Below are 72,089 nucleotides of genomic sequence, written 5' to 3' on the forward strand. Positions count from 1 at the left end.
AAAATTCATAGAGTAACACTGCAATATGCATAGAATAATACTGCAATCTGGTAACAGACTAAAAATAAAGAATGTTGATTTTCCCTTCAGCGTCTTTTTATGTTTCAATTTAATTAAAATGGGCCGCCACATATAACAACTTGAGAATCGCACGATCTTCAGATTTAATGATCTAAAATAATGGTACGTATTACAATAAAATGGTTTGTCATATTAATACATCTCTATATGCAAATATTATAATGTTTGTATATTTATCTTTATTATTACTATTAATTTATCCCTATATGCAAATATTATAATGTTTGTATATTTATCTTTATTATTACTATTAATTTAACCGTAATCTTCTTATTTAATCAGCCACGTACATGCAATTTAATGATAAAATAAGTTGACTTCCTATCTAAAGAAGGCCGTTCTTATCCATCCCCTTTTTCTGTCGTGCCTTTCCCCTTTGTCTTTATTTATTCTTTTTCACATCATGCAGGGCAAAGTGGATTGGTCACCACTCACATTCACTTTTCTGATAAAATATCTTTAATTGCTTTTTTTCTTTTGAAATAACAATATAAAGTAAAAGGTAAAAGAAGAAAAAGCAAAATAATGTAACAACCCAATTATGACCAAAGACCTTTTAGTGATCAGCTATTTCCAATTTTTTATTCCATAATAGGAATCTTATCAATTTTGGTAGTGGATGCAATTGAAGTCATTACTCCTTCCTTAGTCCTTACTCACATTTCTTGGAATGAAGAATATCAGTTATCCAGTACTAATTGGTAATCAGAAGCTTGTGAGCTTCTGGATGAGAGAATCAACGAGGGAGAACGTGTAATTGAGATATTTCTTTTCGATATGAAGATTAAGAAAAATACGTGTAATGTATTAAATAAAAAGATAATAAAGTATGAGAGAGGAAAAAGTAAAGATAATATAGTAAAAGAGGGGAAATGTAAGGGTGGAAAAATATGTTACGGAGTACTTTTTACTAAGAATATAAATGACTCTACTATTATGGAAACCTAAAATGAAAGAAATGACTCTATTTACATGGAACGGAAGAAGTACTCCATCTGTCATATTAAATATGAAACGTTTTATTATTTGGATTGTTCCATTAAAAACTAAATGTTTCCTAAAATAGAAACATCTATATCTGCTTTTTCATCTCTTACTTTACTCTCTCTAAATTAACTCATAAAGCATAACTACATGCCGATTATCAAATATTGCATATTTAAGGGAGTATGATTTTACTGTCATAATTATTTATCATTTAAAAAATAAAGTTGTTATTTAGATTTTTTTGGGATCGTTAGAATCATTGCAGGGTGAGAACTCATACACATTATATTCTCGGCAATTCGCCTCGTGATGATAAATTGGGAATGAATCGTGAGAATTGAAACTTGTGTTGGAGTACTTTTTTAACGTGGGAAAAATTTACCAATTTGATAAAATGTCTTGTTCTCTCCGTCCGGCCGTTCCAAGGAAGATGGCCTCTTTTTGGGACGACACTGGATTTTATGTATGTTAAATTGAAATTGTTCTCTCCGTCCGGCTATCCCAAGGAAGATAAATAAAGTAAGAGAAATAAAAGGTTGCTGATGTTTAAAAGTAGGAGAGATGAAAAAAGTAAGAGAGAAAGATGTTATTGGATGTTTAAAAGTAGAAGAGATGAATAAAGTAAGAAAAATAATAATAATTGAGTATTATAAATATTTTCTAAGAAATAGATTATCTTAATGGGACAAATGGAAAAAAAAAGTGAGTCATTTTAAGTGAAACGGAGAAAGTACGTTTTGGAGATGATTATGTCCATGATGGATACTTCAAATAGAATTGAAGAGCGACATAATTGTCCTACATAGTCCTACATACTGTAGATTCTAGAGAGCCACCCGGGGGCCAGGGGGCCAGGCCATTGGCCTTTAGCACAAATGAAGTTAGTTTCTGAATTTACTTATATTTCAGATAATTGAGATTAATTGGATAACATAATCTTAAATCGTTCTAATTTCGTTATATACTATGTTATACTCTATTTGTCTCTTAAAAATTAAACTTTTGAAATGACACAGGTGTGAATATAAAATTGATAAAATAAGAGAGAGATAAAAAGAAAAAATGTGTTAATGAAAATAGATCTCGCCTTCTTGGAGAGAAAGAAATTTCTTAAAACAGAAAGTTCTATTTTTAAGGAATGGACCAAAAAAAAAAGAATTTCTATTTTTAGAGGACTGAAAAAATAGTTTATTCGATTAATCTACTATTTCGATTTGATTATACAAAACTAATCAAATAAGTGCCCTAGATCTCATATATTAGAGTTGAGTTTGATTCAATTTACATGCTCCGTCGCCAAAGAATATGCAGTTTGAGTACGACGTAAGTTTTAATGCAAAATTGATAAAGTAAGAGAGAAGTAGAGAAAAAAAGTAATTAAAGTATTATTAGTGGTCACACCTCAATAGAGAGAAAACCATTTTCAAAATTAGAAAGTGTATATTCTTGTGAGGCGAACTAAAAAAAAAACAATGTATATTCTTGTGGGACGTAGAGATTATTTATTGATCTCAAAATATAAATAAAAATGAATCGGAATAGATTAAAATTATGATCTAGCAAATATTATTCCCCATGTTTCGATTTTATGGAAACTAGCAGCTGCTATATTTGGCGCGCAACACATTGGATAAACTCATGTTTGTGTGTAATTACCTACATACACACTTAGTAAGCCATACTTAAAAAAAGAGAGAAGACAATGTGATTCGGATTTGAGACATTTTGTCTTAGAAATAAAACATTACGACCCAAGTAGTCCTAACTCGAAGGAGAAAAATATGGGCGCAGTCATGTATGAGCGTTTCTACTGAACAGTGTGCTTGAGTCTGACTCAACCAGACCCGATTATCTAAATAGATTAAAAATAATTAAGGTTTATATGTTTTATTTTTAAGAAACTACTGTACCACTTGATACACATATCTTAAATGCATTTCTATTTTTGTAAATTGTAATTTGTACACTCCCTTCGTCCGTCATTTATAGTCTCCTTTTAACTCGTCGCGGATTTTAAGAAACTGTTTAACTTTGTGAAGAAAAATGGAAAAATGAGTTAGTTGAACGTGGACCCCACTCTTGCATTTATTCCCTTCATTCCATAGTAACAGGGGCGTTTTTCCATTTCTGTCCGTTCCATAGTAATAGAGTCATTTCCCTTTTTAGTAAAAGTCAATACATTTTTCCACCCATACTTTATTCTCTCTTACTTTTTTTTCTTACTCTTTTTTCTCTTCATCTCTCTACCTTTTTCATTTTCCACTTTATTCTCCCATTACATAACTCACCTAACACAATTTTTCTTAATCTCCGTGCCGAAAAGTTTTGCCTTCATTACGAGCAGAATTTAAGTGCAATGAGTTAGGTGAATGTGGGTCCCCTTACCTATGGAAAAATGCAAATAAAATTTTAAATCACGGATATCCTAAAATAATAAAATGAGACATTATTTCACGGACGGAGGAAGTATTTGAACGAACTAGCAGCGGAAGCGTGCGAACAAATAAATCACATAAAAATCAGATCTATCTAGCAGATTATTTAGACAAACTCTATTCGCGTAATTATCACATTTATCATGCTCATAACTTGAATAAAACATGTTTTAAGTATAATTGAAACCTAAAACGTGCTTTTCTACGGAGCAGGAATAATACCTTGTTGATTATCCAAAGAATCGACGATGGCTAGCAAAGTCTCCACGTGATGCGTTGAGTACTAGACCACGGATCTTCTCTCTGGTTTCTGAACTATACTCCGATATTAGTGTGGGCTGATCTCACCGGAAACTAGGACTTAAATAAAAGAGACAGAAATTCGAATCCACGGAGGAGAGCTGGACGAAAAATTTCGTCCCCCTCTAGGTTTAGGAGTGGACGAAAATTAGAGTAAAATTAAAGTGTGTCTTCTGTTTCCTTTATTTTCCTATTTATATTAAGTTCCTTTTGGGCCCAGACAGGGATCTATGGAACGTTTTGGATATGAGCTCCCCCAATTTACTTTTTACTAATTAAATTGAACCCACAATTTAATACAAGCTTTAATTGGAATATTACGAGCAGCCACTATAGAAGTAATATTGAACTCTCCCCATCCTAATCCGAAATTACAAGTAATTCGGGTTTCCGTTTTAACTTTCATTTTTCGCACTTAAGATAAAAATGTCAATTAATTAATTAATGTCTGCTATAGACTTAATTAATTAACTTCTTAGAAGTTCCAAGAGTGGACTTAGCATGAAACACTTATTTATTATTCATAGAGTAATCAAATTCCAACTAGCTAGGTTTCGAATAATAAAACCTTGTTTCGCGCTCCTCTTGAGGAAATTATCAAACAAGACTCACCTCGCGCACAATTTAATGTAATAGCAATTCTAGCACCGCTAGATATTAATCACCACCACCCAATATATCAGGATTATTGGGTTACGAAAAATCTGCACCATTTGATAAGTCAAAGTAGTGCATAATCAGTACTGTATGCTCAATGCTAACATACATTGATTAAGAAATAAAAATTTATCAAGACCTCGTCTTTCAGTAGATAGCATAAAGACTTGTCTTGCTGTTAGATCCGTTCAGTGCTTTACCACACCAATATTATCTTATTTCAGTAAGGCTTTGAAATATGCGGACTAACATAGCAACCTTTCACGATGGATAGTCTAATTCCATCTAGGTTGTGAAATTCTTCTTTGTTTAGGACTAACCATATTACCTTAAAGTGGACGTCGCCCACAACCGGTCTACTGAAACAAAGACTTAGACTATGTTAAGTTTACTTATACATTTAAATATGCAATAAACAGCCATTAAATGGAAATGTACCAGTTACTTATAACAAAAATAATCTGTTTTATTCCTTGGAAAATAAAATTAAGAGTTTTACAGCATTCAATAACTCGAAAGGTAGTTTCTAGTATACAAACTCTAACAGTATTTAATACTGATAATATTTTGAATAACTAATATAGATGTATGGACATAACAATAACTAAAGTAAGAAAATATAGTTCACCCTTACCAAGACCAGATCCAAATATAATTTAGTAATCTACAATTCTTAATTTGAAGTCTCATTGTCTAAATTTGACATACTATTGTCTATTGTTAAGTAATTTGAAGTCTCAGCCTAAATTTGACATACTATTGTTAAGTAATTTGAAGTCTCATGGTCTAAATTCGACATATGTACTCCCTTCATTTCATAATAGATAGCATAATTGGAGCATGATATGAGATTTTAGGAGATGTTGTTTTGTGAGAGACAACTTTTCCAAAAAGGAAATGTGACATATTTTGTGAGACAAACTAAAAAGAAAAGTGTGACTGGGACAGAGAGAGTAATTCTTAACAATGCGAGGTATATTGTACTCATTCCGTCCCCCATAATTCATCACCATTTGACCCGCCACGGGTTTTAATAAATGTAATAGAAAGTAGGTTGAAAAAGTTAGTGGTATGTAGGTCCTACTTTTATATATTAGTTTTAAATAAAATTTGAATGAGAATGAGTTAGTGGAATGTAGGGTCTACTACCAAAAATGGTAAAAGTGAAAGGTGACAAATTTTTAGGGATGGGCGAAAATGAAAATAAATGAAAAATTTTCAAGGACGGAGAGAGAGTAAATTTTATTTAGGATATGTGGATAATTATTCAAATCTTCAAAATTATGTCTCAGATGGACTCTAACTAGCACAATTCTCAAGCTTTTCTTCAATTTCATTAGGAATATACTCTCTTCGTCCATGAAAATTTATCACATATTTTCATTTCTATTCGTCCCATAAAATTTGTCGCATTTCACCTTTTACCATTTTTAATAATAGACTTCACATTCTACTAACACATTCTCACTCTCATTTTATTATAAAACTAATATTTGAAAGTAGTACCCACATCTCACTAACATTTCAACCCATTTTTCCTCATATTTCTTAAAATTCGTGTCCGGTCAAAATGTGACAAAATTTAAAGGATTGGGGGAGTAGTCAACAACTCTAATCCAAAAAATAACAATAAACTCAAAATACATGTACATTTTTAGAAATAAAACAATATGATAAAAATGATTTACCTTTAGAATATAATACCAATATTGCTCTTACTTTATCAATATTAATAATTTCACCTAAGAGCACCAATAAAAAAAAAATACTCCTTCCCAGGTCCATTATATAATGCTAGAAAACTATAACAAAGATAAGTCTAAATGGCGTACAAAAAACTTGTATTCTTTGTATACCTTTCATTTCTGTTATCCCATACAAATGGGAAGACTCAAACTCAACGTCTTTCCTCTATTTACAAATCAGGAAAGATAAAAAACAGAATTGGCAGTAGCCATTACATTTACAACAATTTTGAAGAAGCTCAAGTTTATTCACAGGAAGGGCTAAAAGAGAATGATCTAATAAAGGGATTGCCTGGCCAGCCACCGGTCCGGTTCAAGCAGTACGGTGGTTACGTGACCGTGAACCAGACCGCCGGCCGAGCTTTCTATTACTACTTGGCTGAGTCTCAAAACTCTCCGAATTCATCGCCTCTCCTTCTCTGGCTCAATGGAGGTGCTTCTTTTGTCTACTTAATAATAAGCTTTTTCTTATTAGAATAATTTATAGGCTAATTTCATTTTGTAATAGTATTAATAGCTTATTCATAAGATTTATACTCCCTCCATCCGTCTAAAAAAATAGTTTCATTGTGGACGACACGAGTTTTAATGAGAAATTGATAAAATAAGATAAATATGAAAAAAAGCGGATAAAGTATGGGAGAGAGAGAAACAGTGGGCAAAGTATGAGAGAGAAACTTTTCATTTTGAAAATAAGACTATTTTTTTGTGACCATCTTAAAACGGTAAAATGAAACTATGTTTCGTGGAACAGGGCCTGGTTGTTCTTCATTGGGGTATGGAGCAATGCAAGAATTGGGACCCTTCCGCGTTCACAGTGATGGCAAAACTCTCTACAAAAATCCATTCTCATGGAATCAAGGTCTCTCTCTTTCACTTTCACTTTCCTTTCTCTCTTAGATAGTGGTATAATTATGTTTAGGTTACAAACCCATTCCTATCAGATGAGGGTGGGAAGTTGGATTAGTATATACTCACTCCATCCACGAAAAATAAGACACATTGTGAATGACACGAATTTTAATATGGAATTGGTAAAGTAAGAGAGAAGTAGTGTTAGTGGAATGTGGAGTCCATTTTATTAGTGACAGAGAAGTTGTTGAAACATTCCTTTTTAAATATGCTCTATTTTTCGTGGACGACCACAAATGACAAATGTGCTCTATTTTTCGTGGACGAAGGGAGTAATAGCTATCCACCCAAATTAGTTTGAGACATTTTAGGATGATCCAAAAACAAATCGGTGTGGGCCTAGCTCCACCCGAAGCAGATAATATGCAGTTGACGATCCCAAAAATTAAAGATTAAAGGATGAATTCAATTAATTCAGGTGCAAATGTGGTGTTTTTGGAGTCACCAGCGGGAGTTGGGTTTTCGTATTCGAACACGTCGTCGGATTTGAATAGCAACGGGGACAGAAGAACAGCCGTTGACAACTATAATTTCTTGGTGAATTGGTTCAACAGATTTCCAGAATACAAAGACAGGGATTTCTACATTGCAGGGGAGAGCTATGCTGGCCATTATGCACCACAATTGGCACAAACAATTCTCTATCACAATCGTTATTCCTCCAACACTACCACTATTATCAATCTCAAAGGAATTATAGTAAGTCATTTTTCATTAACAAATGAATCTCAAAGGATTGAAGTTAAAATGAATATATATAGGAATGATGTATACATATCCTAACTCTAAATATATGCAAAACACAATGCTATATAACTAGATATAAATACAGATGCGTAGGACATTTGTAGGTCATGGTTAGTGTATTTTTAGGTCATGCTAACAAAGCATGACCTAAAATGATCTTAGCATGATATTCCAAAATCTTATAATATGACCTAAAACTGCTTAATTATGACCTCACGTGTTTTTGGTTAATTATTGACCATTAGATCATCTAATCCTAGGGTCAAGATTTGGGCTGCATTTCTGGATTTAAATGCATACTTGTTTTGATCATCTCCCTATATATATATATATATATATATATATATATATATATATATATGCAGATCGGAAATGGTTTTATAAGCTCCGAGACAGACATGAAAGGGATGTACGAGTTCTGGGGCAGCCATGCTCTAGTTTCAGATGAAATAACAGACCAAATAATGAAATATTGCTATTCGTCGAGTAGCGATAGCATACAACAACATGATGCATGCAATGAAGCTATTAAAGAAGCTATCCCTTTAGCCAATGCTGTCAACAATTACAACATTTATGCCCCCACTTGCTTCAATCATAGCCTCACACAAAATCCCAACAAGCCTTCCGTAAGTCTAGTAATTACTTTTGATGATTATATTTATATATGGCGTTATAATGGAGTACAAGAACGTAATCAAATGCAAACTCTATATATTGTACAAACTTCAAACTATGATCTGGATCGTTAAATTTCAAGATTTGATGTCAACAGTTGTGTTGACATTTTCTGTTGACGTTATTTGACACTGTTGACATCAAATCTTAAAATCTAACGGTCCAGAAGACTATAGTTTGGAGTTCGTAAGAAAGATGCAGTTTGCATTTTATCAACACCTATGGAGTAAATTTTACATATATATCAATCAGGTGTTGCATATGGATCCTTGTACCGATGATTATGTGGATGCATACTTGAATACACCTCAAGTTCAAAAGGCCCTCCATGCTAATCTCACTAACATCCCTTATCCTTGGCAACGTTGCAGGTTCATTACTACTATAACACTTCTCTCTCATTCTCTCCTTCCAACTTTGTAAATAAAAATTAACTAACTCCACTTAAACTGCCTTTCGTTTCAAAAAATATTGTAGCGATGATGAAGTCTTTAGTTGGCAAGATATGCCTAGGACAGTACTTCCTCTTCTCAAGGAACTTATGACGAGTGGGCTCCGAATTTGGTTGTACAGGTTGCTAATTTAACACATATACTCATTAATTTCTTCTATTATTACTAATGTTACCATAGTACTTCCCTCTGTTCTACGATAATTGAGTCATTTCATTTTATGCACTCGTTAAAAAAATAGTACTATATCCGTCCAAAAAAAAAAAAAATTGTAAGTGACACAGGTTGGTAAAGTAAGAGAGATGAAAAAAAAGATGATGGTAGTAGTATTAGTGGATTGTGGGGTCCATATTTAGAATAATGTGTAGGGTTGGTATTTGTTTAAAACTTTCCACATTTAAAATTGGTCTAATTTTAGTGGACAACCCAAAATGGTAAAATTAGTCTAATTTTTGTGGACGGGTGTAAACTAAGAGAGTGAATTATATAGAGAAGAGTCATATCTACATTATTCTATCTCTTACCTTATTCATTCTTTACTTTAACTACTTATTATCATTTTCCCAAAACGAGTATAGAAATATTAAATGACTCATTTACTATGGAACGGGGGGAGTACTATTTTGATTTAGTGTATGTATATGTAAATTAATGATGTAATGCAGTGGGGATGTAGATGGAAATGTACCAGTTACTTCAACTAAGAACACAATCAAAGACATGAAACTTCCCATCAAAAGTTCTTGGCGGACTTGGTATGTTGAAGGCGAGGTATACATCTAATTATTTTATTTTCTATATGCAGCAACATTGATTGATGAGTAATCTCGAACTATTTTTCATGAATGAAATATGGTATAGGTTGGTGGATTTACACAAGTGTATGAAGGAGAGCTAACATTTGCAACAATAAGAGGGGCAGGACATGAAGTACCTAGTTATCAACCTGCTCGAGCTCTTTCCCTTATCAACTCTTTTCTTGCTGGGATTCAACTCCCTTATTCTTCCACAGATTACTAGTCTATATCCTTTTCACTTTTCATCTCTATTCCATGGTTTGATACTACTACATCTACAAGTTCAACAACCATTTTTCTTTTATTTATAAAATATTGGCATCACCGTTTTTTGTTTCTTATTTTTCTTAAATTACTCTATGTAAGATTAATTGATTATTGGTCTTACCTATTCAACTAACTAATGCTTCTCTTCTGATTATAATTAACGTCAAATCATGCGTCGGATATGTCTCTAAATTTTTGTTTGTTGAAATCTTAAGTCCGGTCGAAGCAGTTTAACTGGTCCCTACAAGTGATAAAAGGTTTAATTTTGTGAAATGAAATTATTTATCCGAGTAGATATATGGCATTGGTATATTCATATTTTTTAAATCAACTCCAAGTGAGTGAGATATAATTAGGGCTGGCAATTTTTGACACGACACGATAACACGACACGAACCGGCACGAAATTAATGGGTTTGGGTCAGACCTTATCGTGTTCGTGTCCTTATCGGGTCGACCCATTAAGGACACGAAAATTTCGTGTCGTGTTCGTGTCGGGTTCGTGTTATCCGTTAACAATGCGTGTTCGTGTCGTGTTCGTGTTATCCGTTAACACATAATATTTTAATACTATTATTCTTATTAACACGTAATATTTTAATAGTATTATTATTATTATTTTCATTTTTCAATACTTATTTTCGTGTCATTAATGGGTTCGTATCGTGTTCGTGTCGTGTTGACCCGAAACGGTTCGTGTCGTTAATGGGTTCGTGTCGTGTTCATGTCGTGTTCGTGTCTGAGGGTAGCGGGTCGTGTTCGTGTTCGTGTTTGAGGTTTTCTTAACGGGTCGTGTTCGTGTTTGTTGTTATCGTGTTCGTGTCGTTATCGTGTCGACACGATAACGACCCGACACGCACGATTTGCCACCCCTAGATATAATGAATAAAAACCTATCACGATAACATGGAGTTATGATTAATTAATACTCACTTTTTCTCTCTATAGTAGAGACATTATTTCTTTTGAGCATGCGATTTTAAGAAAATTATTTTAAGTAGTTAAGGTCTCGTTTTATACACTGGATTTGCCTAGAAAAGTCTTAATATCCATATTTTTCCATTGTTTTGTAACCTGGATAAATTCAAGCCCAAAAAAAAGACGACCCGTCCAGGCCCGCGTGTATAGTACTCCGTCCATTCTATGTTAACAAAGTCATTTTTCTATTTTGGGAAGTTCTAAATTAATTGAGCAATTTCTATTTTTGGCAAAAAGTAGAGAGATGAAGAGAAAATAAAATACCCCCTCTGTCCCACAATAATTGTCACTCTTATTGCGCTCAATGTTAAGGACCTTCTCCTTAACTGCGATCGGCAGTGTGTTTGCGGCGATCGAAAAGTATTCCGACGCCCTTCGTCGGGTCGGCGGAAGTAATAGTTTAAGGCTGTGCGCGGTTTCTCCGTCGAGCAGCGTGAGAACTAGGGTTGAAAGATAATTCACAAGATATGTGGTCAAATAATATTTTCATTCGTTGATTCATTGTTGGATGATTAAATATGATAACAAGCTCTCCTATTTATAATGCTAGAATACTACCCTAACTTATTGAATAAGAAAACAAAGATATAGAAAAGATATGATGAAATAAAAGATACCTAAATAATTGAGATTTCCCTAAGATATGGATCGTATCAACTCCCCCACGGTTAAAATCTACCTTGTCCTCAAGGTGGAAACACGACGCAACGACGAGAGTTGAAAGCAAAAGCCTTGGCGAGGCGTCTCCTCCTGGATCAAACACACACCGAGCAACTAAGTGTTTCCCTTCATCACCTCCATAAAAAATCAACAAAGGCGGATTGATGTGGTCATCCAAATTCAACGCTAAAATGAAAAGCTCCGCAACACGTCCCTGAATGATCAAACACGGCTTGTTATTTCGCGAAGGAATCAACCTTCCATCGGCGTCGAGCGATGGTAATCGAGGATTCATGCTTGTAATATCAGTGACATTCAAATCCCCATTAAATTCCGGAGTAGTATTGAAGACAACATGGTTTGCCGACATGTGTAGTTCGATGCAAAAGGTCCATGTGGCAAACAGGCACTTGATTACTTCTCCATGGTGAAGCTCCTTCTTGCTATCACGTGAATCCAGTTTTGCCATCTGCATAGCAAGAAATTCACTTTTTTTATTGCTGAAACTGACACATATACCAGGATCGAATGCGCGCACAGTGATCATTTTGATCATCTTAAATATATCACTATCTTCATCATCTTTACTCCCAACTAAACCTTTCGATCTTGTTCCATTCTCTTTCACTTTGTCTTCAACAATGCCCTCTTCCACCCCAACATCAAGAAGGCAAGGCACAACTTTTAAAAAACCATACTCATCAGCATTGTGAAGATTTGTTTGCCACTCCTTCTTCCTTGAACTCGGGACAGCTTGTGAATGACCATTAGAGGCCAACAATGGAACTATCACAGACAGCGGGTGCAAGGGCGGGGAAGGTCTTGGGGCGGAGTAGGGCAGCAGCTCCAAGGGCGGTGTTGGACTCGGTTGCTGCGGCTGGCAATCTGATTGCAGCAACGGCGGTGGCGGCTGGTATGGTTGGTAGATATGGTCTACAGCAGGGGTTGCCATTAGAGGTGGTTCCCAACACGAAAGCTGGCTCGCTGGGGGTTGATCAAATTTGGTGCGGTGTCGTGGTGGATCTGCTGACTCGTTGGGGACTAAACCTGAAGGCCCAAAAGAAGCCTCATTATTTCTCGATGGAAGATATGCCATCTTTCAGAGCGGCGCGGAAACATTTGGCTGATCAAGGTCGGGCTCGGGCTGCGGTGATGATCGGAATTTGCTAAACCGGCGATTTGTGGCATCGACCCAAGTTTCCATCCTGTCAAATGCTTCCAATAGGCGGTCTAATTTTACGTTAATCGGGTCCTCCGCTTTGGTGGCTGAACGAGGCTGATATTGAGGCTGCCACGAACGATATCGTGCATAGGATTGTCGCGGCTGCAGGTCCGAATCCGGGTCCATATATGGGCCAAAATACGGTGGTGGACAGCAGCGATCAATTCGCTGTACGGGCTGATCATAATCCGAACATCCTCGCGATGCACGGCGAGGCGGTGGTTCCCAACAAGAGGGATGTCGCGACTGTGGTGGGTCGTAGGGCTGGAAACTCGACAGTGGTCAGATTTCGGGGGAGATCCCAACAGGTTGCACGCCGTGGTTGGACCGGCTGGTAGGGACAGAACGGTTGCGCAAGCTGAGGGAGGTCGTATTGACGACTATAATAGTTGATGTAGTCGTACAACATGATAGTGGTCTGAAATCGACGCGGCACGCGGGAATCCTTCCCGTCAGGCGTTGCAGAAGTAGAGTTGTCTGGCGGCTAGAGCTCGACGGACAGGAAGGATTCGACGACCAAAGCAGTTGTTGTGCGCGGAATGTTTTACGTCAGGCAGCGGCGTAGCTTTGATTCGAGATGGTGGGAGGGTGAGCTCTGGATGAAAGCACCAGTTGTTAAGGAACTTCTCCTTAACTGCGATCGGCAGCGTGTTTGCGGCGATCGAAAAGTGTTCCGACGCCCTTCGTCGGGTCGGCGGAAGTAATAGTTTCAGGCTGTGCGCGGTTTCTCTGTCGGGCAGCGTGAGAACTAGGGTTGAAAGATAATTCACAAGATATATGAGTAAATAATATTTTCATTCATTGATTCATTGTTGGATGATTAAATATGAAAACAAGCTCTCCTATTTATAATACTAGAATACTACTCTAACTTATTGAATAAGAAAACAAAGATATAGAAAAGATATGATGAAATAAAAGATAACTAAATAATTGAGATTTCCCTAAGATACGGATCGTATCACTCAACTATAGTGAGATGGAGGAAGTGTGTATGTAAATCAATCTCACATTGGAAAAAAAACCTTATTAAACTTGTATTCAAGATATTAAATTATTACATGTAAATAAAGTGCACAAGAGATAGGATGTAAAGGTCAAACTCACATGCATTGCAACCACCATCCGCCTTGTCGCAAGCACAGTCGTAAGCCTTGAAAATTGGTCTTTGAACTATTCATTTGGTCTGGTTGTTGGACATTATCCTTGCCTAGTTTCATCTTTTTGTACCACATAAATGAACCAAATTAAAATAGTCAAACCCTACGTTGGACACGTAGCCCAACACAACGTGGAAAATAAGCATATGTGGCCTAACATGTAGCTATCCATGCGTGCACATTGAAAGTGTCGTCCAAATATGTCCCTTGAAGGAACAACAACATGAGTAGTGTCAAGATACTTCTGTCCAGGTTCACGTTCTTAACACGTTCAGCACGCGTCCATAATAGACATCTTTAACCTCTTACCTTTACACTCCAACAATAATGGTAAGTTGAGTCCGCATTGATCCTCCAGCAATGCCTATAGATAGGATATCCATTTCTCGGCATCAACACCCAAGCAATCTATGCATACATGCTTTCTCTCACTCTTTATATGCTTCATCTATCTTGTGCATTTTCCATCATCCGAAGCTTGTCTGTCAGCGGTATTGTTCGAGGTGAAAAGTGAAGTTCTCAACTCAACTTATTTACGGTTTTACTGTTTATGATTCTATATTTCATTTTATTTACATGTCATTTTCGTGTACTCCTTTCTTTTATTTTATTCGGTTATATTACACTCGACAAATTTATTTTTGTAGTACATAATAATCGCAAGATGAAATATACTTATTATCCAGAGAAAAAGACTGATAAGTGACTATGATAGACCCTTGATTTATTACACGTTTGTAATGAAAACAAAAGAAAGATAAACACTAGTTAAGGTGCTAGGGGACGATTTCTGTCAGAACCGAGAATGAGAATAAGTAATTAATTTTACTCCCTCCGTCCCACTTTAGCAGTCCCATTGACTTTTCTGCCTTCTTTTTGTAAAAATGATAAAAAATAGTTAAAGAGGTGAAATGGTAAATTAAGAGAGAGAATAATATAGAGAAGAGTCTTATCTACATTATTGTGTCTCTTACTTTACCATTTCTCCACTTTAACTATTTTTTATTATTTTTACAAAAAGATGGCAGAAAAGTCAATGGGACTGCTAAAGCGGGACGGAGGGAGTATTTCTCAATGAATGAAAATACTATAGAATTCTATTATTTATAGAATTCTAAACCCTAAAATGTAGTATCTTGCTAATCAAGCAAGATAATTAAATAAAAAGCTTACAAAAGATATTGAAAATAAGTAAGGATAACTAACTAAAATAAAATCTATGTTGAATCAATTGAAACAAAGAAAGATATATTGGAGATGATCTTCGGTAGAGTTGTTAAAGTGGGTTGGGCCGGTCGAGGCCTGCCAAGACCCGCCTATATTGAGGCCCAGCCCAGGCCCATGTCTGAGGCAGGCTAGGCTAGGCTGAGCTTTTTTTTATTTATATAAGAAAGAAGCGTTTCCACCACTCTACCACCCATTCAATTGTGTTTCACTTAATTCCTCTTTCATAGCCGCATATCTTTCCGACTAAGGAATCGGAAATCTCTCTCTTGTTACATTAATCCAATTTTCATTTAATCCGAGAAAAAACATCTTTTTCTTAACAATGTCTTTGTCATTTGATCCAATGGCATTCCGTTAGATAGGAACAGAGTCTAGATTTCTTCCTGAAACATTATTTGTTTTTTCAATTAAGACGGGGTGCAACTTTGAATCAAAGAATGCTCAATAATATTAAGATCTATTGTCTCCAGCTTAGACTGATAGATCCAAGAAAAGTTACTATATCCTCGATTCAAAAGGGAGCAATGAGTTTGAATATAATGTTAATTCAAAAGAATACCATAAACCCTAAACTAACTAAAAATATTGAGAATTCTATAATTATTCATCAAATATTGAGGTTTGAATACGTAATATTTTTAATGATAAACTCAGAACTTCTTTTTTACATCTTAGGATAAAAAAACATAAGATATGATATAGAAAAGACTAACTTCTTTTTTTACAGTGAAGATTGGATGTTGCATTCATGATTTAGTTGGAAACTTGCTTAGATATTAGACTATTACTTTTTGAATCCATATGGAGACATCCAACAAATTGGAATGATATAGAAAAGACTAACATGTCTCATGCAAAAGATGTCACGCATAAATAGAAAAATATATTATTATTAGTGGTTAATTACCTAATTATATTAAAAAAGCTAATTATATAAAGTGGGCCTCTGATGGGTCTGGGCTGGGCTTCAGATGGTCCTAGACCTTGGTCGGGCCTGGGTTTACAAAACGGCCCAATTGGAGACCATTCCAACCAATTAGCCCAGCCCATGCCCGCTTCATTTCACTGGTGGGTCGGCTGGCCTGGGCCAATTAGCAACTCTAGTTTTCGGCTTAGATTTGCATATTAAGAGCCCTATCAACTCCTCTATGGACGAAATTCACTTTGTCCTCAAGGTGGAAACGAGAATTAGAATAGCAATAGTCCATTTCATTGTCTTCCATGATATGAAAATGTGTCTTCCAATCCTTGTGAGATGGATTGTTGTCAAGAATACAAATATCCAAGCTTTTGTTTGGCATGTACTCATATATCAACATATTCTCTTCTTTCTCTCTACAGTATCCCCTCAATTTAATTAAAATTATGTTTTAGGAGTATGGAAATCACCAAGTGGTGCTTATCATTCTTTAACTTTTGAACTCCTTGTCCAAATACTGCGGATGGCCTCTTCATCACTATTTCTTTTCCAAGAAGATTGTTGTCAAGAAACTGATATATTGCATTTACAGCAGATTCAAAACCAAACAATGACTACTCTTGCATCTGATTGAGTACCATCCAACGCCAAGCAATGAAGATCATAACAGATATGCGCACTAAACCAACCACCACTGAAATCATGGCATACATCTCCTTGGTATCGAAATGAGAAGACGACAAACAAATGTGAATATCAACACCCACTCCTGAAAACAACCGTTGCTGAACAATGTTGCGAAACATAAAATGGCTTTATTGTAATCAGCATTCACATAAGCTATGCATGAATAGTTCCCCAAAAAACTGCCCCGACACTCATCTACCCACCGAGAAATGAACTGGTTTGCGAAATCCAGAAACTTTAGAAACAGAAGACTAATAACTTCATCTCCCTGAGTTTGATAAGGGAAGAACCCTTATCAATTCGGAGAAGATGAAGAAAGTCGCAGAGAAACGTCGCTCTATTGACAATCAATAGGATTCTTGACGGAAAAATAAATAAAGATAAAAGACAAAATATATTATTTCATTCATTGATTCACAAAGACAACAATAGCCCTATTTATAATACTAATATTAACTTAATGAACAAGAAAACTAATACTCCCTCCGTCGGCGAATAGGAGTCCCAGTTGAGTTGGGTGCGGGTTTTAAGAAAAGTTTGAGTGTAATAATTTAAGTGTGTGATAGTGGAATGTGGGACCCATTTATATTATTATTTGCAATCAAAGTGGATTAAAATTAATTGCAGCTTCTAAATTAAGGGAAAAGTGGGGTCATTTTCTATACTCTCAAGATAAAATGTCTAACCGGGACTCCTAATGGCGGACGGATGAAAATGGCCAACCGGGACTCCTATTCGCGGACGGAGGGAGTATATGGAAAAGATATACAAGTCCCTAATTTATCTAACTAAATAATAGTAATACTCGTATCAACTCCCCACGGTTGAAATCCACCTTGTCCTCAAGGTGGGAACCAAATATGTGCCTATGCTCAATATTTGCACTAAGCTGACAAAGCGCACAGACATCCGCGGTGGAAAGGAACAGCTCCGATGTCCACACATCAGTGCTGTCGATGTACTTCATTATGATTTTGTTAAACAAATCACACAAAGCAGTTGTTATGGAAACACTTGATACTTCGTCACTAGCCTTGGAGTCACCAGTGCCTACTTTTTCATGTATAACAGCGGAAACAAATAGAGTAGATAGCAACCAATTAGTTTATTTAGCACCATCTTCCCCAGAAAGAGGTTTCTATGTGTCTGCTATTGTTTCATATATTCATTCAAGTGTATTTTATAGAGAGGAGAATACACGCCTAAATAGGCTGAGAATCATGTACATATGGTATGATTTACCCTAGCTATAAATCAGGAAGAGATAATTTACAATTAATGTGAGATCATTCTAATTTAGTTCCTAATCTTGGTGTATCTTCCGTGTTTTGGAACATGGACATACACGGAACACCCAAATATTTTAAGTGGTAAGGTAAGTGGTTCAGGTACTTTGGCTAGGGAAGATAAAAGTTGTAAAGGAGTTTTCATGTTTAAAATTTTTGTTGGTAGACGGTTAACTAAATACACAGAAATTAGGATGCATTAGTAGCGTACAATTTAATTCCTTCGTCACGTGACTAATAGACATCAACTTGTGAGATAATTTGGGAACATAGAGACAATTCGACAATTTTAGCGTGGGAGAAATCTCAATTGTTCCACTACCCTCTACTGATGTTAATTCCCCATCTGCAGTCTGTATTTGACTTTTCATTTTTCCACAAAAATCCAAAAAATCCCTCCTATCATGAGTCATAGTATCAGTCGCCCCACAATAAAAAATCCACCCTCTATCTTTTTCACTCGGCTTACATTCTACATTACATGCAATAGGCAATTTGTGCAAGATTTCAAATCTATTGGGGCTGACAAATGCATTATCACACAATATGGGGTCATTTTTCGAAATACTCAAACTATGGGGTTCAGATTGTGAGACATGGGGTTCAATATGTAATTTTTTCAAAAAAGAGGGGCTGGCAGGAAAATTATAAATTGGGCTAGGGTTTCTCAAACCCAGCCCATTACCTCCTGGGAAAATCCCGCCGCCGCTCTCTTCTCCTCCGACGCGTCCGGCGAAGGCTGCCTGCCCGACTTCTTCGCCTCGCCTGCCGCTGCCGCCGCGTGGAGTTTCTCCGTCGGTGCCTCTCCCACGGGAATTGAACTCTGTTCCACCGGCTTCCTCCACTCCGATGGCCAATCGTGCCTTCCCCTTTTGAGTTTCATCCCACCATTCCGGGAATCCCACTAATTTGAAGCAGGTTTCCTTGGTATGTTTATTCATCCCGCAATGAGAGCACCACAACTTGGTTTTGTCTGGCTTGTTGGCTCCACCACGACGGTTGTTGGTGGCGGCGGGGTGTTGGGTCTGCTGGCGGGGCGGCGCCGGTTGGGATGAGGTTCGCTGGTTTCGGGCTCCGAATCCGAAGCCCACTCCTCCTGACGGCGCTTCTCCAGTCGACGCTCCAGTCGGGTTCGCCGGCGACATGATTTTCTGTCGTATAGCCTCCCGTTTTACCCAGCCATATGCGACGTCCACCGGAGGTGTCGGGCTATCTTTGAGGATATCCCTTCTGACTCCTTCGTATTGAGAATTCAATCCGGCCAAAAATTTGTATAATCTGCGTGTATTGATGATTTCTCGATACTGACACACTCCTTTGTCGCAGCAGGTGATGGTTTTGTTCTGGCATCTATTGATCTCCACCCATACTCCGTGCAGGGTTCTCCAGTACGTTTCCAGATCCATGTCCCCTTGGACAATTCGACTGACCTTCTCCTCTAGGTCGTATATCAATATGCATCCGACGTACTTTGATACGTCACAGCCAAGCTATCCCAAATCGCCTTCGCACTTTGGTGATGTGCGAAATCTCCGACGAGGTTGATCTCCATATTGTCAACGATCCAGGAAAAGACCACCAAATCGGTCTCTTCCCACTCCAGATACTCCTTATCTGTTGGGTCTGGGGGCGCCGGCACTCCCGTGATGTGCCTCGACGCCCGTCTGCATCCAATGGCAACTCGCATAAGCCGAGCCAATAATGGATAATTTCTCCCATTTAGTTCGAATGCTACCGTCACATTCTTGCTGGTTTTGAGTCTGATATCGCCGGGTTTAACATCATCTTCATCCCCTGACATTTTGCAGGTTCGGTTGTCCGTCGCCTTCTGGTCGGGACAAGGTATTGGCGATGATGAACTATTTTCTGAGCCTCTGAATCTCCTGCTCTGAAGCCATGTTTGCTATTGTTTCATATATTCATTCAAGTGTATTTCATAGAGAGGAGAATACACGCCTAAATAGGCTGAGAATCATGTACATATGGTATGATTTACCCTAGCTATAAAAATCAGGAAGAGATAATTTACAATTAATGTGAGATCATTCTAATTTAGTTCCTAATCTTGATGTATCTTCCGTGATATCTTCCCACACTATGGATCCTCATTTGAACTGCCATAGGCATCATATCATATCATATCTTCTTAGAACATTACAACAAGTACTCCCTCCGTCCGCGAATAGGAGTCCCGTTTTTTCATTTTAGTCCATCCCGGTTCACTTTTACCATAAATGATAATAGGGTCTCATCTTCCACTAACTCATTCCACTCACGATTCATTTAAAATTAATATATACAAGTGAGACCTCTATTCTACTACCTTTTTTCCACTCACTTTTTTTAACATTTTTTAAAATCCGTGCCGCCCATGAATGGGACTCCTAATGGCTGACGGATGGAGTATCTTTGTAGATGTTAGAATCAATTTTGCATTTGACATCTGATTCCACAAAATCTTTTGTCCTATATTGTCCAGATATATAGCCATTTTCATGTGAATCTTCTAGGTTGGAATTCACTCCATCGGAATTATCAAAATTGCTTTGAGATGAATAGGTATTTTTGCCGGAGGGCTGCTGTGGCAGTGGTGGTTGCAGCGGGCACTCTGATCGTGGCCGCCAATAGGTATGCGGCTGTGGTGGCGGTTGATCATATACTGGGTGTTCCTGTGATGCACGATGGGCTGGCAGACCCCAACACGACGGCTTCCACACGGGTGGCTGATCGTAGGATGGCCAACTGAACTGCTGGCATTGGTGTGGTGGTTCCCAGCACGACGGCGGTAGCGACTGCCCCTGCTGGTCAGTGGATACTATCATCTGGCTCAAAAGCTCCTGGATCAAATATGTGAGCTCCATTGACATCACCCATGATTGGAAAACACACGTTGATATCTGGTTGGGGAAAATATTATATTAATTCATTATTTAATTAAATAATAACAGTTTCTCATATTTATAATACTAGAATACTATTATTCCTAACTTATATTATCAAATAAGAAATAAATATCTAAATAGAAAGATATGGTGAATCAAAAGATAATTAAATAATTGAGATTTCCTAATTTATAAGATCATATCACGCAGTGAAAAGGAAGAGAGTTAGAGAGAAAGAGACTAAATGAAAGAGGTAGGCGTGAAAATGATGGAGTGGAATTGAGTTGGGTTTTCCTCCGTTCTGTTGCTTATGGATTTCTTTTCCTAAAATTAGTTGGGCCTCAATAATTACAACGATTTCACCTTTGGACTTCCCATTTTAAATGTCTTGGGCTGAAAATTTAAGTGAGTCCTAATATTATTGGTTGGGCTCATTTATATTTGGCTTTTATATAGTTAACCTTTGGTTAAAGGTTGGATTAATTGTTGTGAATGAATTAATAATTGTTTAGAATTAAGTTTTCCTTGAATTAATTTAAGGCAAGTGAGCTTGTTTAAGCGAATCTTCAAGATTTATTTAAATAATTAATCTTTTGATTGATTAATTTTTAGAGTAAAGGTCAATTTTGGTCATAAACATATGATCAAAATATGAATTTTGTCCAAAACATTAACTTTTTGAAAAACAGGTCCATAATAAATGAAATCATTATCGGAGTGGTCCTTTTTTTACGGTTCTGTCAAAAAACTAATGGTCATGCCACTGTGCAATTAGCGTTGACTGTTAGTTTTTTTACGGAACCGTAAAATAAAGGACTACTTCGGTGACATTTTCATTTATTATGGACCCGTTTTTCAAAAAGTTAATGTTTTGGGTCAAATTCGTACTTTGGTCATATGTTTAGGACCAAAATTTACCTTTACTCTAATTTCTAATATTGTAATGTAAGAATCTATTAAATATATAAGGAGAAATAGGATGCATATCCCTATAGGATAGGTTCATCCGTCTTTAATTTTTATCTCGAAGCTAAGTACTCCCTCCCGTCCCATAATAGATGTCACACTTTCCTTTTTAGTTTGTCCCAAAAAAAATGTCATATTTCTCTTTTTGGAAAAAGTTCTCTCTCACATTAATATAGATATAATATTTTTCCTTTCCACTCAACACACAAAATAACATCTCCTAAAATCTTGTGCCATTATCAAAGTGTGTCATTTATTATGGAACGGAGGGAGTAGCTTATTTATTTTTCTCAAATAAAGGCAATCGCAAGGAAGTAACTTTCCAAGGAGGAGCTAGTTTACCAAAGTTGGAAAATTAAGGTGAACTTTTCTATCCTAATATGGATATAAATATGAAATCTTTTGAGATTATATTTATTTATGCAAATGATGTTTTCTTAACATAAATGATTTTGTTTTATGTAATGATGTCGTTCTGTTTTGGTTATACCGAATTTGCTATGCCAAAATTTATTAATCGAATTCGGGCCCAAGATAGGGGAGAGTCCCTACTCGAACTAGTGTACACGTGGACCATGTGTCATCGTAAGGGTTGGTCGGTCCGGTAACCGTGGAAGTGGTATGACAAATTACAATAAGAACTTAAACTGCATTTGAATTTTTAGGTCACAAAGAATTTAGCAAGTTTGTGCTTTTTTACGAAAAAATCGATTATTTACTGTGATGATGGCTTGACAATATTTTGCAAATGTATAACTGAATCTTTTGGCAATACGTTTACTGAGTACCCTTGTACTCAGCCCTGCATGTATTTCTAAATGTGCAGGTTGGGCCATGGTGGAGTCCCTTGTACTCAGCCCTGCATGTATTTCTAAATGTGCAGGTTGAGCCATGGTGGAGTGGAGCGTGCTGATCCAAGTAGCTTACTTTTATGTTTATGTAGTACTCTCGGTGTGGTTCATGTCTTCATACATGAAATCGTGTTTCATTTGCTTCCATTGTGTTATTAAATAAGTTGAACCTTGCAGTTTCCTTAAGGCTCTTATGTTTGATAGATCGTATTGTAAGAATCTCTAACTCGAATCTTCATGATTCGAACGTATTCTATTTATTGTTGTTATTTTGTTAAGTGTATGATCGCCAACCTATCCTTCCCCATTTCTTCCCCTTTTCTTATTTGTTATTTCCCACCCCTAAATCATGAATTATCGAACTTTGCTATCCTTAGTAAAGTGCGGTTGTGACATCGAGAGTCCTATAAGATTATTAATTGTATCCAAAATTTCTGAGTATAATTACCTTTGTTTGGAGATATGGACGGAATCAACCATTTACCCATTGTTTCTACAATTTTAATGTTGTAAAGCTATTTCTTCATTTTTGGTATTGTGCAAAGCTCCATACTGTTTAAACAATTTGATACGAGTATCAATACACCTGCTGAGGAGGAGCCATCTGTTGTAAACCCAGACGAGGAAGAGGTACTCAACCATCAGAAGAAGAGGCAGCTGAGACCAAGAAGGATGATCAAGCCTCCAGAACGTTTTCAAGACTTTGTTCAGCATTAATGATGTCAAGTTTCATGTTATTATGCATAGTTATTTATCTTGCTTTTCCGTATTATAAGTGTGTAATAGGATAGTGAGTCGAGCGTGTTTATAAGCTCCTTTCCGGGTTTTCTATGTGGTTCTTTCCCGGATCGCAAAAGAGAGTCGAACCACCCTAGGGTCCTTAGTATAAATAGAAGTTTGACTTGTCTTATTTAAAATTATGAAATAACAAGCTCTAATTTATTTTATCTTGCTCTCTTTTTTCTCGCTAAAAATTACTCAAACTCAAAAGTGATCGACGGATAGTGAATCCGCGACGCTCCATCGGTCCAAACACACCGGAGTCTCTTCATCGGAACTGCGATAAGAACCTTTGTCTTATCAATTTGGTGCTTTCATTTGTTCTCATGTCTCTACCTAATTCTGGAGTTGGTCAGGAGGAACATTTTAGCATGGCTCGCAATTCAGAAGCTGCTCGGGAACCGTCAATACCACCGCCTGACACTGGTCAGAGTTCTCACACTACAGCCGGCCCTGTGGATGTAATCTTGACCGCCATCCATCAGTTGGAAGCTCGTATGGAGATGACTAATCGGCGTGTCGAATCTGTCCGACCACCACTATTGTCCAATCCTGATCCTCCTTACGGCAATCCATTACCTATACCACAGACGTCGTCCACCACCACCACCACCTTACCTACACAACCTCACCCCTACGGTTTTTCTGGTAACCGCTTCAACACACACGTTCATCAACTTCAGCCACAAAATAACTTCCCTCAACCTCCTCAGCCAACACGTTCTATTCATTTTCCACATGATTCCTTTATCCAACTGCCACATACACCACATCCCATCAACCGTCAACTCCACACACCGGGCTGGAACAATCCCAATTCCGCCTGGAATTCGCATCTCTTATCCCACCATCCTACAACCGTTTTACCTCCACAATCCACTTGCTGGGACATACCTGATCTTACAACCCAGATTGACCCATATCCTCACACCTTTCATCACAGCTGATCACCTTCTTGTTGGGATCCCCCGGTCGTCCGACCTCCGCCCGGATATCAGAACTTTGAAAATACACCCCGCGTCAAAATGGATCCTCCACGCTTTGATGGCTCGGATGCGGCTAATTGGATAGCTCGTGTTCAATATTACTTCGATCACATGCGTATGCCTGAATCACATCGACTCCATTAAGTTGTTATGATGTTCGATCCTCCTGCTGCCGATTGGATCTTCAACTATCGGGCAAATAATATGTTTGTCACATGGCGAGATTTCTTGGAGGACGTGCGCCAACGCTTTGATCCGCATTGTTATGAAAGCTATATCGTGTTAATCTCTAAACCTTGTCAGACTGGAACTGTTGCTGAGTATCAGACATCATTTGAGAAATTGATGAATCAGATTTCTGGAGTTCCGGAATCGACTCTCCTGCCCATCTACATTGCCGGCTTGAAACAACCAACACAAAGGCAAGTAAAGTTGCATCGACCAGCTACTTTAGCTTCGGCATTTGCCTTAGCTCAGGAATTATCGGCCTGTGCCGATGATCGTTCATCACCTCAACAAGGTTTTTCTCGTCGATCTTGGCACTCCCGTGAGTCGCACTTTACACCAGTAACGACCGTTGGACAGCATCTTCAACCATCTTCCAGTGGGACTCATATTAGGCCAAATTCCACTGCTAAACCAATGAACTCTTTGTCTAAGCTTCCTGTTATTCGCCTATCGCAGGCAGAAAAATCTGAGCGTTCGAGAAAGGGGCTATGTTGGTATTGCGAGGAACGTTGGGCTCCCGGACATGCGTGCAAACGCAATTTCTTGGCATATATGGGCCCCGACAATGACGGAGAGGATGATTCATCTCCAGACACTGATGAAAAAGATGATGAGAATCTCGTTTCTGCAGATATTTCTCACATCAATTCTATGGATGCTAAGTCACGTTCAAAATCTCTTAGTTTAATCGGTGACATATCCAACACTCCTGTTCGGGTTTTGATTGATACGGGGAGCTCACATGATTTTATGCATCATCGAATTGCGGAAAAATTGAGTTTATCTTTGGCTCCTATTAAACCTTTTCGGGTGTATGCCGGCAATGGTGGGTCTCTAGTTTGCTCTCACATTATTCGTCAAGCTCAGTTGAATATGCAAAATTTGACTTTTCTGGTGGATTTCTATCTACTTCCGATCCATGGTCCCGACATTATCTTAGGGATGGATTGGTTAGAATCGTTGGGCCGAGTTACTCATGACTACGTCGCAAAGACAATGGAGTTTCTAAAGGAAAACACGATTGTCTCTTTGAAAGCAGATCCGCCCCAGCCACGATTGGTTTCTCCGCAATGCATATCAACGATTTTGTGTTTTGATGATGACGTTGAGGTTTATGAGCTATTATTCTGACTGATTCATCTACATCTACCACGGAATGCACAGAACTCGAGTTTCCCTCTGATCTGCCTGCTGTAATCCGTGAGACTCTCGCCTCTCACTCTGATGTTTTCCGTTTGCCACAGGGTATGCCTCCGACTCGGCAATTCGATCACCGTATACATTTGTTGCCCAACACCAAACGAGTCAACGTTTGACCTTATCGGTATCCATACTTTCAAAAAAATGAGATCGAACGTCAGGTACAGGAGATGTTAGATCAAGGTATCATTCGCCACAGTCAAAGTTCATTCTCTTCACCGGTTTTATTGGTTCGGAAAAAGGATGGGACTTTCAGGTTTTGTGTTGATTATCGCGCCCTTAATACCGTGACTGTTCCCGATCATTTTTCTATTCCGACGGTGGATGAGCTTTTTGATGAATTGGGCTCTGCTCGATTTTTTACTAAGTTGGACCTTCAATCTGGTTATCATCAAATCCGGATGCATCACGGTGATATATTTAAGACGGCTTTTCGAACTCATGAAGGCCATTATGAGTTCTTGGTGATGCCGTTTGGGTTGACGAACGCACCGTCCACATTTCAAGCTGCAATGAACACCATATTTCGGCCTTTTCTGCGCAATCTGTCATTGTCTTTTTTGACGATATACTCATCTATAGTGCCACGCTTCATGAACATGCTCAACATATCAATGAGGTCTTATCTATTCTCGCCTTACATTGCTTCTTTGTTAAGCTTTCTAAATGTTCATTTAGTAGCACTACTGTTGATTACTTGGGACATTTGATATCTAATGGCGACCTCAAGGCAGACCCAGTAAAACTTGAAGAAATGGTGTCTTGGCCTATTCCGAAAAATGTCAAACAACTACGTGGATTTCTTGGTTTGACCGGGTATTATCGTCGCTTTATTCGGCATTATGCGACAATCGCTGCACCACTTACTGCCCTCCTCAAAAAGGATGCATTTTCTTGGTCCTCTACTGCCATGGACAGTTTTCTCGCTTTAAAATCAGCCATGACGTCTGCTCCGGTTCTCCGTCTACCAGATTTTTTTCGGACTTTCTACCTTGAGACAGATTGCTTCTGATGTGGGCATAGGTGCGGTCTTACCTCAAGATGGCCACCCATTGGCCTTCTTTAGCAAGAAATTGGGGGTTCGTCGGCGTAGTGCCTCCACCTATCACAAAGAGCTATATGCAATTGTGGAATCAGTTCAAAAGTGGAGACAATATCTTCTTGGCCGGGAGTTTGTAATACGCACAGACCAAAAGAGTTTAAGGGAATTGCTTCAGCAAATAATTCAGACTCCAGACCAACATTTTTATATTCGCAAGCTCATGGGATTTAAGTTTCGAATCGAATATAAACGGGGAGCCTCAAATTGAGTTGCAGATGCCTTATCCCGCGTTGATTTGCCTGAACCTGAGACGGGGGCTTTATTTGCTGCCCTATCACACCCATTTCCAGAAATCCTGGATACTCTGCGTCATGAGACTGCCACATCGCCGGCATTGACAAAGCTGCGAGATTCAATTTTGTCAGGAACTGCTCCTACACATCTATCTTATGTTGACGGGCTTATCTATTTCAAAAGGAGAATTTATGTTGACGCCGCCTCACCGTCAAAACAGTTGTTGCTCCATGAACATCATAGCACTCTTGTAGCTGGTCACCCAGGCATTGATCGCACATTCCGTCGTTTAGCTATTTCGTTCTTCTGGCCCAAGATGCGCAAAGATGTGATCAAATTTGTCAGTGTGTGTGTTGATTGTCAAACGACAAAATACTCCACACAAAAGCCCGATGGTCTACTTCAGCCACTTCCTATTCCTTCTAAAGTATGGGACGATGTTTCTATGGACTTTGTGACCGGACTTCCTCCTTCGAAGGGGCACACCGCTGTTATGGTCGTTGTTGACCGGCTGACGAAGTATACTCACTTCGTCCCGCTGCCCTCTCGCTTCGATGCTATGCGTGTGGCATTGCTCTTCATTGACACCATTGTCAAGCACCACGGCTTCCCGAGGACACTTGTGTCTGACAGAGATACTGTCTTTCTCAATGCGACCTGGGAGAATATGCTCACATTGAGCGGTACAAAGTTGCACTTTACTACGGCATATCACCCACAATCCGATGGCCAGACCGAAGTTAGGAACCGTGGCCTTGAGCAGTATTTGCGTGTCTTTGCAGCGGATGGACCGTCTAAATGGTCTAATCTTCTTCCGTGGGCCGAATTGGCACTCAATTGCTTCCATCATGAAGGGTTAGGTACATCTCCATTTCATGCCTTATATGGCCGTGAACCACCTCCGTTGGTGGCTGCCCCTCCGTCTCGTTCTACACCTCCTACTGTAGCTGACTTGATTCGTCAGCGTGGTACGCTCCTTGTGGATTTGCGACGCAATATACAACGCTCACAGCAGCGTATGCGGGACACTGCAAACCGTCACCGTCGTGACGTCCAATTCGAGGTTGGTGACATGGTTCTCCTTAAGCTGCAACAATATCGCCAACATTCGGTGGCCCGACCCCTATCCGCGAAATTGGCTCGGAGATATTATGGTCCATTCAAAGTGTTACAGAGGATTGGACCTGTCGCATATCGTCTACAACTTCCCACTGGTGCCCGGATACACGACGTTTTTCATGTAAGCCTACTCCGAAAATTTGTTCAAGGTGAACCAGGTCCATATGCTGCTGACCTTCCTTCAGAGTTCATTGCCGGTCAGCCCCTCTCTACACCGGTTCAGATTTTGGAACACAGATCAGTTTTGTACAAGAACTACCTAGTGGATCAGGTACTTGTTCGTTGGTCTGGCGGCGATCAACCTACCCCGACTTGGGAGCCGCTGCAGGATATATTCCGTCGATTTCCCTCTTTGCTCCTTAAGGACAAGGACATCTCCATCGGAGGGGGAGTTGATACGAGTATCAATACACCTGCTGAGGAGGAGCCATCTGCTGTAAACCCAGACGAGGAAGAGGTACTCAACCATCAGAAGAAGAGGCAGCTGAGACCAAGAAGGATGATCAAGCCTCCAGAACGTTTTCAAGACTTTGTTCAGCATTAATGATGAAAAGTTTCATGTTATTATGCACTGTTATTTATCTTGCTTTTCCGTATTATAAGTGTGTAATAGGATAGTGATAAGGCTAATTTCATGCATCGGTTATGTGGTGAAAAATCGCCTTTTTACTAGGTCTAACACAATTTTTAAGCCAGGTGTGTGAAGGAAATCGCTAGGTCCAGGAAGAGCTGAAGGCAGTGGACCAGCGAAGGAAAAAGGGCGAAAAAGTTAGCGAATTCGAGGAGAAAATGGCTGGACGAAGGGAGTCAAAAGCTGAGGGCAAAGAAGACTATTCACACAAGAGAGCCCCTGTTGTACCCACTTCCACGCCTATATATAGAGGAGCATGCAACACACGAAATATACATGATTTACTCTCAGCTCACACACTCACACACACTTGGGAAAATGGGAATTTTGGGGTAGTTAGAGGTTTCATCTTCGGAGAAAGTCAGTGGTAACACCGCCCTCACGTAGGGCAAAGATACAATCATTTACATTCAGTTTTTGCACTTTTATTCCGTCGAACTTCAACGTTTCCGAAGTCGATTGGTTGTTTGCTACTTACCGTTTAGTTTACGTCACGATGGTGTTCATTTTGTGTTGATTTACGTTGATTCTGTGTTTTGAGGTTTTATTTCAGAAGTTGAATGTTATTCTCTGTTTTGAATGTTATGTGCTTGATCTGGGAAATAGGTTGTGGATCTGTGCTTGTTGTTGTTGATCTGTGGTTAATCGGCGAATCTGTAGCTATGGGTATAATTTTGGACGGAGTTTGTTTCGGATGCTTGGATCCGGAGTGGATTTAGCATCCGAAGTGTGGATCTGAACAGGGGAAACCGAGTTGTGCATGGATTTTGAACTTTCTGCTTTCTTTTTACTTTACTTCGTCTAGTAGCCGTAGATCTGCCTTAGTTTTAATTGTTCTTCGATTTTGTCGCTTTAATTTCTGTTGCTTCGTTTCGAATTACGTTCTCACTCTGTTTTTACTGGATGTTTCATGCCAATTGTTGAAGAAGATGATGTCGCTGTTAGTTAGTACTTTAGTTAGTTGTTTTCCAGCTTTTCATCCGTATTTTACCTTTTCAGTAAATGGTCCCCACCGTCAGTTGTTTTCCCAGGTCTAGGTAAATTTAGGAAGTAGTTCTTAAATCTAGTTGTTAGCATAGCAAATTTCAACACCAAGTCTAGTTTAATTTCCTCAACCGTGGCAGCAGCAAACCCAAAAATAGTTCCCGAGTCTTTGAACATATTTATTTGCGCATTCATCTATGTGGGATCGATCCCTACTTACCTGTGCTAATTTTAGTATACGTGGTTGAGGGTTTTGAAGAGGTATTCTGTGTGTCCGAGATCTTCCAACGTTCCGTGAGTTCCTAGACCCCGTGATCTAGTGAATTAGCTGGACCAGGAAGCTTGATATTCCTTACTGTGCACACAGTCTAGACCAGCTACTTCAGATAGTGAGTCGAGCGTGTTTATAAGCTCCTTTCCGGGTTTTCTATGTGGTTCTTTCCCGGATCGCAAAAGAGAGTCGAACCATCCTAGGGTCCTTAATATAAATAGAAGCTTGACTTGTCTTATTTAAAATTAGGAAATAACAAGCTCTATTTTATTTTATCTTGCTCTCTTTTTTCTCGCTAAAAATTACTCAAACTCAAAAGTGATCGACGGATAATGAATCCGCGACGCTCCATCGGTCCAAACACAACGGAGTCTCTTCATCGGAACTGCGATAAGAACCTTTGTCTTATCACAATTGTGTGATTATTGCACATTTATATGATGCAAGTGTTACCTGTTATAAACATTTGTATGGCGCAAGTATTCCCTGTCTTAAAAAATTCTATACTCATTTTATTCCTATATTAACAATAAAATTACTATTCATGTCTCGCTTATATATACTTTCTCTGTTTCTTCGTAGTTAAGTCATTTTTCTATTTTGAAAAGTTTCATTATAATTAAGATTTCATATATGATAACAATTAATTCACTTTCTATTTCTACCTCATTCTATATCTTCCTTTATTTCCTTTACTTTATTCATATTTCTATTTTAATCTCTCTACTTTTTTTTCCCTTACTTTATCTAATTTTCTTACTTACCCACTTAACACATTAAACATCAATTTCTTAAACTCATTCTCAACTAAGCCTGCTTATTCGGCCGGTTCTGGTTCTAACCGGACCGGTTGACCGGTTAACTGATTTTAAATTTTCATAGAACGGAAGCGGAACCGATCGGTTCCGGTTTGGAACCGGCCGGTTAAGAACCGGTCGATTCCGGTTCCGAACCGGAACCGATGTGTAATTTTAATCCGAATTTATTTATAATTTTAAATAGTTCAATACTAAAAAAAATAATAATCCAACATCTAGAAATATAACAAATAATACCTAAAAATTCAAATAAATACACAAAAAATACAAATCAACAATACAATAATATTCATATATGGATAAGAGTGATACAAGTGTAGTAGGTCGGACTAGTCTATGTTAGCAATTTTTTAATAAAAAAAATAAGAGTTCTAAACTTTAGCAATTTTTTTAAAAAAATAAGTTTTAAAATTGAATTCTATTTTCCCCTTTTGTGGATAAACTAACATTCAATGGAATTTCTAATAGTAATTGATCTTATTGTGACTTTTTGTGGATAAACTAATATTCAACGGAACAGTTAATAAATTATTCACAAACATGTTAAAATCGTATCTTAAATGAATTGTTACATAAAATTGTTAAAGTTAAATTTCTATCATACGAAATGATATTGTATTTGTATGAGTTCTTTGGAAATTAAAAACAAACTTATTATGTCCTACTCATTGTAGTTAGTTCATCAAAAATGGATTGAGAAAATAATGGTAGATTCAAAGTTTTACGGTTTAAACATTTTAAATACTTCAGAAATAGAGCTCGCAAATCTACCGATATTTAAATCTAAAAATCACTTAATGTTTCAAATTATTTTAATTTAATTCAAAATGAATTCAATTAAATTAGATTTATTAATATGTTAAATTATAAAATATAAAATTGAATTATAATCCGGTTTCCGGTTAGGAACCGGTCGGTTCCGATTCCAAACCGGAACCGGTTTTATATAAAAAGTTGGAACCGGTACCGCCGGTTCCGATTTCTCAATTAACCGGCCAGTTCCGATTCCAATTCTGGTTAACTGAGAACTGGAGAACCGTTTAAGCACCCCTATTCTCAACCATGAAGGAACACAAAGAATCCATTAATGATGTGCTGTTAACTTTCCAAATAACTTTAAAAAAGAAATTATAAATGAGAAATATGAAAATATTTAATTTTTTTCAAATTTTAAATTTGTAAAATTTTTAAACATTATAAATATTAAAATGGAATAAAAAAATAAATTCATAGTCAGCCGTCGTTATAAATATGTAAAAAGTATTTAATAATTTAATTTTAGTGAAGTAGTGCATAATTTACGGTTTTATTTTGCTATATTGAAATCTGTTTTATCCAACTGAACCGGATCACTAATTGGATCCGGAGCGACCGGTCTCTCTATTTATTTCATTCTCAACCGAAACCCTAGAAAGGATTTCTAAAACCCCAAATCTGTTGAAGAAGAGAAAAATGACGCAGAAGGGAAATCTCTTCAAAGGGCAGAAGAAAAGTAAATCAGTTCCTCTCAATCGACATGGAAAAATGGCCCATACGCGAAAAGGTAACATAAATCGCAAGTTATACTCCATCAATTTATACCTTTACTTTCATAGTCTAATTAACCATATTATCTGATACTCCATTATCAAGGAAAGAAAGTTGCGAAGCCATCAAAGGTCACTAAAGCGATGGATGCTGATAGGGTATGTCTCATTTTTGTGCTTTTTTTTTTTGTATTGTCTTGTTGTTTAAAACAGTTTAAATCCAAGTGATTTGTATGGCTATTAATGTGATTTTACTCTTCCCTTTTAATCAATATAAATCATAAGTTTTGTTAGGTCATCAATTCTAAAAATTTATGCAGTTAGTCGGCTTTTGGGGATGAGTTTTACTTTGACTCTCATCCATTATGGTAGAGTTGCCAAAGTAGCTGTACAGATTGATACTTCCTCTGGCCCTGAAAAGTATGAACATTTAGTTCGGCATGAGTTTTAATGCATAATTGGTAAACTAAGATAGATAGAAAGAAAAAGTAATTAATGTATTTTTAGTGGAGAATGGGTCTCACCTTATTAGAGAGAAGAGTAAATAAATAAAATTAAAAAGTTCATACTTTCCCGTGACGGACTAAAATGGAAATAGTTCATACTTTTCAGGGACGGAGGGAGTACTATTTATTGTTTCTTGCACATAGTACACTTTCTGATGCGTAACATTCATTTGGGGATTGGTTTAACTCAAGGATAATCGAAGCTTGTGCTTTATCAAACCCAGTCTAGCTCAGCCTCTTAGCTGAATGTATTGTTTAAAACCTGCAATGGCCTTGATGGTATAATTGTCTTCACCTGACTTCTGTACCTTAAAACACTAGCTAGCTTTTAAATAAAATCTGTTGATACCTGAGTTGCCTTCAACAATTAACATGTGTCGAAAAGACTGGAAGTTGGTGTGCCTGCTTAAGATGCGATTAGAAGCCGGTCTAAATTCAAAAGGGAATAGTTCTATAGCAAATAAACAGGATAGGTCATGTATACTAAAGTTGTATAGATGGTCTCATCAATCTTGGCTACTTTTCTTCTTTAACGAATTGAATCAAGTAGCTTTAGGACTTGTTCAAGTTCTTTGGTATGGATAGGGAATAAATAAATCTGGATGGGTTTTGGGCGTGTAGGGCCCACATATATACCATCCATATCAGGTGTTCATTGTTCCAGATATAGCTCTTGAAGTAATCAATTTCGAATTTTATAGTATAATTTTTTTAAGGGGTTTAAAAACCATTGTGACCAAAATAGACCAAAATACCGACACTGAGACATCTGATTTTGGGGAGAAAAAATTTGGGAGGGGTAAAATTGCCAATTCAGCTTCATTTCTGGGTGTGGACTTCAATGCAGCTCCATTTACCACCCAATGACTGAGAATTGATTTATGCACATAACATAGAGCAACAGTGTGGGCCTTGAATTCTAACTAAGGCTTGGAACTTGAACACTAGTATTGGGCCGGATTTGAACACATATCTGGGTATAACATGGAACTTGAACAAGTCCTTAGTTTAGTGATATCCATTGTAGCTTAACTCCTATTTTCAGCAAAGCTGATCTATGTTAATATTGTTTGAATACATACTAACAGTGTCATATTCATTGATAGCGAATCTGGGGTTTGTGTTTCAGGAGGTGAGCAAGTTTATAAACCACTGCAATGAGATGAAAGCTGTGACAATTGCTAATAAAGATGGTGGGTATTTGAGCATTGTTAAATCACCAACAGAGTCCTCAAGTGGTGGTGGTGGGAAGAAGTAGTTGTTGGTCCACTGCAGGCATGAAGAGAACATTGTGTACTAGAACCTGTTTTTTTTGTCTGTGAGATGGAGACAAAGATCTCTGAGTTCAAACTCAAATTTCTATTAATTTGCCTATATAAAAAGAAAATACTTTTCTTTTTCTTTTTTATTCATTGTGTTTCATCTGGCTGATTTGCTGTGTAACAGTGGTGATTTCTCATCTCTTATGGGTCCAATTAATTAGTCATCGAAGCTTACCAAAACAGATCATATTAACCACACAAGCAATGTGTGCACCAACTGAATAAGCAATATAACAAAAATTCTGGCCACCGGAATTAATTGGTTGATTTCTGCTGATCCTGGCTTAGCATCTGCATAGCAACAACACCCACCGGCTTTCTACCCTTTAATTGCTTTCTTTACTTTATCTAACATGCACCTGTTCACGGACAAAAGAAGCTTGTTAATTCAGCCATTCAAAATTAGAAACACATTGATAATTAGCGTAATAGCTCCATTCCAAGTTGCCATGTTTGTCTTAAACAACCCATTGAAAAGAGAAATAACACCATGGCCCATTAAGAAATAACAGACCTCTTCCGATTTATAATCCCTTGAGGCCCACAAGTAAAGTCTAACAAACAAAGAGCACTTATATTTTGTGAGCACTTAAATTCTTTGGTCTTATTCCATCTTCATTCCATATCTTTCCACTCGGTTCTATTCTACCAACTTTCAAGTTCCACCTCGGCCCATTTTTCTGTCGTCTCGTCATCCGCCACCTTAGACTTACCACTGCCAAAGCTAATCAAGACAAAATTGAGAATTAGTCTATCAAAATTTCAATATATTTATCATTTTAACAATGATTCATGTAAGAACAGATTTTTAATTTTTCATAAAGAATTTATTATGAACGATGCCAAAATAATGACAAAGACGCAAGCTTTAATTAGAATTGATACTCTAATTTTAATTTATCTAGCTGATCAAGACGAAAGACTCCTCTCCATCTATTCTTGATGAAAGACATGAAAATATCAAAATATTACTCCTTCCGTCCACAAAAAATAGACCAATTTGTGTATGACACGGGTTTTAATGTAGAATTGGTAAAGTAACATAGAAGAGAAAAAAATAAGAGGGAAGGAGAAAAAGTAAGTGAGAAGTATTGTTAGTGGAATGATGTGTAAGGTTATTATTTGTTGAAAACTTTTATAAATGATTGTGCTCTATTTTTTTTTTGGATGGCCAGAAACAGTAATTGTGCTCTATTTTTTGCAGACGGAAGGAGTATATGGTTTTAAAATGAAGAAGAGAAGAATAACTAAAATTTTGAATAATTTTATATAGAACTTTTTTATACGAGAGTTTATATTCAAAAGCCTTTTGGCCTGAATAGCACAATGGGTTAGCCTAAAACTCGGTGGATTGGGTTAGGTTTAAAATATACAACCCAAAAATACACAACCCGAATAGCCCACACTCAAATAGTTCGATCTAAACCCGAACAGGTTAGCCCAATTGACATCCCTAATTACGAAAATAAAATCTTCATGTAAACATATACAATTAGGATGTTGTTAGAATTCACGTAAAATTACCTTTAATTTGATACTCCATTTGTCCCAAAAAAATAAAGACATTTGAGACAGCACATGAATAAATGCATAATTGGTAAAGAGTGACGATGAGAAAGGTAGTTAAAATAGTTTTAGTGAATAGTGTGACTCACATTATTATTAATATTTTATGGTGGATCCTAGTGGTATAAGCTATACATAAATTGATGTATATGTATAATGAGTTTGAGAGAACTTTTCATAAATGAAAATAAAATATTTTTATGGGATAGACGAAAAAGAAAATGATTTGTGAAAAAATAAATTAAATTGAAAAAATTGTGTGAAGTTTGAGATAATTTTTAAGAGAAAGAAAGTGATTAGCTTTAATTTAGTACTGTAATTGAGGTAATGTTTTTCCTCTTGGACAAAAATATCACCCAGTAATATATAATCAATATATTCTATTACAAATGAAACGTTTTTTCTTTTAGGTTGTCCCATTAAAAATGAGACGTTTCTAGTATGGAAACTACACCATCTTTAAATTTTTTTCTCTCTTCAATAACTTAAATCAAATATTAGCTACATGAAAATTATAAGATTGAAGATTAACGTGAACTGTTCCTTATCATATTTAACTGGTCCAAATTAAGTTATTAGGCTTGTATATAACTCATAAATTGATGTTGCAATTGCAAAGGATTGAAAATCAATGTGTGGCCACCATGCCTCCATATACACCACCAATGGAGTTTGCCACAATGAATGTGCCCGTGAGGACGAGAAAGGGTTTTCAATCAGATCGGGGGAAGGGGTCGGCCGCCTCCCCTAGAACCGCCTATGCGGATAAAGTTGTACTCAAGACCATAACCTTTCAGTCATGAGACCTGCTCCACCAAGTAGGCTACCAGTAGAGTGTAATGCTACACATTAATTCATGATCCATGCAACAGTAAGGCTACAAATAGACACAAAGATGCTAAATCCAAAACCAACTGATCTAACCAAAAACAGAATTAATATCTAAGAAACACATAAAGAAAAAAAAAAAAACCTCTACACAATGAGAATACATGAAAGATTGACATACTTAGGGATATAATAACTGACGAGTGTCATTTTTTACCAAACTTCCAAACTCTTATGCATTTATCACTTTGTGCAGTAACAACTTTCTGCATTCCAACAGCCAAGCATGTTACAGGAGGACGATTTAGCAATAGATCAATGCGATCATCTTCCACAAGTCTTATTCCTTTCTTTTTCTGAATTAACTTGTTCTTGTCCATGGAACAGCTTGATTCAGAGCTATTCTCCATGATGATTCTGGACAGTACATCACCACTGTCCTGGTTGACAATTCTCACCACACCATCTATTCCCCCAATAACCAACGTGGATGCATCATTCCTCAGATGTTGCATAGAGTAAACCACATTTGGACTCACTCGTGTTTCCCATCTTCTTCTCAATGTTCTGAAGGGGAAATACGTCAGTGACTCCATTCATTGATATCATCACAACATCCTTACTAACTCCATTCAATAATATCATTACAAAATCCTCTCTCTCTTACACACACAAAGTCATACACTGATTTACATTCCTTTTTGAGACGTCCCACCTAAAATGAGTAATTTCCATTTTAGCAAAAAATAACACATTTCATCCATCTTACTTTATCTCTCTTCATCTACTTTACTTTATCTCATAATTTACTCATTCACTATTTAAATCTTTAAATATCATTTTCGTGCCCCAAAAAAAATGCCTCGCTTATGGTGGGATGGAGGGAGTACCTTTTTACAATACATAAGCTAAATTAACACCTCCATGCTTGTCATCAGTGGTTTATGTTAATACCTACATGATATTCATGCAATGCATACCATGTATTTTCATTTACAATGCAAACAACCTACACGTAACACATGTTTTACAGGGCTGGAGTGTAACTGATCCCCGGGTGTGAATGAGGAGTGGGGACCATTTCTAGATGACATAATGCCAAGAATATACTACTCCCTCTGTTCCAACTAAGATGGGACATTTTCTTTTTATTTTGTCCCAAATAAGATGACACATTTCTATTTTTTGGAAATAATAAAGTAACTTTTGCTCTCCTATGAATTCATCCAACCACTTTTTCTCATCAATTAAACTATTATACTCTGTTTATCTCCCCATTTAATACATACACCTACCTTTTCTCTCTCCAACTAACAACTCCTAAAATCCCGTGCCGACTAAGAAATGTGTCATCTTAGGTGGGACGGAGGGAGTATAACACATAAATGTGATGCACCTCATGATACTAAAATATGACATAGAACTCTTGTAGTCCTTATCATGACTCATTACACATTATATACCTACAGACTTAAGATATCAACACGGGCCCGAAAAGCGAAACGGAATCCTTGGCTGGCATACCTTAGGTCCCAACAAGATGCATAGCCCGTACTTGATCCACAAAATAGTGAATATGAGTTTGGGCTCAAACACATAGTCTTTATGCCTGCCATAAAACAAAATCAAGATAAAAAATTAATACCCACAGTTGAGCAAGTGCTAACATAATAACTTTGTCCCTACCGGACCCCCTTCCCATGGATTACTCTGTATGGAGCAACAGTTGCCAGGGAGTCCTTCTATGGGTATTTGGCACAGGCCTTAGTCTCAAAAGTATCAAAGAAATATATAGAAGATGCAATTTTGTTTTCAGTTTGGCAGCTAGGCATAAAGGGCCGGGACAAAAGGGGCCAGTTATGTAATACTCCCTCCATCCTAGCTAAGATGCCACACTTTCCTTTTTGGTTTGTCCCAAATAAGATGACGCATTTCTATTTTTTGTAACTTTCTCCCTCCAATTAATAACCCAACCATTTTTCTCACTCCAATTAAAATATTCAACTCTCTTTGTCCCTCCATTAAATACTTACACCCACCTTTTCTCTCCAATTAAAGACATTAACCAACGACTCGAAAAATCCCACAAACTAAGAAATGTGTCATCTTAGCCGGGACGGAGGGAGTACTACAAAGAAGGTTAATAGTCGTGGAGAAGTCACCAACTTCTATATGACTTGTATTCCAAAATTTGTCAATGACTGGAAAAATGTTGTTGCATGATTCCGATACCAATCATTATCCTACAGATTATGATATGGATTCTTCACTATCTGGAGATTAGTACTCCCTCCGTTCCTCACTAAGTGAGGCATTACATTTCGGCATGGGTTTTAAGAAAATGGAGTTTTGTTAGTTAAGTGGAGAGAATAAAGTAAGATAGAGGAAAATGTAAGAGAGAAAGTGCCAAAAAAGGAAATGACTCACTTAGTTTGGGACACCCCTAAAGGAATATGAATCACTTAGCAAGGGACAGAGGGAATATAAGTTATTTAATATTCTATATTATTAGTATTTGTTTCACTAAATAGTCTTTGTTATTAGTAAAGTCTCAACAGATAGGTTTATCTATTGTAGTTTGAGTAGAAGTGGAATCTTTATGTAATTCTCATAAATAGCTCCTCATTGGAAGAGCTATATGCCTTGGAGTTTAGAGTTTAGGACGGTAAAGTTCAGCTGTAGGGACAGTTATTTAGCCATAGGGCCTCGCGGAAGGTTATTTTTGTATCTTTCAGTTATAAATTTTTTTCATCCATTCTCTATTATGTTCGCTGTTATTTTCCTGCCTCTTCCTCCTGGATTTTCAGTCAACTGCCTTTACTCCTATCAGATTCTTTTCTCCGTCGGCCAGAAAACTGCAGGAGAAAACTATTGGATCATGAAAATAATATGCCAAATCACTTTTCCGGTTATTGGTGAATTTTGGGAGATTTTTCGCTACAAATTAGGAAGTGGTGACATTATTAATACGTTATATTAGTCGAGTCTAACCAAAAACCAAATCCAGGCAAAGTTAACAGTTTTTTCGTAAATTAACCCTGTAAAGAACAAATGCAGGATTATAACATATACGTGGATCAGATATAACAATTGTATTGGGCAAACCTGCAGAACTAGTTGCGTCAAAGGTAACCACCCTCTGATCTGATGAAAGATCTGATATTGAGATACCACCAAGAGAAGAACCACTGACAATCAGTTGCTCATCGCTAAAACATAAGCTTGATATTGCCCCAGGATGCATCCTGCAACACAGCAAAAGATGGAGGAAAAATTGTAACTTAAAATGTATTCTTCAGATCATAGGATGCACGGCGCTAGTAAAAAATGTCAATGATGATGTAAGAAATGAAGACTGCAAGGGCATGAGCCATATGGAAAACAATGATAGGGGCCATCTACGGACAAAGAAAGAGAACATACTGAGAAAAGAAACCTGAGTGACACCAAAATATTGATAAAATGAAGAAAAGTAGAGAATCTCAAAGAAACAAACATACTTGATTATTTGTGAAATCTTTCTGCTATACATGTCAAAGACACGCGCTTTCCCATCCTCACAGCCAACCACTGCCTGTGGGTCTACATAACTGGAAAGAAAGAAAATTACTTTGGCATTTTAGGCAAAAGCTAATCTGAAAAGAATTAATCTTATGATCTATATCTCTGTCCATTTTTGCGGAGAGTGGTCTTCATCAACATTCCAGATAAGAAAATTTAAGGTATCATCATGTGAAACATACCAGATAAAACCATAAGAAGCAAAATTAGCAGAGATGTCACAGAACACAAAAACATTTCTTAGTACGATAAGGAAATGTTATCTAGGGACTCTACATGCAAGTATGGAACATGTATTAACGGTGGAAATAGTGGATCATCTAGTCACACAACCTATCATGACATTGATAAGATTTTATGTTCAGTGTAATTTCAGGAAGGAAAGAAAAGAAATCAAGAATATGCTCGATGGAAAAAAAGTGTGATGGTTGTCCAGTGTGTAAATTCATGAAATACTGACTTCACTTCTAAAATAGTTGATTTCCTTGAAGTTCTAAAGTTCTTAGACTTTATGGAATGCACGTTACACACAGAATGAAATATCACCCACCGCATACACAATCCCCTGGTAAACAAGCCTTCGCGTGAGGAAAATAGATCTCTAGTTCCAATACGCTTCCATATGCATATACGTGTTCCCACAAGACCAACAACCTATAGGATAGTGAGAAACAAAACCCAAATGTATATGCAATTAGCCTTCAGACTTCAGATTACCAAAATAAGCCCAAAGTTAATGACTTTATATACAGACAATATTTAGACAGGAACCCAAATAAACTACAATAGATAAAGTTAATAAATACAGTTTAAATTTACAACAGATGAAACTACAATGAAATATCCTCATAGCCAATTTCTCCAATATGATCCAACAGCAACAGATAATGATGTGGAACTAAAACATGCCAAATACTCGACAATATGAAACAATTAAAAGGAATAATTGAATGGAATTAATTACAGTAATCAAGAATTATGAATTGGAAGATAACGAGAGTTCCTCCTTGAGGCTCGACACTTGTCGATACTCCAATTCTTCCACTAGGCCACCCTTCATTTCTGGAGGTGTTTATATAGGGAGATTTCAACAGAGGTCTCTCCTGACTAGACTAGGAATCAAACAAGGAAAACCTAATTGCAAATGGAAAGAAACCGAATTCATCTTAATTCTTAAGGATGATAGTAGCCTATTAAATTAGGTAAAAATGCTGAAACTTCACACAGGGGTGCTAGACTTGTGCCTCATATCGCATCAGTCCCCCTTCACCGGTAGGGACCGCATGCATTTTTTTTTTGCAGATCCGCACCGAGGTGTCTCTCAAAACATTGTTTTAAAGATAAAGAAAAGTAAGGAAAGCCCACAAAAATGTGGCTATTTCTTTAAAGTATTTTACAAAAGTAGGTGCCCTAGTTTTAGAATACGGATCTAAAAGAGCTCAAGTTCTAAAAGCTTAACCAAAATAAGTCTTACACACTTCTAATATCTTTAGTAGAATCTTCCATCTAAAAAATCTAGGCAATTTGGTAGAAAATCATAATTAGATAATAATGGATATCAAATTAGATGTGTTTTTCCAGTCCCTCGGTTATAAACGATGGTGCTATGGGTTCAATTTCTAACAATGTAAAAGCCACAATATAAGTGTTCAATTGTATTAAGCTCACTTCTAAAGATTTCATCATCCCTTCACCAAAAAATACTATCTATCTTTCAAAGACTACGGAAGAACTAAAAACATTCCAAGAAAAGAAGTCTGTGCTTTATATATGAAAACATTTAATGCACCAAGCAGTTCAACATTACCTTCCCTTCATCGAAGTCAAAATCAATTAACGGTGCCCTATCCGGAAGCTGGTATTCATCCAAACCCTTGCAGCTCTCTGCAGACCAGAGACGCATCACCTGTGACTTTTAAGACTAAGCATCCAAAGTATGTATGCAATCTAAAGATGTGAAGAATAGATAAGTAAATCATGCTCGTTTGCCTAGGAGACTATTTTTGACAAATACTATCGTCAGCAGGGTCATTCATAAACTATTGGGTTCATTCACTCATTGAAGCATCTAATTACCCAAGAGTACTAGATATTCTGAACATCCCCCAGCAAAACAAAAACAGAAATACCAGAGACAAAATTATAAGAGCCAACCATTGTGATAGGATTTGGACTCATTCGCATGGTTATTTTGTAATTGGAATGCCTATAATTAACAACGGGGAACCGGCAATTTGCTCATCCAATATCCTTTTGGCAAAAATGCCCAGCATTTTTAGACTTGAATAATCGAGAGGGTGATCTGATATTCATTATCACTAAACATTATTTATTCTCACATAAAGAATAAGCAATATTGTTTGAAAAGGAAACATTGTATGGTGAAGTATTGAGAATATGATTGAAGGATATTGTTATATGCAGTCAGACAGAAATTGTTATATGCAGTTGACAGAAATTGTTACTCCTTCCGTCCATCATTTAAAGAGCCATTTTGACTCAGCACAGGTCTTAAGAAATTGTTTGAAATTGTGAAGAAAAGTAAATGGAAAAGGATAGTAGAATGTAGGTCCCACTTTTAGTATTAATTTTATAATGGAATGTGAGTGGAACAAGTTAGTGGGATGTGGGGTCCGCTGTCCGCATACCAAAAGTGGAAAAAAGTACATGGATCTTTAAATCATGGACGAAGGGAGTATTTCAGATTTGTAAACTACAAATAACTGCTACTGTGTCTTTGTACTTTCAGAGTATTTATTTAAAAATAAATAGAAAACTAAATCTATAAATTTTTTTAACAAGATCGTCCGGACCTTTTTTTAGAATTAAGTTATAGGTCAGTACTACACGACACTATAAATGCAAACAGACTGGTACATATCTCTTCATTTGACCTCACAGAGATTAACTATAATTTACCACTAGATGATTCAGAATAGCATAAGAAAATATACGATTCTTCAGTATATAATTTTATTCAAAAGTTAGTTCAGGTCATATTTATCAAATTGTCAGTTTCTCATTGCCAGCATACTTTCTTTTGTAAAATATTTGAGCCAGTCTCTTATTGCCAACATACTCTATTTAGTTGTTTTTTAATCCTTCCTTGCATCTAGTTCTCTTTTAAAGAAAAAGGTTAAAAAGAAGAACAAAATGGAAGAGCTACCAGATGCCTACTGCACATATTCTTAAAACCAACTATGCTGCTCTAACAAAGACACAAGCCGGTGTTCTTGATATCTTAGTTGTAGAAAGTAGAATGCTTCATACCTTATCTCCAACACCAGTGAGAATCAATCCCATTTTCATTCTGCATTTGGTAAACCTAAGAAAAAAGCATGCTAATATAGTTATGCCTTTGAAATTTTAACATAAATTTGACCAAAGAGATCATAAAATCTGAAATGAAAGAACTGGACACCAGAAATGAATAGTTGACATGGTAACTTGATAAAATAATTTACTTTCAAATAAGCACAATCCTAGAGCTGGTTGGGGAAAAGTGCACAACGAATAGACAAAAGAATATACAAGCACAGCAAACATGTCAAGGGTTAGTTAACCATGGAATTCTGGAAAATAAAATCCAAATAAAGTGTAATGGCATTCAAAACTTAATATCCATGTAGGAATTTATCAGTCAATAAGGTGGACAGAAAATATGGTTCAGAAAACCCGACTGGTTGCATAATGCCATCATTTTCAAATGCAGATATTCGAAGAAAAGTAATACTAGGAAAGGGAAAATGTTATACTTTATACTCAAATATATTAATTAAAATGATTTCCTAGAATGAGAAAACTAGATGTGAAGATAGCTGTGAAATCAAGGACAATTGTAGCATTCTGAACTTGAAGGGAGTGGCTAAAACTTTTTCAATAAATCCTGAGCTAACCTAGCAAAGCTGATCACAGTTGGAACATAAATTGAACTGACTCAGAGGAACTTTGGTCCTTTAATTGTGTCCAGACAAAGGCATACTCCAAAAAATGTCTTAAACTATTCCTCCCTATATGTATAATGTATATGGAGACGATCAAATAGATATACTACAGAAGAGTTCCATAAGTATTAATTACATCCATCTGCTCATCAATGGCACTCAGTTCATATCTTTAAGTTGACATGGTTGTTGTAGAACCACTGGTTTCCAGGTCAGATCTGGTGGTTCGTAGGTTGGCACAGGTTTGTAAGAGTACGTGCCAACCTACCATACGTCAAGTCCAGATGAGTTGGAGCCAGCAGTTCCACAAGTGCATTCCAAGTTGACCACAGGTTTATTCCAATTTGGGCCCTTGGGGAAGTTCTACCAAGTGCGACATAGTTGCAACTCAAAAAAATATATAAAAAGTGATATGATTCGTTGAAGGCCTGTGTAGTAGTGAGTACCAATCAACATATTACTAAAATGTACTCCCTCCGTCCCACAATAAGAGTCACATTTTACTTTTACCATAAATGGTAAGTAGGTCCACATTCCACTAACTCACTTCTCTCACATTCTATTGTAAAACCAACATAAAAAAGTGGACCTCATATTCGACTAACTTTTCTAATCCACTATTTTTTACATTTCTTAAAACTCGTGCTCACACCAAATATGACTCCTATTGTGGGACGGAGGGAGTATTTATCGTTACTTAAATTGCTTAACTCAATGCAAGTTAGTAAAATTTTGAAGCTTTAAAACAACTAAAAGTGGCAGGCCGATATGAATAGAGTAGAAAAGGATAAAGATTTACCCTACCGAGTGAGCTTTCCACTGAAAAACACCAACACGTCCTTCTTGTAAAGACGATCTTTGTTGATCCATAGCTAGCTGCTCCATCTGTATATTTATCAATTTTTCTGAATAATTAGACAAATCAGAGACGCTAGCAGAATCAGCCTGATGTTGCTTGTGATACTGTAATTGCAGCAGCTTCAGTTTAGTAATCACTGCCCTCCTTCAACCATGAAACAAACCAAAAAAATATAGCGTTTCAAGTTTAATGATATTTAAAAATTAAAATGAATGTTTCAATAATTTGCTAGTTATCTCTCTAAACTGTTTCTCAGTTTCCATCATTCGATTTACGCGCCAAAATTAACAAATACAAAGACAAAGCCCTAAAAGAAATAACTAAAATCAACAGATGCACCGAAGAAGAGGAACAATATAATAAGGAAAAATCGCTTCTACCATGAGTGGCAGACGGCGGAGCAGCGAATTAGGTGGACGAGGTCGAGAAAAGTGAAAATCATGAATAGAGTGTCGGCTCCGAGAGCGTCAATTGTGGTCAGGGAGACATGGCGGCGACGCTTTGCCGATGCCGGCGGGCGGATGTTAACTGATGACGTTGGGTCCATGTATATTCAGAGGGGAACTGAGAAATGGTAATATGAGGTATACAGTTTATTGAACTAATTTTTCCAAAATAATGAAATTCTGTTTTTTTTTCTCTTTTTCCTTTTTTTTATTAATTCTTTTACTATATTTATCAGTTGACCAAATTACCCTCGTATAGACAAATTCTTTAAACCTTACTCCCTTCATCCGTTATTAGAAGTCCCGGTCATTTTTGGACACTCTTTTTGTGAAAATAATAAACTTTCTCAACATTATTCTCCATTTTACTTTACCATTTCTCCACTTTACCATCTTATTTTTTTTGCAAATTCCCGGAGGTGGAGATGGCTAGTAAATTAAACACGTTTGAATTTTAAAAGTATAGATTGCTTGATTGCCAAAATATCAGGTAGAACATTAGTGAATTGTGGGGTTCATTTCATAAAATTGAGAGTTTCTATTTTTTAAACAGACCAAAAAGGAAAGAATTCCTATTTTTAGAAAATGGAAGAAGTATAAATTTTAATATTAACACTCCCTCGTCCAAGGAAGATAACTCATTCATTGGGCGGCACAGAATTTTATACAGTTTTATTTCGTGTGTTAAGTGTAGAGAGTAAAGTAAGTGAAAGGAAATAAAATAAAGATAAAGATACTCTCATTTTAAGTAATAGGTCATCTTGGTTTGAACAAGCCAAAATTGAAAGTGACTCATATTTCTTATTCTCGTTTAACACATGTTTAGCGTTGTTCGTCTCGATATATACTTTGATTCTAAAATGTTAAAACTGTTATTGAAATTTTTAATTTCACAAAATTTATAAAAATCAAAGCTCGATTCACTACAAAAAATTTGCCACCATCACTAACAGTGAAATTTATTCACTAAATAAACTAGTGGCAAATCAAGTTTCAGCAGAACTGTCACTAATAGCTTGTCAGTAAAACTTTAGTGACGGATTATTCCGTCACTAAAGTTACTGTGACGAAATAACACGCAACTATATCGAATTAGTGACGGGAAATCTGTCACTAATTATTGACTGACACTTTTCCGTCACTAATCCCGTCACTAATTGTGGAGATATTGAATTCTGTCACTATTTTCGTCACTGTTTCACGCCTTTTTTGTAGTGATTTACTCGTTTTCTCTATAATTTCAAATAAATTAATAAAATAACAAATCTAGCTATGATTTTAGGAATTTTGTGAAATTAAAATTTTCTATAACAAATTTTAATGTATTAGAATCAAACTAAATATATAAATCGAAACGAACAACGCTACACGTGCGTCAAACGAGAGTGATGCTCACATAAAGAGCTTATATAATGTATGTAGCATATCATAACTCCTTACTCCATAATGTTGAAGCATTACATACCTCTCAAACTTTCTATAGATTCAATAACTTTTCGGACCTTTATGATATGAAATCTGATTGTCCAATTTTTTTGGAGGAATTGATTACACGAAGAATGTCATTCAAAATCCGCTCAACCTAGCCATTCATTTTGATTGTGGCTATAACTATAAGCCCCCTCAAAGTGCCCGTCCCATCGCCTTAATTAATTCTTAAATTTGGCATTGAATAATGTATATATCCAATAGAATAATATATTCCACGTAGATATGTGGAGTTTGAATAACTAGTATCTATCCCGTAATGCACAACTAAATTAATTTTTCAAAATTAATTCAACATCACACTAACAGAAAAAATATGATTTAAATTTTTAAAAAACACACATAAACTAATTGCAGCAAGGTTAGAGTTATGAAAAGCATATCTATCAATTGTAACCCGCTTGGGTATTTAGTACAAGGAGAACAATCACACTTTAAGATGTTATAATATTCAAAATAAAAAATTTTAAACTTATATACCCTCTGTCCCATTTTCGCAGTCCCGGTTTATCATTTTTGGGTATCCCACTTTAGGAGTCTCAGTTGGAATATTCCATAAATGGTAAGATAGTGGAATATTCCACTATCTTTTTCCCACTCACATTTTATTAGTATTATAAAACTAATATATAAAAATAGGCCCCACATTCCGCTATCTTTTTTCACCAAGTTTTCTGTGCATTTTTTTAAAATCCGTGCAGAACTCAAAGGGACTCCTAAAATGAAATGAAGGAAGTACATAAAACATAATTTTGTAAGAGTAAAACAACACATCATAAGTTTTGGAAAATAAAAATATAATCACCATAATTTAATAGCAGCAAGATTAGAGTAGTGCAGAGCATATGTGTGAATATATTTATTTAAAAATATCACTCTAATATTTAATTATTTATATAGTACAATTAAGTATAGAATAAAAATAAATATTCCCTCAATCCCAACTAGGTTGAGACATTGTTTTTTGGGCACAGAATTAATAAATGAGTTAAGAAGATAAAATAGAATAGAAGAGAAAATAAATTAGGAGAGGGTTTAAAATAAGAGTGATTAGATGTTATTGATGGGGTTTGGTGCCCCTTGCACAACGAATGACTTGTGCAAAACAAATAAATCAGATATTGAATCTATTTGACAGATTATGAGATTAATCAATTCACATGTTAACATATAAATACATACTAGAACAAAAATAATTCATGCTTAAAGAATATAAGTCCTAAAACATGAATTCTACGGTTTGTTATGCTAACTCTACTAACAAGTGTAAAAAACACACATAAATTAACTCCGCTAACTCATCAATGCAATTTATTAAAATATCAACATGGTGACATTAAAATTTCAACACATAATTTTGTTGACATTTCAATATACAACACACATTATGTGTTGATATTTTAATGTCATTGTGTTAACGTTTTTAATACACTGCGTTGATGAGTTCACAGAGTTAGCAACTTAAAAAATTAGCAGTATAACGCACTCATACCCCTCCCTCCCCTCTCTCTTTCTTTTCTTTTTTTTTTATTTTATTTTGCCAAACAAGAGGTAGCCTCAGTTTTTCTTAATGATCAGAGGTCTAAACAATATCCGATTGTCCCGATATTTTAACCAAAGTTAAAAGATTCATAAAGAATTATTCTTACAAAAGAAGATCAAATTTTAACGGTTTAATCTTCCGTTTTTAAGTTTTTAAGTGGCTGCGTGACAACAGTAGCAACGTCGGTTTTCTACATGATCGGATGTTCATACGTTTTTAAGTGGGAAGGTAAGAAACTCATACTAATTCATTTTTACCGAATGAAATTAAATTTGAACGGTTCGATCTTCCGTTATTAATTTTGGAAGGTGCCGCCATTTTAAGATGCTTAATTTCAAAAAGATCAAAAGAAGATAGTTTTCAGAACGAAAATTGGATTTTTTGATACTAAAGTGAGCATGATAAAGTGAGTATGCTTAGCTTTAATCCATGTTCTAGAGAATTTTTCTAAACATGCTATGGGGTTTCTCTTTTCTAAAAACAAAATGCATGCTTGGTATAAAAGATTTTGAATAAAAGAGTTACTTAAATGAAAAGGTGCAAAAGTTCGTTGAATATACTTGGAGCTTGCTTGGAAACTTTCTCGTGAAAGAGGGTTTAAGTGTGTAGTGTTTGAAAGTGTTTGAGGGATGATTGGAGGTGAGAAGCCATCTCCACTTTATATTAGTACTTCTTTTCCGACAAGGAAGTAAATACTATCACTATAGCATGCGTACTCCTTTGCATGAAATTTGGGAACATGATGGTTTTGAAAACTTGTAATTGTCGTGTTGCAGTGAACTTTGAAAATGAGGATATGCATCATGAAGAATCAGGGCAAGCCACCCAATAAATAGGAGGTCACATGAAGAAAAAAGAGACAATTAGAGAGATCCATTCCACACATGGAGGCTAGCTCCACTACTTCTCGTTCCTCGCCTTAGTTCAACCCGCCTGAAGACTCCGTCAATTGCCAGGGGAAGTTCGTCGCCGTTCTAATAAGTTGCTGTAGTTAGAAGAATTCATTGTTACATCGCCCGAGGGGCAAAACAATCCTTATTTCTTTATGCTTTGAATTTGGTTGTGAATCTCTTGTTATTTTGAAGTTCTTTGCTTTTCGAAGTGGGTTACTTTGTTTTAAATATGCTACATTTGGGATCTAGACGAAATGAAGTTGCTTTCGGTTTCTTTTCATCTTTTGAGCATCGTTGATTTCTTTTCTGCCTAGTTAGCTAGATCTAGCAGTTCTACGTTGATTTCTGTTGTTAGATACTTAAATCTGCCTAGCATAGTAAGATCTAATCTTTCATCAAGTTTTTACGAGTTTTAATCGGTTTAATTTCTCTCGAAAATGCATGGAAATCATCTCTGATTGTTTCTGTCGTCTTGCTTGTTAGTCAGTTAGCGTAAATTAGGAATCGGACTCTTGATCGTTTAATTTAGAATTTAATTTCGAATTTGAATCTTTTGCAAGAATTGTTTAAGTCGTTAGTGGAGTTTGTGAGTTTCTGCGCTTGTGCATTTTTTGTTGATGAAGACAATGTCTCTATGTGAATTTTGGGATTTATGCTTTTAGCCACCTTTTACCTTTGGTCATTTCACTTTTTCAGTCTTTCCAGCAGATCTGGCAGTTAGCCGCCCAGTACCCACCAATATTCTCTGTCACCTTGTTTAGCCATTTATATTAAGCTTTCACTTTTCATATGCACCAGGATCGTTCAGTCCATATATTTTCGTACACAGCCACAAGCAGATATGTTAGTAACATACCAGTCAGGATAGTATAGGTCCCATTTGCGTTTCGTGTTTAGGTAAACTCAACCCAAAGCGTGGTAGCAAACCAACCTTCTGAAATGTCATCTCAATCATACTTCATACACGTCCATCTATGTGGGATTCGACCCTTACTCCCCTATACTAGCCAGTAGAAGTGGGTTAAGGTCTTGATAACATGTTTTTTTGGTCTTCATGCCAACGACACGACTAGGTCTGGATTTCCTTCATATTAGTTGATTTACACGATCGTGCACCACATAATTCTTGCTCTTTCAGTAAGATATGATTTCTAATTTTTATAAAGAATTGATTATGACAATGCAAAATAATGACAAGAACATAAGCTTTAATTCCAATTGCTTTAATTTTGATTTACCCTTGTATTGACAAAGAAGAAAGGTTCATCTCCACCTACTGTTGAAAACTATGAAAATTTGAAATTTTTATGTGATTCTAAAACTAAGAAGAAGAAAATAGCTAAAATTTAAAAATTATTTTACAGAGGAGGAAAATTTTAATTATGAGAGATTGTTTTTGTAAGGCTTTTGGCCTGAATAGCCCAATGGGTTAGCCTGAAACCCAGTGGATTAGAGTTAATGTTAAAAATTTACAATCTGAAAAATTCATAACTCGAATTGCCCGCACCCAAATAGCCCAACAATCCGAACGGATTGGCCCAAACCCGAACGGGTTAGCTGGATTGACATCCCTGATTAAATGGGAGGATGGGGATAAACCGACCTCAACTCGGGAACCTATGGAGCGAATTTTGGCAAAATATCCATTTGTCCTACTTGGGGACAAGGAGGTCCCTATGGGGAAGAGTTGATACGAGCCCAACGCGAACCCGCATAGAGCACAACCACCATGATCCCAACGCTAACATAAGCCTGAGGACACTCTCGAGCCCATTGACAGTGCATAGCGAGCCCGGAACCATCAAGGATCAACTACGTCGTAAGAGGTGACCACCTGAACGTTACCAAGGTTAATTTCGATGCTAATTTATTTTTTAATTGTTATAGTAGAGAATCGGGCATATTATAAGCTCCATTTTGGACATTATATATTGGTTTTTTTTTCAGAATGCAAAAGACAGTTGAACCCGAGGAATTAGGTTTATAAATAAGGGAAGAACCCTTTATTTTATTCTGTCTTTATTTTCCTTGCTTTAAGGTTTCCTTTTATTTCCTTAAGAAAACCTTTTCCGTTAAAATCCCAAGCGACAAGAAGACAACTCGTCGTTGATCTCATCACCATTGATTTGAGGAGTGTTAGGGAAAGATCCTTAACACATTCAAAAAGAACATAATGCAGATTGTATGTGTCATTTAATCTTTTGTATAGTATAGCTTATATTAACATCATCAATACTTCATTACTATTTCGCACAAGTAATGCAACATATACCTTAGTCGTTGGTGTAGCTTGCATAGTTGGTTTGTTAGTACCAGCCAAAGCTGTTCTAGTTTGGATTGTCGTCTTCGTCACAACAGTTCCATCTCTTGACATATTCTTCGTTTCAGTAATTCTAATAGAATTGCATTTAAACAACAAATAATTTTACAGTCAATCTCACTTGGCTTTTAAAAATTGAACACGAACACCAATTAAAATATCCATACTATACATTTGTCCCTATGGGGTTCTGTGGTTGGCTGTTGCATGATAGATTAGACGTTTCTTATATTCGTTAGTTTAGTATTGTTATCAGGCATGCGTTAGCTACCAAAAAAGAAAATTGTACTCCATCCTATTAACTTTCATATCTAACAATAAACATTAAAGATTATTTGTGACATACGAATTCTGATGCTTTGTAACAGGATAATGAATATAAGTATTGTTTGGATTCGTTTGAGAAGCGGCCTTGCTCGAAGATGAAGATCCCATTTGGTCGGAAATAATTTTCTTATCCAATAGGTTTCTGCAAAATCACATATTTGAAAGTGAACCAAAATCACTAAATCATGTATGGATGCAAGTTATGTACAAACTGAGTTTTAGATGACGATAATTTTCTCCTCATTTGTAGACTGCAACAAGTTCAAACGTCATTGTTAGAAGCATACTACAACAAAAACGAAGTAGAACTAAACCAGCTGCAACATACTTATAAATGGTAGGTTTAGTTTCTATAGAGAAGACTAGAGAGAATGTAAGGTTTCTGGCTTTTGGTTTCCATAGAAGAACCGTTCTCTCCCTCAATTGAAGACGAAGCATAGACAGGAAGCTTTTTGGAGTTGATTTTCAGATCCCATGAATTTTGACATGAAATCCGGGAATTAATGACGTGCGATAAATAAACGAAAATCTGTTATCTATATACTCCCTCCGTCCCAAGGAAGATGACCCCTTTCTTGGGCGGCACGGGATTTTATGCAGTTATATTTTGTGTGTTAAGAGGAGAGAGTAAAGTAAGGGAGAGGGAATAAAATAGAGATAAAGGTGTTTCCATTTTAAGTAATGGGTCATCTTAGTTGGGACAAACCAAAAAGGAAAATGAGTCATCTTCAATGGGACGGAGGAAGTACAACTTATAATGAACTAAATACGGGTTCGATGCCTTGCCTTGTCTTAGATTAAATCGTGGCCTTTAATTCTAAGATCCAATGGCTCATATTAGATCTTGGTTGATACTAAAGGGTTGTTTTTTTTACATATCACAACTATGGAGTATATATTACTCCCTTGTCCATGAAAAATAGTCTCATCTCTTCCATTTCGGGTTTTCTACAAAAAATAATCCCATCCAAATATGTAAAGATTCTCTCAAATTATTAACACTATTCTTTTGACCTTTTGTGGACGGAGGGAATATATTAAAATTCTTAATTCTTTCCCAATAAAGATTACAACTAAAGGCCAGGTCAAAGAGGGGGGTGGATTCATTCTTCATGAAAAGAAGAAAGCAGGCATTAAGGTTGGTATTGCAATTTCCTCTTTGTAGTATTTGATAGGGTTGAATTATACTAAAACTTGATTTTCATAATAAAAATCATTAAAGTAGAAATTATGGCTTACATCAAGAGCTTAAAGCTGCTCGAAATAGAGAGCATTTGAACATAGACAGACTATTCATATATACACACATATATTCCCTATGTTTGAGGTGCAATACAAGTGAAGGCTGTGAGTGTGCTACTCGTTTTCCGATTTATGTAGATTGTGAAGGATGTACAAGGATGCCGAAGACAAGAATATACAAACAGAGTAGGTTAGTAAGTCGAAACCGGTTGTTATTGTTACCATCTTACTCCTTTCAAACATCTTCACCAGAAGGATCATGACTATCACATGCCCTACTTTCGTCTTCAGCTCATTCAGCGAGCTTATCTTCATCCACTTTGGCCTCTCCTGCAGTCAGATGACTTTTTGAGTCTTTTGATGAAAGTTGGCAGAAGAGAAGAAACATAATATTACCTTCAAAGCAAACATGCCAAACAAGGACGACCCCTTGAGTGCGCGGTCAGAAGCTGGGGTGACATTTGGGGGTACATTTGAAATGAAGAGTCCGTACAACCCCATCCCGAATATCAACATGACAGTCCCAGCAAGATATACATCTGCAATTAAATGAGGTTATTGGAGACAATCTCATTTACGTTGCTAGCAGATTTGAGTTTGGAAACTGAATGGAAATGATATGTTATATGCAAGTTGATTTGAAAATAGTGAAAATGAGAACATGTAATTCAGTTGGAGAAGTTAGAAGGATTCCTTTTGGAAATGGAAACAAAATTGCCTTGCAACAAGAGAAGACAATCTAAGTCGAAGAGCAACTACCACTCATAGAAATGCAACTTTTCTCCTCTAAGAAGTCATGCTGAAAAATAACTTTGGATGCTCACCGATGGCTTCAACAAGCCGTAGAACCATTTGGCCAGAATGGACCCCTTTAACACAGCTTGTCCAGTATACTTTGTACGCGTCAAAAATGTAGACGCATCCCTACAAAAATAGCATCCATTCTCAACAACTCTTTAAACACACACAAGGCATTATTGATGATTGCAAAGACTCATCCAAATCCAATGAGGAGTATATTTTGACCAAACAAAGTATTTTCTTTAATCTGAACTAGATGTATCACTTAGACACAACGTGCCACTTACGTCTAAATAATTTTCTGTTTCAGGAACATCGTACTTATATACAGCATAATCGTATTCCTTTAAATATGTTCTCCAATTCATGGATATAATCGCTTATTGATGTGTTGACTACATTTTATTTGTACAGAATGCATAATTTTGTCAATCATATTGTGGTCACTCTTACAGTTTCCTGGCATGAATCGATCAAACCCTGTAGTTAGTAAGAGCAGACAAGAAGCCATAAACTTGTTGCTTGGATAAAAAGAACATATATATAAAGTTTTACAAAAAAGAAATATTGCGACTCTCTCACTAATAGACCACAAAAGAGAAGTAGATCAATGTGAGACTACTAGGCAGAACTTCATTTAATTTTCAGATATTTTGCACTCATTTGATTCTGTCAAGCAAACAAATTGAACCCAAGTGAAATGAAAAACCAAACAACATGTTTTGGATTTGCACTAATATAATGATTTTCAATAACTAGTAGAATCATCCATAACACTAAGAAGATCATTGGCCTTGTATCTAGGCTCAAATTTCCAAATAAGAGACTGTAAGTGATAGAGTAATTACATTGAGAAAGCACAGCACAGAGCCAGCCAATGAACCACCAACTGCTAGTAGTGCCAAAAACCGGAAATCAAATATGACCTGCACGAGTTAAAGAGATTCAACACAGTTAATAAATGAACCTGGTAACTTCAATCTGTTTTGAAAATAAACATGACTGGGCAATATATCCAAGGATCGATCTTGTATTCTTTAAACTTTGTTTTACTACTACCTCCGTCCCATCAAAGATAACACACTTTCTTTTTCGCACGTGTTTTGGGAAAATGATAATAAATTGTTAAGTAGAGAGAAAGTAAAGTAACAAAGAGAATAATATAGTGGAGAGTCTATTCTACATTATTCACTCTCGTGCTTTACTTCCTCTCCAAAGTACTCCCTCCATCCATGATTAAATGTCTATTGTTTGACTTTTTTATATAAAATGTGAGTGAAATGAGTTAGTGGAATGTAGGGTCCAGTTATCAAATATAGCAAAAGTGAAATGAGACATTTATTGACGGACGGACGAACGAAAAAGAAAAAATGGGACACTTATGGCGGACAGAGGGAGTATTATTATCACTTTCCAAAATATGTGCGAAAAAAGACCTTTGTCATCTTAGCTGGGGACGGAGGGAGTATATAGGAGTATATGTTATCATGAGTTATTGCGGTGATCAAGTCCATCAATTGAGATAAAATGATCATGACTTTATCGATGAAATTAAGGTAATCACACCCTCGCTAATTACATAGAAAATATCTACATCCAGGCTAAATATCTACACCCTCGCTAATTACTCACAACTTTAACCAAAAAATATGATTGAATTTCATCAAAGAAGAAGATATATGACTACTTAACTATCGTAATCTAAAAGGCATAACCTCATACCAACCTTAACCGCTCCAGTGAAAATTACAGCAAAATTAAACAGTGGCATGAAAATTAAATAACCATCTAAATTAACATATACTCCACATAATACCTTGAGATTATTTCATTATCCCCCAAAATTCAAACTCTAATTGATAGTAGCAAAAGCACAAAAGAAGCAAAAACAAAATTTATATACCCTCTCAATATTGGACTCGGTAGATTGTACAAATTGCACGACCGAGCTTCCATTCGGATTTACAAGTGAATAACTGTAGGGTAATTCCGGCGGTTTCCCTTTCTCCGAAACTCCAAATTTTTGAGTTGATTTAGATTCACCATGAGAAACCTCTGCTGAGGAAGAAGACGCGGACATTGAGATGGAGCAATTTTTGGGGATTAATTTCCTGGGCTGAAACAGCGAGAGAGCGCTGGCTGAAACGGAAGATGAGACCACCGCCGCCATTGATGGAAAAAATGAAGAAAATTAGCGAGTTTAGATTTTTTTGATGCAATTGTGTATGTGTGTGTGTAAGAAAAGTCGCAATGGATTTCGCAATCAGCTTCATGGCGGGTAGCGCCACCCAGATCAACCATATGGTTCTATCTATTATTCCATATCATTATGTATCATTGCTCCATCTTTCAACTTATTTAATATGGGTTAATAATAAAAAAATGAGGGAATATTTTTTTTGGTCCACAAAATTTGCCAAAGTATTATTTTAGGTCCGTAAATTTTGAAAATATCATTTGAGGTCTATCAACTATGGGTTAATATCATTTGAAGTACTTTTTTATTATTTCCAAATTTTTCTGGACGAAAATACCCTCAATACCATAAAGAGTATACATTTTTAATAAACTTATCATATACTCATATTTTTTATAAATATCTTTATAATATATTTTTGACGGATTTTCTAAATATAATTTGACCTTCAATATTATCAATTAATTTTGTGACATGCAAGTCAAATTGCTTCTTCAATTTTTTATATTAAAGAATTTTAAAATTGAATAAAGAACTTTTCTTTAATAATAAAAAATTGAATAAGGATCTTTTCTTGTATGTCACAAAATTAAGTGATAATATTTAAGGTCAAATTATATTTAAAAAATTCATAAAAAATATATAGTAAAGATATTTATAAAAAATATGAGTATATGATATGATAAGTTTATTAAAAATATATACCCTTAAAAATATTGAGGGTATTTTGGTCCAGAAAAACTTAGAAATAGTAAAAAAATATTTCAATTGATATTAACCCATAGTTGACAGAACTCAAATGATATTTTCAAAGTTCACGGACCTAAAATGATATTTTGATGAAGTTTATGGACCAAAAAAGATGTTCCCTCTAAAAAAAATTAGGGAAAATTGCCAAATAATGAACTTTCAAAATAGTTTGGTTTTTTCTGTGAACTTTAAATGTTGCGTGAAAAGTTATAAACTTTATCGGGTGTGAATTTCACATGCAACCCGACCCGATAGATTTCCGACACAAACTATCCTACGTGGTGCGGCAAAGGCGTGATTGTTTCACTTCTATCTTTGCAATATCTGACCCCGGACTTATCACAAACATACAAGTAGCACAAATGAAAACATACAATTCGAATTCCACAAATCGAATTCAACATAAAAGTAGCATTAGTTATACAATTCGAATTGAGCCCTAAAATTGTCATTTGCCAATTCATGCCTCTGGCGCGCCATGTAGGATAAGATTGTGTCGGAAATCATCAGGTTGGGTCGGATGGGAAAATTACACAGTCTGATGAAATTCATGACTTTTCATGCAACATTTAAAGTTCACAAAAAAAGCAAACTATTCTGAAAGTTCATGGCTTTAAGACAATTTGCACAAAAAATTACACAAACTTTTGGTGAATTCAAGTTTTAATTACAAACTACTCCCTCCGTCCCAATAAATGAAACGTTTACTTTTCGGCACAGGATTTTATGTAGTGTTGTTTTGTGGGTTAAAGAAGAGAGAGTAAAGTAAGAGAGAGTGAAAAGTAGAGATAAAGTTATTTCTATTTTAAGAAACGTTTCATTTTTAATGGGACAACCAAAAAAGGAAAACGTTTCATTTCTAGTGGGACAGAGGGAGTATTATTTATGACAAAGAAAAATACAATCACTTTTAACTCAGTGATAATTTTTTCATAAAATTCGATTTCGCCTAAATTTAATTCTACGTAACGTACCAGAATGTTTACATCATCCCAGTTGTGTAGTTTATAAAACAAACTTATAGCAATTGTTAACTCTCTCTAAATTGCTACCCTATACGCTCAGATTTTGCACTATTTTAAGGCCATTTTTTGGTTTGTTTTAAATATCAAAGTTGCATTACAGGTCCATTATTTGCATATTTTATCCATTTTGGTATTTTGACATGTTTTGTGAAAAATGTGCAAAATAGAGCTAAAAAGGATATAAAAAGGTCAAAATTCGGAAGCTGGAGCATAAAGCAACGCAACGGGCCGCTGGCGCACGCCAGCAATCACTGAAAACCACTTCTAACTCTCTCCAGCAGCCCGCTGGGCCTGTTCGCGCGTGGCAGTTCTAGTTCAAACCGATTTTTCCGGCGATTCTGAAGTCCGATCAGGATGTGCTACATATCATTCTCTTAGTCTTTGAAAGAGCTTTCGCGTTGGTACCTTGATCATCTCATTGATCCAACGGGATCAAAATCAATGTATCCAGCCTAAATGCCTTCTAAGAGTGTCGCATGTAATTTTGAATAAGTCCCTAAGTTTAGGTTTAGCATTGCATAACTCTCTTGCGAGCATCTTAAGTCCGTCAACTATGTACTTTGTTGCATCCCAAACACCCCTCATTATTCCAATAACGTCTTCCTCTTGTTGTCAGTACAACTACAACATCCACATTTCTCGCCCTCTCTCCACTGCCCACTTCATTCGGCTCATATTGTCCCGCAACAAGGCCAAGTTGAAATCCTTCTCTTTGCTTTTCATCATCTTCATGTTGTTTCAATAGTGTGACCGTCCAACCCTTGTCGTTGGAATATCTCGAGGCACATATCTCTGGTAGTGCACGACTCTATCTATGTATAAAATCTGCGTGCAGACATATAATTGTATTAGTACACAATCAAATAACAGTAGTATACTACTATCAGAAAATTGTTAATAGAAACGTTTATGCATATCACATACCACAAAATAAGATCAACAGAATTCTCAATAGAAAGGCAATATCCTATTATCGCATGTCTCAAATAAGATCATCAGATTGTCAACTAAATAGAAATTTAAACCAAAATAAGCAATCGTATAATTGTAGAAAATCAATGTCATACGAATTTTTAAACAAATCTCTCTCTATCAATAATTTCATCAACACAAACTATATGCCGGAAAAAATCAATACATCTTTAGCGATAAAAAAAACATACCACAATGAACATTGAACACAATTCGGCCGCAAAAAAACCTTTGACTTATTCTTTGACCACAACTATGAGTCCTCAAAAGGTTTTTCAGCAAATATTGACACCAACTATAGTTCTTAATATTCGTCAAATCATTCTAAAGATAAAGGGTTGGACGGCAAATATTTGATTGTGTACTAATACAATTATATATCTGCACGCATATTTTATACGTAGACAGAGTCATGCACTACCAGGGATGTGTGCCTCGAGATATTCCAAAGATAAAGGGTTGGACGGCCACACTATTGAAGCAACATGAAGATAATGAAAGCAAAGAAAAGGATTTCAACTTAGCCATGTTGCAGGACAGTATGAGCCGAATGAAATGGGCAATGGAGAGAGGCGAGGAATGTGGATGTTGTAGCTGTTACTGACAACAAGATGAAGACGATATTGGAAGCATGAGGGGTGTTTGGGATGCAACATAGTACATAGGTGATGGACTGAAGATGTCACGACCGCCCTTTTTAGGGTTAATAAATGCGGGTGGTCGCGACTAATGGGACTTTAAGAAAGAATAATTTTCTAGGGTTTCAATAAAGAGTTTTACGAAGTTAATTAATATTCAGATAACTAGGAAAATCAGAGTAAATGCTTAGGTTTTGAATCCAAATACAACGGGTATCATATTTAATTATTTATGATCCAAGAGAAGAAGGGGTTCAAATTATAATTGTGAAAAATAGTATTATATCAGCGGAAGCATCCAAGAGTAAGAGTGACGCCGTGTATGAAGACACGACGACCCTCGGAGTTCAAAATAAAATCCAACAATAATTCAGGTTCGACTCAACACCACCCCAAGCTCGTCGCCGCTCAACCTGCACATAAGGAAAACATATGCAGGGCTGAGTACTTGATGCACTCAGTGGACTCATGCCGAAAACAAGTTATCAAAAATATTTATATTTATCATGACATTGTTAGGTCACCATCGGGGTTTTAGCTTTTGAAAGGCCCGAGGCACCAAAATATTCCATTGTTCAAAATCACGACTGCGCAGTCATTTTCCAATAGACGTTTACCATATCTGCTCATACATGACTTAGAATGTGGCCACAAACCAAGTCACTAGACCGGCCAACCCGTACGCTGACACACGGTCTACCATAGGTGTACACTAATCCAAGTAGGGTTTGTAGCCCTACAAGGACCCGAATTCGATTTAAATAATAAATGACAAAGCCATTTCAGATAGGCACGTTAAAATAAAGTACGGCATGATAAATAGTTTCGCATTTCATTCCCATCCATAAAATAGTTAGGACATTGTCCTTATTTAAAAAGAGAGCCCACCTCGTTCGCTTAATCCGAAATTATATTAATTCCCTTGCGATCGCGATTCACTTGCTAGATATCACCTTTAGAATTTTAAAATAACACATAGATCAACACAAGGAATCAAGATAAAATAAGATGCATGCAGCCTAAGGCTTCGATTATTTTTATCAAACAGATTACGAATTTTTCTCAATTAAAAGCTTAAAGATTTCGATCAATTCCGGCCGCTCACGTTTCCAACAATTTGGCAAAGAGAATTACTAACGAGAGGCCCAAACCAACCAATAATAATTAAAGACCCCAAGTCTTTATTTTACAAAAACATGAAATTAATACTAATAGAAAACATTTAGTATACTCCCATTTCAAAACAACACGTACACACTCCCTCTCCAATTTTACAATCATCAAATATATAGTATTAAAGAAATGAATCAAAAGGATGACAAAAACTCCCATTCCCAGATTTATTTACGCCTACTTCCTTCTCTCTCTGTCGCATTTCTTCAAGAACACAAAAAAATAACCAGAACACACCAAGATCTCATCACTATCTGCCCTCAATTTCTTTCACAAATTTTAGTAAAATAAAGATCCCCATAAGCAGAACCCGTCAGTTCCCTGGTGCATGATTAAGAGTTGAGTAGGAGCACGTGGGAAATAAGCGTTGAGATGGATTTAAATAAACGTGTTGTGTGGGTGCACGCAACACGTGTAGCAGAATTTAAACAGAGGAATTCACCATAGGCGCATTGTAGCGCATTGTAGAGGATCAATTAGTTAAGTAGTTTGTTATTCCGTACTAGTCACACAGCTATATGAGCTGCTGCATTCTAATTTTGTAACCATGATTTCGAATTAATGCAAGCTTCTTCCCCTTCATCTTCTTCGAGTAATTCTCTCTGCGTAGGCGCCTATTCCGGTCTCCGTTCTACCTATCGGAGACCCCAATATCGTACCAACTTGTATCAGCCTGGCCGATTCTGTGCCGACCATGGTGGAGACGAGGTCGGGCGACATTCGTCGCTTGGAGGAGTCTCTTTCGACCGCCATTGCTGAGGTGCTGTCAAAACTCGCGGACTCTGATAGCCGCCGTGAGGATCGGGAGAAATTGCGCGATCAAGCGGATAGCTCTCGCGATCTCAACTTCAAGGAGCTTCGCGAGGAGTTTCTGGCGCTGCAAATCCAACAGAATTAGTTGATGTCACGTTTAGTGGTGGGTGGAGGAGCGCCGCCTGGTACTGGGGGCGGGGGTGCTGCGGCCGTCGGCCCGAATCGACCTCAATATTTTGCTACTCGCCAATCTAAGGTTGGATTTCCGATTTTCACTTGGGAAGATTTGGCTGGGTGGATTTTAAGGTGCGATCACTTTTTCGCTGTGGATTTAACGCCCGAGGAGGCGAAGGTCAGGCTAGTTATTATCAATTTTGAAGGTCGCACATTACAGTGGTACAAAAACTGGGTGCAATATCAGGAGCGAGCTATGGCTACGCCGTAGGCTGTTTTCCTGCAAGCTCTAGAGGCGCGCTTCGGTGATCACCTCTTGGGAGATCCGATGACTGAGCTCTTAGCTCTCAAGCAAACCGGTTCTTTCGCTGACTATCATGATAAATTTGAGTTGCTTCTCGGTCGTGTAACACTTACTGAGGCCTATGCTATTAGCCATTTTATTAATGGATTGAGACCCTCCGTCCAACGTGCTGTGAGGCTTTTTATGCCACAAACGTTGGTGCACGCATATGCGCTTGCGCGCCTGCAGGATTTGTCTACTCCGGCAATACCAATCCTAAAAAGCAGGGTGAGTTGCGATCTGGGGGTAATGAGATGAGAGGTTCGAGTCCTATGTCCTCTTCTTTACTGCCGACCCCTGTGTCGTCATTTAAGAGTAGGCGCTACCTCAGTCCTGAGGAGATGGCTGATTGTCGTGCTAAAGGGATATGCTTATGGGTGTAAGGAGAAATTTGAACGTGGTCATGTTTGTGCTAAGAAAATCTTGTATTTGCTGGAAATTGATGAGGGGGTCAGGGAGTATGAGGCAGAGGATAATCCGGACGTCGAGGCAGAGGAGGCTTGCGTGGACGAGGGCCCTATGATTTCCATTCATGCTACATCTGGCTCTCCTAAATCATTTAGTACTATGAGAGTGACTGGACGTGTGGGAAAGAAGCCTATTAATATCCTTATTGACTCCGGTAGCACTCACAATTTTTTGGATCTGCACTTAGCCTAGAGATTGGGCTTGAAGTTCACTGCTATTAAATCAGTTTTAGTTGATGTGGCTGATGGGAATAGGCTTGAATGTGCCTGGATGTGTAAGGGCCTGCAATGGTTTCTGCAGGGCACCTCTTTTGCTACTGATGTTCTCTTGTTACCACCAGGCAATTGTGATATGGTGTTAGGGGTTCAATGGCTTGAAACCTTGGGTGTTATTCAATGGGACTTCACAAATTTGGTCATGGAATTTAAACTGCAGGGTAGGCGCCACGTTCTTCGGGGTAGTAGGCAAGGTACCAAAGTTAAGGCCATTTCGGAGAAGGAAATGGATAAACTAATCTCCCATAGTGATGGTGTTGAACTATGCTGCATCAAGGTTTGTACACTTGATCCTTCGGTCGATGCAGTGGCTGATAATGCGGATGCAGGGTCTGAGGTAGTTCCTGCCCTTTCCTCCAGCATTAGCTCTTTCCTTGACTCTCAGGAGGAGGTTTTTCGTGAGCCTACATCCCTCCCTCCTATGCGATCACATAATCATCATATAGTGTTGACCAATGGGGCTTCCCCGGTGTGTTCTCGGCCTTATAGACACACCGCTCTCCGGAAAAATATCATTGAAAAGTTGGTGGGGGACTTACTGAAACAAGGGCTGATTCAAGCGAGTAGTAGTCCCTTCTCTTCCCCGGATGTGTTGGTGAAAAAGGATGGAACGTGGTGCATGTGCGTTGATTATAGACGCCTAAATAAAATCACGGTGAAGGATAAGTACCCCATTCCATTGATAGATGAGTTATTGGAGGAATTACATAGGGCCACGGTCTACTCAAAGATTGATTTGAGAGCGGGATATCACCAAATTCGTATGCGTGCTGAGGATGTTCCGAAAACAGCCTTTAAGACCCACGATGGGCACTATGAATTTCTTCTAATGCCTTTTGGCCTTACCAATGCACCAATTACGTTTCAGGGTCTCATGAATGATGTGTTTAGGCCTTATCTTCAAAAAATTTTCCTTGTTTTCTTCGATGATATCTTGGTCTTTGCCAAACTACAAGAACACGCTTTGTTTGCTAAGCGAAGTAAATGTGATTTCGCGAGAGCTAGCATTGAGTATTTAGGCCATATTATCTCTAAGGAAGGTGTTTCTACAGATCCTAAAAAGATTCGGGCTATGCAAGATTGGCCGATCTCTTGTCTCACAGCTCCGAGGGTTCTTAGGATTGACCGGCTATTACCAGAAATTCATTCGGCATTATGGTGTTATTTGTAGACCGCTTACTGATCTTCTTAAGAAGGACGGATTCCTTTGGAATGAGTTGGCAGAAAAGGCGTTTCTGGAACTTAAGAAGGCTATGATGAGTCCTCCTGTTCTCGTTTTGCCCGACTTCTCCCTACCATTTGTGATAGAGACGGATGCCTCAAGCTACGGTATAGGGGCTGTGCTCATGCAAAACGGTCACCCCTTAGCCTTCATCAGCAAGGCTCTTTCACCCCGGTTGAAACAACTGTCGGTCTACGACAAGGAGCTGCTCGCTATTGTGTTTGCAGTGACTTATTGGAGTCACTACATTGGCCATCAACCATTTGAGGTGCGAACTGATCATAAGACCTTGGCCTACTTGTTGAAACAGAAGCTCACGACGCAGGGGCAGCTTAGCTGGCTTTCAAAGCTAATGGCTTTCGATTTCACTAAATCATACAAGAAAGGGGCTGATAATGTGGCTGCTGACGCCTTATCGCGTGTGCATTCCTCGGATATCCTGTGTATGGCCATTACTTCAATCTCGACCGACATCTATCCTCTCATTGCTGAAACTTGGTCCAGTGATGCTTCCTTAAAAGCTCTGATACAGGAGCTGCAACTAAATCCTTCCCAGAACTCGAAATACTCGTGGTTGGGCGATCAGTTGAGGCGGAAAGGTCGTTTAGTGGTGGGACACGACGATCAACTGAGGTTGAAGCTTATTCAACTCTTCCATAACACAAGCTCAGGAGGGCACTCGGGCATTTTGGCCACTTATAAACGTCTTTCTTCTCTGTTTTACTGGCCTAACATGGAGAATCAGATCCGCAACTTCATTCGGGCTTGTGATGTTTGTCAACGCTTTAAGTATGACAATAGTCCTTATCCCGATTTGCTTCAACCACTCCCCATTCCGGAGGAAGCTTGGTCTCAAGTTAGCATGGATTTTATCGAGGGATTACCCTTGTCTGCCATTTTGGTGGTTGTTGACAAATCTGCTATTTTGGTGGTTGTTGACAGATTAACTAAATATGCTCACTTTATGTGTTTGAGCCATCCTTACTCCGCGATGTCAGTGGCATAGGTATTTCTAGACTCTGTTTTCAAGCTACATGGTCTTCCTTCGATCCTTATCAGTGATCGGGATAGGGTCTTTCTCAGCAAGTTTTGGTCTGATTTCTTCAAACTTCAAGGTGTGGAGTTGAATATGTCGACTGCCTATCACCCTCAAACGTATGGGCAAACTGAGGTTGTGAATCGTTGTTTGGAGACGTATCTGCGTTGTATGTGTGGTGATCAACCCACGGAGTGGAGTAAATGGATAAGCCTTGCTGAATTCTGGTACAACACGTCTTTCCATTCAGCCATTGAGTCGACGCCATTTGAGGCTTTGTATGGTTACCCTCCTCCGATCCATCTTCCCTACTTTAAGGGTGATTCATCTGTTCACGCAGTCAATGAACGTTTAATGGCTCGGGATGCCATGTTGGAGGTGTTAAAACATCATTTGTCTAGAGCTCAAAAGAGGATGAAGCAACAACATGATAAACATCGCTCCAATAGACAATTTGTGGTTGGTGACTGGGTTTATCTCAAACTCCAGCCCTATCGTCAGAATACTCTAAGGGATCGTCAATTTCAGAAGCTCAGTCCCCGCTTCTTTGGACCGTTCAAAGTCATTGATAAGGTGGGTGAAGTTGCGTATAAGTTGCAGCTTCCTTCGAACAGTGAGATCCACCCGGTGTTTCATGTTTCCCAATTGAAGAAGAAAATGGGCTCCCTTGGTCAGCTACATGGATCGTTGCCAACGGTGGGAAATGCCACTTTTTTGGAGCCGGTGCAGATTCTGGAGAGGAGGCTAGTGAAGCGTGGTAACAAACCAGCAACACAGGTACTAGTGCATTGGGCAAACTCCTTTACGGAGGATGCTACGTCGGAATTTCTTCATGATATCCAAGAGCGGTTTCCACACTTCAAACCTTGAGGACAAGGTTTATTCTATGGGGGGAGATTTGGTGCATGATTAAGAGTTGAGTAGGAGCACGTGGGAAATAAGCGTTGAGATGGATTTAAATAAACGTGTTGTGTGGGTGCACGCAACACGTGTAGCAGAATTTAAACAGAGGAATTCACCATAGGCGCATTGTAGCGCATTGTAGAGGATCAATTAGTTAAGTAGTTTGTTATTACGTACTAGTCACACAGCTATATGAGCTGCTGCATTCTAATTTTGTAACCATGTTTTCGAATTAATGCAAGCTTCTTCCCCTTCATCTTCTTCGAGTAATTCTCTCTGCATAGGCGCTATTCCGGTCTCCGTTCTACCATCGGAGACCCCAATATCGTACCATTCCCCATTTCGCTGTGGTGCAACGCTGCCGGCTCCAATTCGTCGCCCGCACTCACCGCCGTCGTTCGGCGCCGCAGCAGCCGCTGCGTCGCTGCTCTGGCAGCCCCGAAGATAAGTTCTACGTCCGATTTTATAAATTAAAGTTCGGTTCTTTGATTTAGATTGTTCAAATTATTGATTTGCTTCGATTAGTGGTTTCATGAGATGCACAAGTATGGAACTGGATTTGGGTGGAAGAGTATACCTTCAACAACTGGTGTGACAAATGGCTTGGCTTAGCCGTAGGATTGTGACTTCTGTTTTCTCCTCACTGAATTTGGTCCCGATTTCTGTCAGAAAAAGGATTTCGGGTGTAGAAGGAACGTGGAAGGATGATTACCGTAGTGGTATTAGCAATTGGGTGGGAAGATGATGAACTCTCCTCCGCCGCCTTGAGAGAGATTTTGTGATTCAAAAGTGAATTGAGCATTTGTGAGAGCGAGGCGGATGGGTACGAAGATTTATATAATTGATTGAGGGTTTATTTTTGGAGATGATTTGCAGTGTTGGGGAGCGGTTATTGAGCGTGGGAAATGGGTGTGTAATGGGTAATTGATTTCACAAATTAATTGGATTGACTAATATTATTTCTTTGTGATTTCATTTGCAGATTAAAAGGAAGAAGAGGGAAAAAAAACGCGCGAGGAGGAGGATCTCTGCAAAATATTTATTTAAATTTTGTAACCAAGGGAAGCCTTGGTGATCAAGACAAGGAATAGGGATTTAATTAAAATTGATTTGGGGTTCAAGCCCATAATTTATTTTCCACAAGATTGGATTTTGTATTATTTAATTAATTTATCGGATCCAACACGCAGTTGAGTCTAATAAACATTCTTCACGGAAAGGAATTATATATATAAAATTACTTCCGTCAACGCACATTCAAACACTAAATCAAATTAGGTCATAAGAATAGCAAATAACAATTTCACTCGTTATTTAATCCACGGACTTCAAGGCATTAAATGTAAAATTTGTTTTTATGGTTAAAAAATTAGGGTTCAAAAAGTGGAGCGTTACAGAAGATACTTTCCAGAGAGTTATGCAATGCTACTCCTGACTTAAGAAGAAGGAATTCTTCAAAATCACCTTCGACACACTTAAAGACATTCAATGAATGACATTGATTTTGATCCCATTGGATCAATGACACTTTGCAAATGATCCCGCCACTAAAGAATGGTATGAATTCCTCGAATCGTTTGCACTCCGACCTCAACTCGCTTGCGGTGAAAACCATTTTGAGAATTAAATAAAAATGCATTCGTCAACACAAGGAGTCAAATAAATAATAAGATGCATCCATCCTAAGTCTTCAAAAGTCTTTTCTCGTACGTAGAAATGTTCAGACTCGGTCCATTAATAATTCGACGTATTTATATAATAAACTTAAGTATTTCAATTAATTGTGACCATTCAAGGGCGTCGCGAGCGGCGCCGGTCGGCCGCTTGCGTCCCAAAAATTTGTGCCAAACCAAACAAAAAACGTTTGATTTTTTATGGGACAAAAAAAAGGAAAACATTTCATTTTTAATGAGACAGAAGGAGTATAATACTATATAAACTATTAGTTTTTAATTTAAAATGTATGGACTATTGTCTCAAATAAAAAATATTTTAATCACATATTATAATATTAAAATATTATATAAAATATTAATTTTTTTAATTTAAAATGCATGTTAGCAACCTCTTCAGTGCTTGAAGCCTAGGGCTGGGAATTCGGTCATCAGTTAGTCGATTAACAGATGACCAAACTGAATCACAACGGTTCTCGATTAACCGATAACCGACATTCCGCGGTTTCGGTTCCAAATGGAAGGGGACGATCGGTTCTCAGTTAACCGAGAACCGACCGGTTAGAACCGATTAGAACCGCCCAAAACTAATCACGCAACCCTTCTTTTGGTTCCTTATTCTACTCTCACGGAGCAGCACAACCTCTTCCACACCACGCTGCCGACAGCCCTAATTTCCGGTGCTACTTCCCTTCCCACCGGCCGCTACTGTGACGCTGGCTAGGACCCCCGCCTCCGCCTTCTCTTCACACTGGACACCAGTTCACCACCCCGCCTCCGCCTTCTCTTCACACTGGAACACCAGTTCACCACCATTTCCGAATAATTTTTTTTTACAAACATATAAAACATTAAGAGCAATTGGCGCAAGTGGTTAACTGGCCGTTTTTCTCAGCCATTGGCAAGGGATCGAATCCCAGCAGCAACGTTTTATTTTTTTTTAATTCGGTTACGTCGGTTAACTGGAACAAAACCTACCCGAATCCATTTCGGTTCCAGTTTCGGTTCTTCATTTTTGGTCAATTGAGGACTCGGTTAACCGATCGGTTCTATGCCCTATTGAAGCCTCAACAGGGGATCCAAACCCGCCGACTGATACGCTCGGATTTTGCACTGTTTTAAGGCCATTTTTGGTCCATTTTTTATATCAAAGTCACTCTACACGCCCATTATTTGCATATTTTGTCTATTTTGGTATTTTTGACTCGTTTTGTGAGAAATGTGCATAACTTCCCTAAAAAGGAAGCCAAAACGCAAAGTCTGAAAATATGGAGTCAGATAGCAACCGGCGAACGCCGCGAAGTTGTGTGGCGACCGCCGGCGCCTGGCAGGCAGAGCAGTGCAGCGGTTCGCCTAGGAAAATTACACTTGGAAGAGAAGTCTCGCCTGACGACCGCCGGAAGTCATGCGGCGATCCGCCGCCGGAGAAACAGACTCTCTGGACTCCAACACGGCGACCGCCGGCCAAGGTGCGGCGGCCCACCGGAGAAAGGCGACGAATCCGAGATGCCCTAGATTTGCTCCAAGATTTACCATATTTTGAAGATCTTTTCCTTCTACAACAAGGATTGGCTTTCCCCCATAAATAAGACCTCAAGCTTCATCAAATTAGAGAGCTTCTACTTGCAAAATAATTCACAGAGATAAAAAGCAAGAGTACTTCACTTGTGCAAGGAGTTGGAGAAGGATTTCAAGAACATCAAGAACGACAAGGATTCAACCTACGGGTTTTATTTGCTTTAGTTTTATATTCAAATTATTTTCCCTTCAATCTATGTGTTTAGCTTATTTCATTATGTGTAACTAAACTCATAGGATTCTAGGGATGTGTTAGTAACAACTTTGGTTATACAATTCCTTTTTCTATTTAATATCCGTTTGTTTTTACTTTGTTTCTTCCCTAAGTAGTTTTGATGTTGCATGATTGAGTGACACAATCTTGTATGATTTAATATAACTTTCTTCATAACCTGTGAGAGAGTTCTAGTGAGTTAGATTCACTTAGTAGACGCTACAGTTAGCTTCCCTTAAAACGGCACTGTTAATTGAGAGTGATGACTTTTCAAGGGTCTTAGGAGCTTTATGGAGTTACGTGTTATAATTGACAACCCTAATTTTGTAATCAGCGTTTGCATCGCATGAGCATAAGCTAGGTGACTAGTCCTATCAAAGTAATAACTGTGCTAGAGTATTGTAGTTTGGAATTTGTATAACCATAACTGTGAACGCACATCCCTGGAATTCCCTTATCTCTATATTTTATCTCGTGATTTATTTGCATCTAGTTGTTATTTGCTTTCAAATATTTTCTGTTTTCAAAAGTTTTCAAAATCTCTTGTTTCTCCAGATAGTAATTGAGTCTAGTAGAGGATAGACACTTTGTGTTTGCCTTCCCCGTGTTCGATATCCGGTACTGACCTTTAGCTATACTATATATACTCTGTATACTTGCAGGTTTATTTAGTGCTAATAAAAAGTACATCAAGTTTTTGGCGCCGTTGCCGGGGAAGACAATTCACTTTGGAGTGATATCTTCAAACGGATAATTTTACTACTTTGGAATTTAATTGCTTTCAGTTTTTATTTTTTGTTTAATTTGTTTTTGTTTTTGATTCTTGCAGGTTTTGTATGCGAACGCGCTCTGGGAAGGACAGCCTAGAACCGTTCGATTTAGAACTTGAAAGAACTCGTAGGAAAATAAGGAGTGAAAAAGGATCTGGATCGATGGGTGACAAAATGGACCTCGAAAATTGCAGGAGATGGTCAAGATGTTGATGGACGAGAGATATGCGGAAAGGGCAGTCCGAGAGGAGTTGGAGAAGAAGAACAAGGAAATAACCCGTGATGAACATGTTCAATCATGGGAATATGATTACTTTTCCCGAAGGCCCTCGTATTGATGCTAATAACTTCGAGTTACGCATGACCCTTTTACAAAGGGTCGAACAAACTCCTTTTGCAGGAAGGGCCACCGAGGACACCAACCGTCATCTCTCCAAATTTGTGGAAATTGCGAACACGCTCAAGTTAAATGGTGTTGACGACGATGACATAAGGGTAAGACTCTTTCCATTTTCTTTGACTGATTCTGCTAAAGAGTGGTTTGAGTGTATGCCCCTAGAGAAGGTCTCCACATGGAAGGACATCGTAGCTGCCTTCCTCGACAAGTACTATCCGTCGGGCACAATCTTGAAGCTGAAAAGCGAAATCTTTCAGTTTATCCAAGGCCATGACGAGCCCCTCTATGAGGCATTTGCTCGTTTCAAAGCTCTTCTCCAAAAATTCCCTAACCACGGTTTCACCGTGGACCATCAGGTAGGAATCCTCTATAATGGATTTAATGAAAAAATTTGTGCTATGTTGGATTCAGGGGCAAACGGAAGCTTCTTGAGAAGGTCAGGTGACGATGTCACAGCAGTGATCGAGGAATTCGCCACCAACAGCAGGGGTGGTCGAAAGAAAGGCACAACATGAAAAGGATAGCTGCAATGGAAGAGGCCGAGGAAAGCTCTTTTGCGAAGGAATTGGCCGAACTCAGGGTTAGGATATACCAAATGGACACATCGAGGAAGGAGGATCCGATTCCACCAACCTCCATCATAGCGGTCTCTAAACCTGAAACCTGGCCCGATAGTGGAGGAAATCAACTACATGCAAGGAGGCGGTTCCGACAGAAACTACAACAATAATTATCGCCCTAATCAGGGGGGCGGTAATTTCAATAATTATAATGCAAACCGACCTCATCCAAACCTTTCTTATTCTAACAATAATTTCTTGCAACCCCCTGCAGGATTTAGTGTTGGCAAAGGAGGAGTAGTTGAAACAACCAAAAAAGAGGAGAAGTATGATCAAGGAATCACGAGGATCTTGGAAGTAATTATGCAAGACAGAAAAGTTAATGATACCAAGATCGGAGTGGTTGAAGCTAGGATAAACAACCTCAAATGGAGCAGATCCAAAAGAAGTTAGATGAGGATAGGGCGAAGGCAGCCGCACGAGTGGACGACATCAACAAAAAGTGGGTAGCGAAACAGAAATATGGGGACTGCCAGACCGCCACAAC

At 37.5% G+C, this 72,089-nt stretch overlaps 4 protein-coding genes across 4 annotated transcripts; 2 read left to right on the forward strand and 2 right to left on the reverse strand.

Moving 5' to 3' along the window:
- Window positions 1-6,283: 6,283 nt before the first annotated feature.
- On the forward strand, window positions 6,284-10,129 carry LOC125221089 (serine carboxypeptidase-like 40). The gene is made up of 8 exons (XM_048123220.1): window positions 6,284-6,638; window positions 6,960-7,067; window positions 7,536-7,816; window positions 8,230-8,493; window positions 8,795-8,913; window positions 9,020-9,115; window positions 9,660-9,765; window positions 9,856-10,129. The coding sequence occupies exons 1-8, from the start codon at window positions 6,284-6,286 to the stop codon at window positions 10,012-10,014; spliced, it is 1,488 nt and encodes a 495-aa protein (XP_047979177.1). The 3' UTR covers window positions 10,015-10,129.
- Window positions 10,130-32,636: 22,507 nt separating this feature from the next.
- On the forward strand, window positions 32,637-34,689 carry LOC125219172. The gene is made up of 3 exons (XM_048121075.1): window positions 32,637-32,792; window positions 32,882-32,934; window positions 34,411-34,689. The coding sequence occupies exons 1-3, from the start codon at window positions 32,702-32,704 to the stop codon at window positions 34,537-34,539; spliced, it is 273 nt and encodes a 90-aa protein (XP_047977032.1). The 5' UTR covers window positions 32,637-32,701; the 3' UTR covers window positions 34,540-34,689.
- Window positions 34,690-36,999: 2,310 nt separating this feature from the next.
- Window positions 37,000-45,953, reverse strand: LOC125218401 (F-box/WD-40 repeat-containing protein At3g52030). The gene is made up of 9 exons (XM_048120061.1): window positions 45,742-45,953; window positions 45,302-45,505; window positions 43,829-43,883; window positions 42,366-42,464; window positions 41,109-41,212; window positions 40,498-40,587; window positions 40,103-40,242; window positions 38,522-38,606; window positions 37,000-37,564 (listed from the first exon to the last, which is right to left on the reverse strand). Exons 1-9 carry the CDS (start codon window positions 45,906-45,908, stop codon window positions 37,204-37,206), a joined length of 1,305 nt encoding a protein of 434 aa, XP_047976018.1. The 5' UTR covers window positions 45,909-45,953; the 3' UTR covers window positions 37,000-37,203.
- A 7,607-nt stretch (window positions 45,954-53,560) lies between these two features.
- Window positions 53,561-56,674, reverse strand: LOC125219331. Its single transcript, XM_048121279.1, has 5 exons — window positions 56,325-56,674; window positions 55,270-55,347; window positions 54,445-54,544; window positions 54,017-54,159; window positions 53,561-53,950 (listed from the first exon to the last, which is right to left on the reverse strand). Exons 1-5 carry the CDS (start codon window positions 56,589-56,591, stop codon window positions 53,735-53,737), a joined length of 804 nt encoding a protein of 267 aa, XP_047977236.1. The 5' UTR covers window positions 56,592-56,674; the 3' UTR covers window positions 53,561-53,734.
- Between the last annotated feature and the right edge of the window lie 15,415 nt (window positions 56,675-72,089).

Source organism: Salvia hispanica, chromosome 4 (genome assembly GCF_023119035.1).
Source record: "Salvia hispanica cultivar TCC Black 2014 chromosome 4, UniMelb_Shisp_WGS_1.0, whole genome shotgun sequence".
NCBI classification, from domain to species: Eukaryota; Viridiplantae; Streptophyta; class Magnoliopsida; order Lamiales; family Lamiaceae; genus Salvia; species Salvia hispanica.

Bases quoted from the DNA above. Each gene is read 5' to 3' on its own strand.
- LOC125219172 (XM_048121075.1), top strand. From the start codon at position 32,702: ATGACGCAGAAGGGAAATCTCTTCAAAGGGCAGAAGAAAAGTAAATCA. The intron at 32,793-32,881 runs GTAACATAAATC...TCCATTATCAAG, and splicing joins AATGGCCCATACGCGAAAAG to GAAAGAAAGTTGCGAAGCCA. The intron at 32,935-34,410 runs GTATGTCTCATT...TTTGTGTTTCAG, and splicing joins AAGCGATGGATGCTGATAGG to GAGGTGAGCAAGTTTATAAA.
- LOC125218401 (XM_048120061.1), bottom strand. From the start codon at position 45,908: ATGGACCCAACGTCATCAGTTAACATCCGCCCGCCGGCATCGGCAAAG. The intron at 38,607-40,102 runs GTTTGCCCAATA...GTTTTATGGCAG, and splicing joins TGACGCAACTAGTTCTGCAG to GCATAAAGACTATGTGTTTG. The intron at 37,565-38,521 runs GTATGCCAGCCA...TTTCCCCTTCAG, and splicing joins GCATCTTGTTGGGACCTAAG to AACATTGAGAAGAAGATGGG.
- LOC125219331 (XM_048121279.1), bottom strand. From the start codon at position 56,591: ATGGCGGCGGTGGTCTCATCTTCCGTTTCAGCCAGCGCTCTCTCGCTG. The intron at 55,348-56,324 runs GTATATAAATTT...TAACTCGTGCAG, and splicing joins CCGAGTCCAATATTGAGAGG to GTCATATTTGATTTCCGGTT. The intron at 54,160-54,444 runs GTGAGCATCCAA...ATTTAATTGCAG, and splicing joins ACGGCTTGTTGAAGCCATCG to ATGTATATCTTGCTGGGACT.
- LOC125221089 (XM_048123220.1), top strand. From the start codon at position 6,284: ATGGCGTACAAAAAACTTGTATTCTTTGTATACCTTTCATTTCTGTTA. The intron at 6,639-6,959 runs GTGCTTCTTTTG...TTCGTGGAACAG, and splicing joins CCTTCTCTGGCTCAATGGAG to GGCCTGGTTGTTCTTCATTG. The intron at 7,068-7,535 runs GTCTCTCTCTTT...CAATTAATTCAG, and splicing joins TCCATTCTCATGGAATCAAG to GTGCAAATGTGGTGTTTTTG.